The 68,254-nt window shown below is 37.3% G+C and overlaps 2 protein-coding genes across 2 annotated transcripts; both read right to left on the reverse strand.

Annotated features, from left to right (window-relative positions):
• Positions 1–24,646: 24,646 nt before the first annotated feature.
• Positions 24,647–60,739, reverse strand: cckbra (cholecystokinin B receptor a). Its single transcript, XM_026204331.1, has 6 exons — positions 60,349–60,739; positions 45,153–45,401; positions 39,691–39,952; positions 36,830–36,957; positions 29,060–29,580; positions 24,647–28,388 (listed from the first exon to the last, which is right to left on the reverse strand). The coding sequence occupies exons 1-6, from the start codon at positions 60,500–60,502 to the stop codon at positions 28,296–28,298; spliced, it is 1,407 nt and encodes a 468-aa protein (XP_026060116.1). The 5' UTR covers positions 60,503–60,739; the 3' UTR covers positions 24,647–28,295.
• Positions 60,740–61,605: 866 nt separating this feature from the next.
• LOC113044379 (uncharacterized) lies at positions 61,606–65,085 on the reverse strand. The gene is made up of 4 exons (XM_026204332.1): positions 64,783–65,085; positions 63,062–63,400; positions 62,555–62,673; positions 61,606–62,131 (listed from the first exon to the last, which is right to left on the reverse strand). Exons 1-4 carry the CDS (start codon positions 64,865–64,867, stop codon positions 62,021–62,023), a joined length of 654 nt encoding a protein of 217 aa, XP_026060117.1. The 5' UTR covers positions 64,868–65,085; the 3' UTR covers positions 61,606–62,020.
• Between the last annotated feature and the right edge of the window lie 3,169 nt (positions 65,086–68,254).

The raw sequence follows: 68,254 nt of genomic DNA on the forward strand, positions 1-68,254 counted from the left end.
GTTAACACAGTATACCCCATTTCCCCATGATATGTACTTACAAGTTATTTGGACATTTGACTAAGTTTACAAAAAACTATAGATCTCCTGGAAGATTTATTTTGTTTGGATGATTCTAGAGGCCTTCATGATTATATTGATATATATATATATATATATATATATATATGTCAACAATAAAAACATATTAGTAATATGAAAATTACATTTATTTGGGAGGGTTTGCCTTCGCCATGCTTCCTGGAAGTAGGGGTAGGAAGCTGACAGCCTCATGTGACAGGAAGGAAGTGGATACCTTATTTTTTTCCTTGAAATCCTTTATTTGGTTCTCTAATTGCATGTCACTGAGAAATATAAGATGGATAACATCTAGAAAAATACTTACAAAAGGAAAATGACAACTATAAACTGCGGCAATTATAGTTGCCGGTGGGCTTAAAATTTTCAGCAGTTAAGTATACTAAAACTATAATTGCAGGGTATTTCTATTAAGTACATGAATTTGTAGTATACTTAGCATGGAATTAAGGTTTTAGAATAGTATATTTATTTGTCACTAGGTAGGGACGCTTATTTGGATTTTACAAAATGATCTTTCATACAGCATCCTGAAAAAGGAACATTTTCTTTTTGCTGAGTTTATAAGCTATTTTAATCTATTAATGAAATATTTAAATCTTCGTTGGCATAACCCCCAGAAATTGTCTCCCAGAACATAAACATTATTGTGTCAGGTGATGGATTTCAAGAGTCGCACGAAATCAAACATTGCAACAGATGGTACTGTGCAAAGCAAATTGACATAAGATTTGAAGGTAAGATACTGTTTTATTTATTTTGAAGTGTATGTTGACATGTCTCAAATATTTATTTAAATTGCCACAAATGATTAAATCAATTCGAATGGCTGAAACATAAAATACACTAGCGTGTAAAACACCAAGTGACACTTTATTTATTTAAATAAGTTGATTAATTTATTCACTTTTATGATTGACTCAGAAGACTTCTTCTTAAACTTATTTGGTTATTGTAAATGAAATGTGTCAGTGCAATTTGGAGCTTAACAAAGGCTTTCGTCTGAAAAGAATTGAATCGTGGATGTACAATCATATAAACTGCAGCATGTCAAATTAAAAGTTATGTCATTTTCTAATTTTCTTTTATTACAAATCTGTATGATTTTTGATTGATAACAATTAGTGCAAAGCAATCAATAAAGTTATTAAAGATGTTTACAACTTTTTCTTCAGTGTAATCAGATATGCATCTGAAAAAGGACAGTTTTACAGCTCCAGCTAGGTAATATAAAGATATGTTTTGTGACTTACATTAGCATCACCCATTAACTCCCACTCCCAGGAAACTCAGTGTGATATAATATGTTTTGTGTTCTTGTGGAATGTCTAAGAGGGATACTGGCATCCTACCAAATGTCAGCTTTGTAGTGGTTTAAGAAAAGCTCTTTGATCAGGTGGTAAACACACAGACTAAGCTCTTTAGGTAAGTACCACCTGTGTAATCTTCTGTGGCAGCAAAAGTGTGAGAGGCCTTCACTGTGTTTTTATTTTTATTGTAGGAAAGTTCCTTGACCTTAAAATACCACCAACAAATCAACAGCAGCACATTAGACCAGTTCATTCTGGCTTGTTTAAATTTAATATAGTTTTGCCTTGATAATTTCTGAAAAATAGTCACATATTTGTAAAATTGTGCCAAAGTCTATCTGCAGGTATTCCCATGAATGCAAATCACTGAATATGTAAAATAGGCTAGTTTGCTCTTTTCTGTAAAAAACTAAAAAATCATTAAAAGCGATCTAGAAATATTTAAATAACAATAAGAAGAAGAAGATAATTTTATCTTGGCCAACCCAGTTTCACATAATATAACCAGATGACATCAGATGTAATGTTTATATATATATTTTAGCCACCCGTATAAATCAAAAAAAAAATATTCCATATTTTGTTCCCTACAAATATCATGCAATAAGCGTTGTTGTTTTTGCATGGACCAAAAGCATGCCTGAGTTGTTTCAGACTTTTCTTGCAGGTGTATTAAGCAGTCAAAATAATTTTCATCAGAGCAAAAATGTCCTTTTCAAGAGGACACATTTCTAATCAACTGGGCAGTGTGCAATCACTTAAATAAGAGGTGTGAGTGATTTTACCTTTGTGGTTGTGTGAACATGCACACATATATCTGTCATTGTGATTAAACTTTAACGAGGGACTTGTGTCTAGAGGCACTAGAGAATATAAAATATAGACATGCACAACTATGTCTCATACACCTACTCAGATCTATTCAAATTTCTGTAACGCAAGTAAAAGCTAATAAAAACCTTAGTCACTCCCAGTTACTCTCCATGCTGTGAATAATACAATTAGAAAAAATTTGTAACATTCATTACGAAATTAGACAGCTCTGCTCTGCTACATTGTATCTCATTGACTGCTGGAGGGAAGGATGGTTTCTAGGGGGCTGCTGTAGCAGACTTAACTATCTGCCACTGAAAATGAAGCTGCTCGTTCAATCTGCATTTTCATCTAAGGTGTCTGATATGGTGGATATCCAAACTTGGGGATATTAGTACTGTAAGTGATAGGCAGTGGTGGACTGGCCATCTGAGGCACTGGGAGTTTTCCCGGTGGGGTGCTGTATAATGTGCGCCGGCCTATTGTGTAAATATAAAGAAGGGATTATAGTAAATGTAGGCTACGTAGCCTATATTCGTCTATCGGCCCAGGATAATTAAGGAGTCCAGCCCACTTAAAATTTTTGAATTAATTTAGCATGCTCAAACAAATATCAAGTTGTTTTAGCCAATCAAATCAAAGAACGCAGAGATTTATTGTTCGCACTTCACTGGAGCTGAGCTGCAATTACATTTGAATGCGAGCTGAGATAAGATGTAAACAGCTAAACATGATGAGACAATTCAACAATATTTGCCAGCTGTTTTCAAAAACTGTTTCAAAAGCATCAGACATTAATTTTAAGGCATGCAAACTACTACTGGCCTTTTCGAATTTCTCAGATTTTAATGCCATTAACATTATTTGCCAGTGTACATAGAAACATTAACCTAGCTGTTTTCAGCAGACAAAGATAACAGCGAATGTATGTCGTTTTCAGCATCGTTACTCTAGTCTTCTTCAGTGTCACAAGATCCTTCACAAATCATTCTAATATGCTGATTCGCTGCTTCATTATTTTCAGTTATTATTTCTGCTCAGTTATTTATAATGGTGATAGGCCCCATGCTAAAAAAAAAATAAAAAGAAGAAGAAAAAAAAAGACCCACAGAGTTACCTACATCTAACAGAATGCTGATCTCAGAATCATGTGAAGAGCTTTATTTGGTATTCCTGCTGGAGTGTAAAAGTACTGCTTCAGACTCAGGGAGAGAACAGTCGATTTCTGGCATTCCACTGAAGATCAGGGACTCCAATATTTCTACATGAAGGTCTCTTGGGGAACAATTTAAATGTGCTGAATTTAAGAGTCAACAGCAAGGAAGAAGTTTACTATGAGCTGTGGTGGTGACCATTAGTAGCCATATAAGTGAATATATACAAGTATAAATGCAAAGCGGTGTTTTCATTTTGAAATATTATGATCTGGTACTGCTCAGTCTCAAAAACAGAGTATATCCCCAGAGCAAGATAGAAGGATATCAGTTCATTTTTCCAACTGAACTGTATTATGAAAGAATGACGCAGATGAGACCTCAGCAGATTCCCATCTGACCCCAGGATCGCTACTCAGAGCAGAGAAAAGTGAACTCCTTATTAAAATTGTTAAATCATCTTAGATCATTACTGAAGGGTTTTTTCTTTCTTTCTTTCTTTCTTTCTTTCTTTCTTTCTTTCTTTCTTTCTTTCTTTCTTTCTTTCTTTCTTTCTTTCTTTCTTTTCAGCATGACTTAGGTCTATAATCGTGTCAGCTATTTTTATATTAAATTTACACTCTTTTACTATTTCTCTCTTCTATGATGTCCATGAAATAAATGTCCATGAGCTGGTAAGAGTATAGCTGGTGATTTTGAAACGCCAGCAACGTAATTTGGGAGATTGCTTGTTTGACTCAGGCTGAGAACTCAAATTTGTCCCCACAGGTCACTCCTTGACAATCAGTCTACCATCTGCCCCCCATTAGGATGTACTGTTACCTCCATAAGGAACTGATTCATGCACTCCACTGCACTTTTGGATAATGGAAAAGCATTTTAAGGGTCCAACTAGAACATACAATTGTTCTTGTTTGTTTCATTTTTTTGTGTCAGCTGCTCTTGTAGATTTTTATTCTATATGAGGGTCTATAGCACATTAACATATTTTTGTTACTAATTGCAAGTCAGTTTAGATAGATGTTAATGGATTGTTATAGTCTCCGTTACAAAACATCATATGAAAGTATACAGTATTGTCCGAATTACAACACAGTTTGGTAACACCTGAAAATAGAGTTCAGTTTGTTAAAATGATAAATAAAGGGATAGTTCACTCAAATATGTAACCTCTGATATCATTCACATCAAGTTGTTTGAAATCTGTATGAGTTTCTTTCCTCTACTGACCACAAAATAATATATTTTGAAGAATGTTGGTCCCCATTGATTTCAATAGAATTATTATTATTATAATTTTCAAACTATTGGAGTCAATGGAAACCAGTAACTGTTTGGTTACCCAAACCACATTCTTAAAAAAAAATACATATATTTTCCATAGAAAATAAATAAATAAATAATACAGGTTTGGAATTATATAGTAAATAATGATCCATTCCATTAATTATATATCAAGAACTAACAAGCAACAATACTTTTACAGCATTTATTAAACATGTTTCCTGGGCACAATTATTGTTCACTTAGAACTGCAGGACTGAATGAAAAACAAATATCAGCTACTTCATTATTTAATCAAGAGTCAGGCCTAATCAGAGGCCGTTAACACTCTGCATGAAATGATTTCACTCATCTAAATCCCTGTAAAATGTCTCCATTGCGGTTGCCATAGTGAGAGGACTTCTAGTGCAGACAGTAAATTGTTGTGATTTGTTCATTCAAAACTACCATTTCCTATCCCTCATACAAAGCTTATTTCTTCACAAATATGTGAAAATGTAATGTATGGGCATCAAAGAATGCACAAACAACTATTTACTTTTTAAATCAATAACTGAAGAAGAGCACTTCATTAAAGGTCAGAGGGAGATACATTTGCTCTGTTTGCTTGCATTCAATATAAGCACAGAAACCCATGATATATTAAGCTTTACTCTCAGTATTTCTCAACTTACTAAATTAAACATTAAAAAAGTGGCACTTTATGGCATTTTAATCTGAGCTCAATTATAGGTTTATTTTTTATATGTTGCTTCCTTGGATAACACTGGATCCTTCTACTGCAGACATAAAAAATATATTGACAAGAAATATATTATTTCTTATATTATATCTTATTTCCTGTAAGATCTAGTCTGATAATTAATTGGCTAAGCTTGTTCTCAGAGCTATGTCATGTACAACATATTTACAGCATACTTTCTGACTGAAGACATAATTAACTAAACATAATTCAAGGAGATGCTGCCTCCAGAATAGCACAGTGACGTCATGAAACCCACCCACACATGTGAAATCAGAGGGAAAGAAAACTTGAGCCAAGATGCTTTTCATACACTGATGAACAAAAAAAAAAAAAATGTTTTCTCTTGACTGCAAACACACACACACACACCAGGCACACAAAGATCTAGCAATCATTGGCAATGTTAACCATAGCATATGGATAAGTCATACAAGCCAAAGAGTTATTAGAACAAACCCTCGTCTGTCTCACCACCAGGTCAGAAACACTGTGTGGGAGCAGCAAATGAAAGTAAAAATTGCAGTTCATATATAATTTTTTATTATTCATTTTTAATATTCATTTTATTACTCCATTTTATTACATTGCTTCCACCAATGCCGTTTGTAAAGCCTTGGCTGACAATTATCATAAACCAGCAGTTAACAGTTAAAAATGTGCTTATTTGTAAACTAATTTAAATATATATATATGTGTATATATGTGTATATATGTGTATATATATATATATATATATATATATATATATATATATATATACATATATATATATATATATGTATATATATATATATATATATATATATATATATATATATATATATATATACACACACAGGTCCTTCTAAAAAAATTAGCATATTGTGATAAAGGTTCATTATTTTCCATAATGTAATGATAACAATTAAACTTTCGTATATTTTAGATTCATTGCGCACCAACTGAAATATTTCAGGTCTTTTATTGTTTTAATACTGATGATTTTGGCATACAGCTCATGAAAACCAAAAATTCCTCTCACAAAAAATTTGCATATCATGAAAAGGTTCTCTAAACGAGCTATTAACCCAATTATCTGAATCAACTAATTAACTCTAAACACCTGCAAAAGATTCCTGAGGCTTTTAAAAACTCCCAGCCTGGTTCATTACTCAAAACCGCAATCATGGGTAAGACTGCTGACCTGACTGCTGTCCAGAAGGGCATCATTGACACCCTCAAGCGAGAGGGTAAGACACAGAAAGAAATTTCTGAACGAATAAGCTGTTCCCAGAGTGCTGTATCAAGGCACCTCAGTGGGAAGTCTGTGGGAAGGAAAAAGTGTGGCAAAAAACGCTGCACAACGAGAAGAGGTGACTGGACCCTGAGGAAGATTGTGGAGAAGGAATGATTCCAGACCTTGGGGGACCTGCGGAAGCAGTGGACTGAGTATGAAGTAGAAACACCCAGAGCCACTGTGCACAGGCGTGTGCAGGAAATGGGCTACAGAGAAGCAGCACTGGACTGTTTGTTGCTCAGTGGTCCAAAGTACTTTTTTCGGATGAAAGCAAATTTTGCATGTCATTCGGAAATCAAGGTACCAGAGTCTGGAGGAAGACTGGGGAGAAGGAAATGCCAAAATGCCTGAAGTCCAGTGTCAAGTACCCACAGTCAGTGATGGTCTGGGGTGCCATGTCAGCTGCTGGTGTTGGTCCACTGTGTTTTATCAAGGGCAGGGTCAATGCAGCTAGCTATCAGGAGATTTTGGAGCACTTCATGCTTCCACCTGCTGAAAAGCTTTATGGAGATGAAGATTTCGTTTTTCAGCACGACCTGGCACCTGCTCACAGTGCCAAAACCACTGGTAAATGGTTTACTGACCATGGTATTACTGTGCTCAATTGGCCTGCCAACTCTCCTGACCTGAACCCCACAGAGAATCTGTGGGATATTGTGAAGAGAAAGTTGAGAGACGCAAGCCCCAACACTCTGGATGAGCTTAAGGCCGCTATCGAAGCATCCTGGGCCTCCATAACACCTCAGCAGTGCCACAGGCTGATTGCCTCCATGCCACGCCGCATTGAAGCAGTCATTTCTGCAAAAGGATTCCCGACCAAGTATTGAGTGCATAACTGAACATAATTATTTGAAGGTTGACTTTTTTTGTATTAAAAACACTTTTCTTTTATTGGTAGGATGAAATATGCTAATTTTTTGAGATAGGAATTTTGGGTTTTCATGAGCTGTATGCCAAAATCATCAGTATTAAAACAATATAAGACCTGAAATATTTCAGTTGGTCTGCAATGAATCTAAAATATATGAAAGTTTAATTTTTATCGTTACATTATGGAAAATAATGAACTTTTATCACAATATGCAAATTTTTTGAGAAGGACCTATATATATATATATATATATATATATATATATATATATATATATATATATATATATATATATATATATATATATATATATTTATAGCCTTGATTTTTGCAACTTACCAAATAGTGACCCTTTAAGCTGATTTTGAAGTATGATCACACGTCAAGCTGTGATTAACTGCTGTCCTGTGGTGCTGCATTATTACCATAATAATTTCCTCAACTATGAAAACTCATTCTGCCAACAAACAGAATCAACTGCACTTCTGCTATGTTCTGATCCCACTTAACTTGTTTTAGCGTGACATTTCAGTATGATTACTGAAAAACGGTTCATTGCGTGTCATAGGTTTTAAACTTCCTGACACTGGCCTTTGGTAATAATTACAGGTCAGTTTTGTCACCTTGCTGGTATTTTCGAGGTCAGGGTTTGAGGCAGTAGAAGGAAATCCTCTTAGAATTTATATTTTAGCTTATTTAGTTAACACCTCACCACTTAATAGAACTGATTGAACAGAATAGAGGCCAAATGTGCCATTATATCAGAGTGTCCAGCACATTTTCACACCCTCCTCCCCCTCCTCTGCTGGTCTCTAATTAGCCACCAGTCATGGTATTTCCTCTTGGGGCACCATAGTCCATCTGTGGATCATCACATCCCCTACTGTGCTTTATTCTCAAGGTTAAATGTGCTGTAAGGAAACCTGGAATTGTACATGATGATCTAAGTGATGGCCAGAAAGAATCTTGTTCCTCTTGGCATAAAATCTGCAGTGCAATTTGGAGTGGAGGAACTATCACGTCACTTTGTAGGTCACCGAGATTTTGCCAAGTAAGACATGTTCCTGTCTTTTGATGATCCTGGATCAACATTATTGTCCAAAAATATAGACTTAACCCAATCCCTAGCCCTAAACCTAACCCTACCCATAAATTATTCATAAAATCAGTGGGAAATGATAGTTGATATACAAGGCTGTAGAATCACCTAACCCTGACCTTAAGCCTAAAACAGATATTTTCTGAAAAGTTATATCTCTAATCTGATTGGTTGATTGGAATGTTGTTCCAGGATTAACAAGGACGTTGATCCAGGAACATGTTGTACTTGTTAAAATCATGCTCACCCACTTTGTAGGCGGATCGGCTGTTAGCATGACACTGGTTCCCTCAACAAAAAGCCTATAGGATTTTTTCCATTGCAAAAAATTTGCTCTGTCTTCAACCATAGTTCATGAAACTTACACGTTTTGTCCATCAAGATAATATTCACAAAATTATATAACTTTGATGACTTTTGAAGCCTAAATAAAAAAATGCCAGAACTTAAAATCTAAACTTAGTCTATAAACATACTATAGCACCACGGTTGCTTGGCTTCAGCCTCACCAGTACCGCTTCCCACAACTTTTTCTAACTTATTTTTAACGTGTTCAGTGAAAACGATTTACTCTGTATATGAATTTTAATCCACGCTCCATGAACCTTTTCATATTTACTGCAATAAATACAAAACTAGATACAATCTAAAACTGAAATGAGACATTAATAATAAATAGTATAGTGAATAAACTAAATAACCAATACTAAACGACATATGAAAGCAAGTATTCTGTATATTTCGAAAATACAGTGCATTAAAGGTCAATAAATCTTTGCTTAATATGAATATTTTAATTAAAAACGTGTCTCCACTTACTACTGTATTCAATGAAACTCTAGATAATTTAATCTATTAAATAACAGTTAATAACAGAGTGAGAGGACTGTGTGACTTGTGACTTATTTTAGTGAATAAAGTACCACATTTCAGCTTTGTTAGGATGGGTACACAAAATTTTATTTTATCCTTGCTTCTAGGAAATCCTCATAAGCTTTCTAACAGCTTTATGTGGCTGTAAACATTTAAATTTAACTTGGCTTTTAGCACTATGCAGTGTTAAAGTTTCACTTTCACCGTGACTTAAGCCATTAAATGTGGTGTTTACATGGAATAATCTTAATATACCTTATAAACCCAGAGTCTCAGCATCCGCAATAAAGGGATAAAATTAGCATCTTCCATCTGAAGACTTATGGTGCATTTCAGAACAACAACACATTGTCAACCAACAATATAAAATGCGGGAAACAATTAATTTGTTATTCTACAATTAATTGTATTACAAATTATACTACAACTGGAAAATATTGTAAATTGATCAACTGTTCGGCGTAATGACATTTAATGTCTCCGACGGCGCCATGTACGTAGTCCCATTTAGCAACCTGTTAACAACCATCCTTTTTAAGAAACGTATCATTTAAAAAAAATCACGAGTGGGGTGTAACTGGTGTGTTTTGTGTCGTAGAATAAAATTTGAAATTATCTTGAGCCTGTGTGAACCATGGACCTTATTTTAGTGATTCAACCAAAATCCCATTCAAAAAATGCTAGCTTGCTTCCCAGTTTTTGCCTACAAAGTGCATCATAGTTCCACCACTCTATGTCCAGTAATAGCCTATAAAACTGTATTATTTATTGGATTCAGTGTAGTCCTAGTTGGAAAAGTAATGACAGCTGTATGTTAGATCTCCCAAATGTGTTGATTTAGCCAATCATACGGCTTACATTTAAGAAATGGACCAAACTTTAATGTTTAGGTTAACCTAAACACATGTCAGATGTCTGTTCTCATTTCATCCAAAGCGAAAGCTTCACCTTTTGTGGACAGTTAATAATGTGACCAAAATTTCATTATTTTATAAAAGGAAATTAAAGATCCAGAAGTTCAGATAAAATAGCACAGTTTGATGCCATAGCGGTGAGTGGAAGAGCAAAACTGTTGCTGGGTTTGAAAGCGGAAAGAAAAAAGAAAGAAGGATGTTGGCAAGTTAACAAAATATCCTTATTTTTTACTTAATTAAGAGGTTAATGGTCCTCCGGGGTTTATAAAAGTTTACCTTGATAGACTGCTTAATTATTAAATGATTCTGTACTGACTGTTTAAAGAGCTTTCACATATGAGTCAAGGTAACAGCCTTCAGTGTGGGAAGTGACAACCAAATGAGGCACATTTGGATGAGATACGTAAAAATTTGATCTTGTATATGACAGACTGACTTTATGTTTGATTTAAAAGTCCTTGTGGCATAGTGGCATGTCATGGACACACTAAGTGTTCAGATATTTAGAAAATACAAAAAAATGCTTCTGGCTTATGCTACAGTGTTTCTATTTTATGGCCCCAGCATTGCTTACTCTCCACACCACAGGGGGTTAATGCCTTCTGTGCTTCCATATAACAGAAAACACCTGATACAGGCTATTGATATTGACTCTTGTCCAGTAAGTGGTTTGTGTTTTCAGTACTGTGAAGACTTGCTCTAGCCATTTTTAGCATGTTCCATTCGACTTTCTCACCTCAATAATTAGTGCAAACTTGCGTCAGCTTGTACAGGAAATGACCTTAGTGCCATAACATACTTTGTGAACGATTGAGTCATCAGGCTTGAGCTAATATGTTTTGGGAGATCCATTTTTGCTCCCATAATCATATGCAGTGGTGCTGTAAGAGGATGAGAGGATGTGAGTTAGTGTTCAGTTGAGTCCTTTCCAGTGATGGGTATAGTATTCAAAAACTGAACTCAAGTAAAAGTAATAATCTTTAAAATGTGCTCACTCCCATGACCAACGAATCAAATACAAACCGATTGACCTTCTGTCTGTTCTCCAAAACATAATATAATTTCTGTAAGCATGCGTAACTGTGTCTAAGCAACAGAATTCCTTTTATAACATGAATAGGTCGCCTGCAAATACGCAATACCCAGATAATGTGGGTTGTCAGGTGTTTTTTTTCATACTCTGTAAACAATGATATGTTAATTTATGTATAGATTAAGGTATCTATTTAAAAACCTGGTCATGTCATACATTGCAGTAGTGGTATTGTGTACTTTTTAGCATAATCATCTCTGAGTGTAAAATATATACCTGTATGAAATCAAGTGCATACCTGTGGAATTGTTCACAGACAGCAACACAGTGTTCAACTAATAAAGATCCTAATTAGTGGCAAAAAACAGGATGCATTTGCAGATTTGGTTTCAACTGACTGTATGTTCATGGTCACTTTATCCAACACTATTTGTGCTGTCTGTGCTCTTGCATTTCCTGTTACAGCTTCAGTGCCTATAGAGAAATCAAGCATAGCTTTACTTCTGGCAGGTCATGTCAGTCAAGTTTGCATTAGCAGATCCACGTCTACTTATAGGAATATGACACCGTCGCAGCATCCATATAAATAAGGTCCATTCAGTATTATTCAGCAGCTTATCGCATTGCCCAGGAACCGGTTATCCTCCTCCATTCCCAGCTTCTCCTTTCGTCCAAAGCCAGGACCTGGCCTTCTAATATCCCTCACTGAGTCAGACTCCTTTACCTTGAATTATGTTGTTACATTAAATTGTCATTAAGAACCTTGATGATATCTGCTATTTATGTTCGATCTGTTCTGTTTACCTAAGATGTTTTTACACAGAACAGAATTTTGTCTCTCCGTAACGTCTGGAATCTCCAATAGTGGAGGTCTTTGTGTGAGAAGAAAAAAAAATAAGATCTCCATTTAGACAAATCATAATTTAATTTGCAGAGCTCTGAAAGAGGTTTAAAAAACCTATATATTAGAAGACTTCTGCTATACTTCCTTATGATAGAATTTTCATCACATACTTCATATATCATCCGATTCAATTTTAACAACGTTAATACAGCAGTCTACTTTCACAGATGGGTTTTTTCTGTGAGGAGACAAGGGAGGCTGTTTGGATAAAAGATTTGGATGATGAACAGTACAAAAATAAAATAAATCAATTGTTACAAAATAAATAAACCTTCATCTTACTTTCTTACCTTCACTGAGCTCCTGAAGAGTGGCATGAATGTGGCAAGTCGCTGTGATTGTTCAGTACTATAATACAACATAATCATTTTCATATCAGGCATGTAAACTAGTGAGAACAGATAAAGTGAAATTAACTTCTAATGACTTTAAAAAAAGGAATGATCTCTGAGCAAACTAGTTTTTAGTAAAGGCTATAAGTTAAAAGTGCACCTCCACTTGCAGTGTTTTTTCAGACTTATGATTCAATAAGTCAGCTATTATGTTCCATTAGTCTACTATTGTGTGAAAGATATACAATATATTCTTGTTACTGTATTATTGTAGCTATTATTGTTTCAGAAGAATCTAAAATATATGAACTAAAATAACTAACCAATAATATTCTGGTATTTTACACCTGAAAGATGAAATATGTATTTTAATTATCTGGTGGTGGGAGAGGGTTCTTCTACCTGTGCTGAATGTCTGAATGTTCTAGAAACTCATGATAACAATTAATCTTTCACAACTGAGCTGTCAACTTGTCAGCTCTTGTCAGCTTATTATTAAACTAGAATGGTGCTTGATCATTTCATGCAGTCTTGCTCACAATGCCAATCCAAAAACTACTGCAGCTTATGTAGATACACACTTTTGCATCCCTCTTACCAAAAAAGCTGGTCAAACTTAAAAAAAAAAATGTCCACCTGCGAGAAGCATGGTCAGGGGTCACCAGAGGACAGGGGTCGGTCACTAATGTGTAGTCCATGGACAATTACTGCCTCCCATTTGAAAAATGTTTTTTTCATGGACCAGTATGTAAAATTGGCCTGTGAGCAGCATATGGGGTCATTATGTTTAGCAATACTGCAGCAAATTGCTGGGCCAAAGGGTGAATTTTACACAGAGAGAACAAAAGAAATGAAATGAAGCAACAAGAGATGCAATACTGGATGAAAGGAAGAATAGGAAGAGAAAAGGACAGAGAGAAATGTGAGGGCCAGTGAAGATGAATAGCTTGCCTCTCTAGGGCTTTCCAAGCTGTTAGTATGCAGCAGGCACCATGAAGCGTGTGTGTGTGTGTGTGTGTGTGTGTGTGTGTGTGTGTGTGTGTGTGTGTGTGTGTGTGAAGGGTCTATTTGGATCCTCCAACATCATACCATTACTGAAGTGAAGAGGAGTGTCCATCCATATGAAATATAGCTTCTCTGCTTTTACAGCTTATGTCTAAGGTGAAAATTCAGCATCAATTTCTTTCTTTCTTTTCTCCTATTCTTCTTCCACTTAAATGCATACTATGTGAAAAAAAGCCTTTGAATCACTGTCAGAAATGTAATAAGATTGTGATGACTTCAACCTCACTAGAAGTTATACGGCCTCTCTTGCTGGTGTAGGCATAGTACAAATATCCAGGTATAAATTGAGCTGTAAATTCTGCTTTACTGAACCGAGCTGTTTATACAGTGAACATGCTTTGTGAATGATCCTTGAATCTTATTACTTATTACTTTTTAGGAAGCAAGTCAAAAGGTTTTCTCTTGTTTATTTGAAAGAGGAGGAACATTTTCAGAGGATTCTGTAAGTGTATAAACTAGGCTGTATTTGTCATTTGCTGTATAGACATTGAATAAAAAATCAACTAATGGAAGTTTACATCTGTTCATTTCCATCAAGGCCAGTCTGAGTGATTCACAGCATCCAAAAACAACATGTTTTATGCAAGAACAGAGTAAAAATGAGAGGATGACAATTATTTAGAAAATCCACAATGACAGGACATTATGGAAAGTAAAAGTGAGTGGCTATCTAGAATTCAAAATTCAGTTGTTAGGAGTGTCATTTTCCTTTAGATTGTTAGAATTGCTTTTTAAAACACTGTGAAATTGGACAGACCCAAAGAGGGATGTCTAGCTTAATGTCTCCTGACACTGCAATCTCTCTTGTGATAAGATAAGGCTCTCATAAGGCTCTCACATAAGCTAACCACGTATACAATCACCTATGATATGACTGAGGTTTTGGAGATGGCCACCAGATATGGCTTATAAATAAAATACCACACATACACAGAGATTCTATCCCCCACAAGACATTACTTTGACCTAATGTCTCTCCGGGATCAATCCTTACACAGTCTAGCCGGCGTGGAGACAGAATCTCATAACAGCTACAATGACAGTGTGTGTGAACTGGAGAGACTTGTTGACTTAGACTGACCCTCATAAAAACAGACCATCTCCCCTTGCGATCTAGCAATCTTTGCCATCCTTAACACAATCTCTCTCTCTCTCTCTCTCTCTCTTTCTCTCTCTCCCCAATGGAGTTTTCTCAATGGTAGATGTTTTTTTTTAAAGATGAAACGGAAATGAGTGTTGGATGTTTGAGGACTAAGGGTTGAGACTGAGTGAATTGCTTAGCTTCCCCTGACAGCTCTATGTGTCCGTCATGCGCACACAGCAGTAATTGCATGTGTTTTTGATTAGTCATATCTCAGTGTGAGATTCAACATTCACTCGGATGAAGGTAACAGAGAAAAAAAAAAATCATATTTTTCTGAGCACCTTCTAGCTCATTACCTGCCTGCGCACACATGCAGCTAATTAATAATCACAAGGAAATTTCTTCTTGACAGGCAGGTGTGAACCGTAAACCTGAGAGATAATAAGGCAATTGAACAGAAAAGGTTGCGAAAGGAGCAAAAAGAAGACACTGACCCCAATTATGGCTGCCATGGGGAAACAAGACAAGAAGAACTCTTGGTTAAAGTCAGTCTTAACATAGGACTGACTCACAGCTAAATGTACTGAGTGCTCTTCAACGTCTAAGTAGACAAGTTTTGCTTTAACTTGAACTGCAGTGTCAGTGCTAGTGCTGTTTTTAACTATATTTTAAGGTATAATTACATTAATTTTGTTAAAAGTATCACTTTAAATACAATGACATGCAGACTGTATGGAATATGCCACATGTTGGGTTGTGAACCTCTGTGAATCTTGAATTTTCTAAATTTCCTGGCAGTGTCTCTCACCATTTATCCATGTAAGCAGGCTATGGCTTTCATTTATGGATTAAAAGCCAGTCAGTGAAGTCCAGAGAATACAAAGTAAGATTTTATGTTGCTTCAAATGTAATATATGACATATTACCCTATATGTGACCCTTGACCACAAAATAGCATTGGTATATTTGTAGGAATAGCCAACAATACAATGTATGGGTCAAAATTATAGATTTTTTTTTTTTTTTTTTTATGCCATAAACCATTAGGATCAGGGATTGAAATTAACTTTTTCACCCACCAGCCAATTTGGCTACAAAATGTTTAAGTTACCAGCCACTCATAACTTCTATTACAAGAACACACGTAAAAAAAAAAAAAAAAAAAAAACAGATATAAACCAGCCGCTTGACGCCGTCTTTTTGACAAAGTGACCATTGCAAATCATTTTGTGTCAGTACTATTCAGTATACAGTATCAGTACTACAGTAGTATTTTGTTTCTATGTTTTGCCACGGGATTTACGGTAACTAGGATTTACACAAGCTCCAGTCTGGATCCAGAACACCTGAGAAGAGATGATGCTGACCATCAGAGGACCTCAGATGATGTAAACCCTGAATCAACTACAGAACTAACAAATATTGCTACAAGTGTGACTGCATCATATAATAGGCCTAATTATTAATTATTAATAATGTTAATAATGTTCATCGTCTGGCTGACTACGTCTTGTATACATTTTTCAAAAAATCCTGTCATACGTGCACAAATTGACAGTCACCACTTATAAGCTACTACTAAATATTGTAGAAACATAATTTTTTGCAAAGTTGCTTTGTAAAGATTTGTATTGTAAAAAGCGCTATACATATAAACTTGAATTTAATTGAATTGAACTAGGGGTATGCAATATTGACAAAAAATATATCTCAATATTTCCTTAATTTCATCTATAAAGATAATTTGACGATATTTGCTGAGTATGTAATTGTGCTGATAGTTTACGGACTACTGTGGTCAGCTGACTCCAACATTTTTGATATTCTTTATATTCTGTGTGGTCAGTTCACAGCAGTGATAGAAATTCATATTTTCCAATGAGTTTAAATTCTACTTTTTTTTTTTTTTTTCTTTTTTTCTAAAAGTCTGCATCTTTTTTTGAGTCAAATTCTTACATTTAATCAATTAACTATAAGAATAATACATTCAGACTGTTACTAAACAAATTAAATCAGTATCAACAAAATTTGCAGAAAATGCATACAGTATGAAGTGTCATTTAAATGTATGTACACGTTAATGCAGCTTAGAGGGACATGGAATGCTTTAACCTGTAGTTACAAATTCCAAATAATTGTTTGGTATTTTAAACATGAAATATTGAATATTGATATTTGAAATTATTTTTATTTTTTAAATGAAGAGATACTTTAAATGTAAAATTTAAACAATTAAAACTGCCAGTAGGTGGCAGCAAGTTACTGTTAATTGAGTAATTGCGACAGAACTAAATCATTTAAACATTGATTTATTCAGGAAAGAAACACCATCATGTTGCTAAATCAATGTCTCATGTGTTCAGTATCAGTTAAATCTGTGCTAATTTGGCTTGCATGAACTTACCCAAGAAATTAATGAGTGAAAAGTAACCCACCAAATTGGCTAGTGATTTGAATGAATGATGCATTTATATACTGGTTTACTGTGTATTGTTGTACACCAAAGCACTTTACAACGGCTGCCACAAGACAACAGCGCCAGTGCGCTCACCACACCGGCTACAGGTGGAGAGGAGAGAGAGACAGAGCTAATCAAGTGGTTGGGGACTATTAGGAGGCCATGATTAACAAAGGCCAAGGGGGCATTTTGGCCAGGATACCGGGGTTACACCCCTACTCTTTACGAGAAGTGCCACGGGATTTTTTTAATGATCACAGAAAGTCAGGACCTCGGTTTAACATCTCTTCCGAAAGACAGTGCTTGTTGACAGTAGTGTCCCCCTCACTATACTGGTGTATTAGGACCCACAGAGACCTCAAGGTGAGCACCCCCTGCTGGCCTTACTAACACCTCTTCCAACAGCAACCTAGTTCCTCTTCAGGAACTTGAGCTGCGTCGAAACGCTTTGGGGAACGCGTTTAGCATGAGCGACTCTGAATATGATATCTAATCTGTCCTATAGAAGAGTGTGACGTCACAGGCGAGGTGACGTAAGCGACCAGGAAGCTATAAAGGCACGAGCCGAAAACAGCTGGCTTCAGCTTCTGCATTTTCAGCAAGCGCTCTGTGTGTGTATGTCATTCTGTCTTGTCAGTCTTATTTATTGTTGTTTGTCACTATTAGCTCCTCGAAAAGTAAGCAATAGTCAAAGAGCAAAGCTAAGACGAGACATCTGAAAGGCGAATCCAGATTGCGTTTCAGATTGTGTGTTCATCACGAGTGAGAATACACGTTCTGTGCGTGGTCTGCCTAGGATTGAGGCACGCTGTTTCGGCTCTTGAGGGAGCCGACTGCCTGCACTGGTACAAGCCAGTGTGGACGATTCGATCCCGGAGGACTCTCTCGAGGGGGAGTCTTCGCCAGCGTTCCTCGCGGTGTCGGTCCTGATTTCGCCGAGGCGGAGCAGCGCCTGCACTCGCTGGGTTCGCAGATAAGATCTGCTGGAGGGTAGGGAGACGGGCGTGTCCCTATCTCCTACCTCACCCGCCAGATCTGCCCGAACCCCCGGGTGCGGATGCCCGAGTGCTGCGGTCCTTCCCCCCGAGTGACAGCCGTGACGCACCGCCTTTTTTTCTCCGAGGAGATTAAAATGGAGGGCGTTGATGAGCTCGCAGTTGCACAAACATAAGCTGCATAAACATCAGCTGCACAGACAAACAGTTACACAAGCATCAGTTTCACAAACACACGAGCAGCATTAATGAGGAGCGTAGCTCACGCAGTCAGCTCTCGAAATAAAAATAAAAATAAAGGGGCTGACTGTGCTTCTCGCATGTCTAGGATGGATCGAGGACGGCTCTGCCTATCTCCACCCGTATTCCCTAGATTTAGAGTTCATCGAGGTTCGGAAGCACGCGAAGCGGTTCCTTCCCCCTCTGTGAACTCCGAGGAGATTTATATTGTTTGTGTGACTAAGCGGCTCGCGTGTTGCCGAGGCAGCGCATGTACTACATCATTTTCAGTTTTGATTTAAATCTTACCAAATCCAGACCGTCTTTACTCGTCTGATTGGTTAACTGCATTAATTCTGAGGAATTAAATTCAGTATCTATCTGACTATGAGAAGTTAGATATGAATTATATTAACAATGCAGACCGTGTTTACTCGTCTGATTGTTTGTTTGCATTAAATTCTGAGGAATATAATGACACTTATCTCACTCTGAGAAATTATATATACTGGAGGGACTGGGGAGAGAGCAGCCCTCCCAGTCTGTAGTCAGAGCGTTGCCGCCCGCGCTCCCCTTGCGTCGGAACCGGAGGCTGAAGCAAGGCTCTGAACCAGGGTTTTTCCAGCCTAAGGCGGATCTGAGAGCCGTACTTCAGGCTGTGAGGCCCTCGGTTAAGAAGTCCTGACACGTTTCGGTCACGACTGCAGAGGGCGGCCCCTACTGGGGTGGAGCGGCGTACACCGCATTACACGGTTCCCGTCTCGCCTCAGCGCCCTCTGGGGGCCGGTCTGCCAACCCTGCCAGTGTTCCAGGGCGCAGCGGTCCCCAGCGAGCATCATTCTCAGTATTTTCCGCCTGTGTGCGTAGCGGGGCTGAGACACTCGCTACCCCTGCGGGGGCCTATTACACCAGAGGTCAGTCTCAAGAGACTGATTCCCTTAGTAGATTATTTAGCAGCGTGAAAACTACTGCCAAATGTATCTCAATGGGTCCTGCACACAGTAGAAAAAGCTACCGTATTCAGTTCGGCTCTGTACCGCCGATAATTAACGGGTTCATTCTGACGATGGTCGGCCCCGGGCAGGGTCTGGTTATGGAACAGGAAGTGAAACCCTATTAGAGAAGGAGGCCATCGAGGTGGTCCCTTCTCAAGACAGGGAGTCCAGGTTCTACAGCTGGTATTTCACAGTTTCAAAGAAGAGAGTGTGCTTTCTCTGGTTCAGAGAACCACCTATCTAGGCATAGTATGGGATTCGACTGCGATGCAGGCCCGATTTTCCCCTGCTCGTATCGAGTCGATCCGCATCTCAGTCGAGAGAGTCAAAGAAGGCCAGTCACTCACTGTCAAACAATCTCAGAGATTGTTGGGTCTGATGGCAGCTGCGTCCAACGTGATACCTCTTGGCCTGCTGTACATGAGACCCCTACGGTGGTGGCTCAAGACCAAGGGATTTTCCCCGAGGGGCAATCTACTTCGCACTATCAAGGTCACGTGGCGCTGCCTCCGTGCCTTAAACATGTGAAAGAAACCTTGGTTCTTGAAACAGGGCCCGCTGCTGGGAAGTCCTTGTCACCGTGTAACACTAGCGACGGACGCATCCCTCACTGGCTGGGGTGCAGTCATGAGTGGCCACCCTGCCCGTGGTCTGTGGAGTGATCGCCATCTAACATGGCATATCAATTGTCTACAAATGCTAGCAGTTTATAGTGCACTTAAGCACTTCCTCCCAGACTTAAGGGGTCACCATGTGTTGGTGCGCACCAACAACACATCGGTGTCTCTTATATCAACCACCAGGGAGGTCTGCGTTCGTGCCCTTTGTACAAGCTGGCGCACCAGATCCTGGTGTGGTCCCAGAAGCAAACTCCTCTCATTAAGAGCAGTATATATTCCTGGGGAAAAAAATATGGGAGCAGACATACTGTCGAGGCAGGGGCTGAGGCCCGGGGAATGGAGACTTCACCCAGAAGTAGTGAAACAGATATGGAAAGTATTTGGCAGGGCTCAAGTAGAACAATGCCCCCTTTGGTTCTCTCTAGTTCATCCAGCTCCTCTGGGACTGGACGCCATGGTACAGACTTGGCCGAGGCTTCGTCTGTACGCATATCCCCCTATCGCTCTGCTCCCGGGAGTTCTGGCGAGAGTACGCCAGGACGTGGTCCGTCTGTTGTTAGTAGCCCCGTTCTGGCCGGGCTGAGCATGGTTCTCAGATCTAGTCTCGCTCCTCGATGGCTCACCGTGGGAGATACCGATCAGGACGGACCTGCTCTCGCAGGCGCAGGGTACTATAATTCACCCTCGCCCCGGAGTTGTGGAAGCTGTTAGCAGCCGGTCTCTCAACCGAGGTTTTTGAGACCCTTCTCCAATCCAGAGCTCCCTCAACGAGGAAACTGTATGCCCTGAGGTGGAAACTCTTCACCTCATGGTGCAGAGACCGCCAGTTAGACCCAGCAAACTGCCCGGTTGGTACAGTTCTGGAGTTTCTACAGGCTAGGCTCTCTGCAGGGTTGACCCACTCCACGTTGAAGGTCTACGTGGCGGCTAGTGTGGCCTACCATGCCCTTCTCGATGGCCAGTCTCTGGGAAGACACCCCCTAGTTACACGTTTCCTCCACGGTGCGCTGAGGCTGAGACCTCCAGTACGGTCCCGTGTTCCCCCCTGGGACTTGGGTGTGGTGTTAGAGGCTCTTTACAAATCTCCATTCAACCGATTCAAGATATCTCAGATAGACATCTGACTCTTAAAACTGCCTTTCTGTTGGCCATTACCTCTCTGAGGAGAGTAGGAGATTTACAGGCCCTCTCAGTGGCCCCTACCTATCTTGATTTTGCACCTGGCATGACCAAAGTGTTCATATACCCTCGAGGGGATATGTTCCTAAGGTGCCCTCTATCACACCACAACCTGTAGTGCTGCAGGCCTTCTGTCCTCCTCCCTTTCGGGAGCCCGACCAAGAGAAGCTAAATAGTGTGTGTCCAGCTCGAGCACTGGATGCATACGCCCACAGAGCTGCCCTGTGGAGAAGAAATGGACCAATTGCGTGCATGCTGCGGTCCCCCCAAGAGGGGTTTCCCTGCTTCTAAGCAGACTATTAGTCGTTGGATAGTTGAGACTATCAACGTCACTCTGAGCCCTCTGGTCGTCCCCCGCTGTCGGGAGCCAAGGCTCACTCTACATGGGGTATGGCGGCCTCCAAGGCCTTTCTAGCAGGTGCGTCCACGCTGGACATCTGCAATGCTACGGGGTTTCCACGCCTTCTACTTTTGAAAGATTCTATGGCTTAGACATGCCAGTCACTCCAGGCACTTCATTCCCCTCGTCCTAAGCTGTGCTCTTCGGATACACACTAGGCAGGGGTTTGGTAGTCTGGCAGCGTTGGTACTCGTTCCCCAAAGTGTTTCGACGCAGCTCGAGTTCCGGAAGAGGAACGTCTATAGGTTACGTATGTAACCCTAGTTCCTCGAGGGAACGAGACGCTGCGTCTCGAGGTCATACCCCCGGCACCCCTGCCGGCGCTTGCTGGTACTCGAAGCTGAAGCCAGCTGTGCGGCTCATGCCTTTATAGCTTCCTGGTCGCTTACGTCACCTCGCCCGTGACGTCACACTCTTCTATAAGATAGATTAGATATCATATTCAGAGTCGCTCACGCTAAACGCGTTCCCCAAAGCGTTTCGACGCAGCGTCTCGTTCCCTCGAGGAACTAGGGTTACATACCTAACCTAGAGACGTTTTCCCAGGAGGTCTCCCATCCAGGTACTGACCAGACTCAGTGCTGCTTAGCTTCAGTTGGCAACCAGTCTTAGGTTGCAGGGTGATATGGTTGTGGTGGATATAATTAATTAAATAAATAATATAAATATAAATAAATTAAATGCAGTGTTGGGCAAGCTACTTGGAAAATGTAGTGAGCTAAGCTACCAGTTACTCTACAGTAAATGAAGCTTCTCTACACTGAAGCTACCCCCTGGGAAATGTAGCAAGCTAAGCTACATCAACAGTAGCTTGCTACATCTAAGCTACTTTTAAAATTAAATTTTTATGTTGAACACGTTTTATTACAAGTCAATGCTATCTCAGTGCTTAAAACTGTCAGTCAAACAGATAGGCAGGTGTAACTGTTTAGTTTAATAGTTTTTTTGTGTTCCTTATCAATTTGGCAACAAAAACAATCAAAATACATGTATTTAACAATGTGCGCACAAGTAAGTGTATGCACCTGTTGCATGGGCATGCTTAATATACTGAATATATTTGAATACAAAAAAGAGCTTCGCTACTGAAAAGCTATTTGATTCAGAAAGTAGCGAAGCTACGGCCAAGCTACTGAGAAATGTAGTTAAACTAGTAGCTTCGCTGCTTGTAGCGACGCTACTGCCCAACACTGATTATATGTAATATTAATAATTAACCGCCTCGGCTGATTTTTACCCACATTTAGCGGGTGTTAATATCAAACCCTGATTAGGATATTAAGTAAAGATCATGTTCCATGAAGATATTCGGTAAATTTGCTACCATAAATATATCAATTATATATTTATTCATATAGATCTCAGTTTCAAAAAATGGACCATTATGGTCCTAAAAGGCCTAAAAGGCCATTTTAATATCCTAAATTGTTGCAGTTATATATGTTTTTACTTCACATGACAATATATTTCATATATGTAAATTCAATATATGTGCATATATTATATTTGCCTATGGGAATTTTTGGAATTAGATTGTAACCAATTCTTATAGACTCAGAGGTACCACACTTTATGAGATCAAGGTATAGAAAGTACAGAAAGCTTTTTTTGAGTGACAGTTCATTATAAAAAAAAGTGTATTTAATGTTATGTATTAGGCATACGTGACAAGTGTGATGAAATCGAACCGCTCAGTATGAGGGATTATGTGAACATTATACATGGATATTATGTTATCCATCTAGTCAATATTAAATGTTAAGCAATACAATTATGCCCTTCATGCCCTACTGAGATTAGAGAAAGTGAGAAATTGATTTGAGTTTTGAGATCACTGATATAAAGGAGTCACCAAAGAGGTTAATTGTATTCCCAAATGTCACTTTACTTTGGATTTAATTACTGGGAATTATTGTTGCAGGCTGCAAATATAAAATGCATTATTGTTATTATTATTATTACTATAAAGTTGCAATTCTTTTGTGTCATTTAAAAACGTCTTTAGCCATTTTAAACTGACACCATCTCACCATCAAACTCTCTGTACTTTCCTGTCTACCCATAACACACACACAGCACATACACACACTCTTGTCCTGTAGCTCAAAGCTGTGCAGACAAAAAAAGATGCAAGCACTTTTGAGTAGCCGTGCTGTCACAACACTGGCTTTCCCTGAGAAACAGATTCTGTGAGACATTACCTGCAAACTAAGTAGCTGAACAAACATTCTGTGATGAAGGAGGAAGAAGTGGGAGTTTCAAAGACATGATAACAGAAGACAGATTACCATGGCAGCACAGAGAAAGCTTTATTTTAGCCTTGGCCTCAAACTACAAACCCAGAACACAGCAAGACGTTTACACATTGCGAAACAGGCTGCCTCAGGTATTATAAATTTATCAAACACATAATGAGATCAGCTGGCTTTTAAACAGACATTGATAGAGTTTCTCACAGCTTTAGCTACAAGAAGGCATAATCATATTAAACAGAACATACAGGATACAGGGGTTTTCAAGATTTCCACAGTCTTCTGAGAAGGTCCAGAGAAGTCATAAGCTATACAGTCTCAAGAAAGAAAATGCATGCGAGGCAAATGGATTAAAATCAATACTTTTTTCTTTGTTTTTCTTTTTTTTTATGTACTCTCTGTATTCATATTGGTTTTTATCTTAAAACATTTTATATCATTTTTTAAGAGAAGTTAAATAACTTGAATATAAAAGTTTGACAATTGGGAAGTGGTATAACCATCAAGTAAATTTAATAATTCATTTCTTTAACCTTAATACAACCCTAGTGCCATTTTACAACTTACACGGTTGTACTTTATTTTACAGTACGTGTACTAACATGTACTTAAAGTGTACTTACAGTGTATTTATCTAAGAAAGTTCTGGTAATACAAGGTAACTACATGGGGTAGGGTTAGGTTTAGGGGTAGGTTCAGGGTTAGTACCTAGTTATTACATAGTTATTGTAAGTACTATAATAAGTACATAGTATGTACATGAGGAACAGGACTGTAAAATAAAGTGCTACCTTTTTGTCTGCATGTTTTTGTAGACAATTTGTTTTCAAAGGTTAATAACCAATGAATTATCAGTATTACTAAAGTTATTTTTTCCCCCTAAGAAAGATAATGTAAAACTACTTAATATGGTTTTCATTTCAAGGGAATCTTCTTTTAATTAAACAAAAAATGAGTGTCTCATCACTGACTCATTTGTGACACGGGCAAGAGCTAATCTAAATGGGCTCTGTCATTAAATATACACGGCACATTGACTTAATTGATTTCTGTTCATACCTCATGTAGTCCAAACATTTCAGAAACACTGAATTTTTATTCAACACACAAAGCATGTACTACACCCACTTAAAACTCTGCCAAGAAACTTGCCCTTTGAAATCCATTCATCACAACAGCAACTAGCTGGAGATGAAACAGTGAAACACTGTGAGAAAATATTACTTCAAAGTATTAATCTTTGAGAAACAGCACTATATATTATAGTTTGCTTCAGAGCTAATCACAAATAATTAAAATACAAAACAAAATGTTGATGCTGTTGATGCTATTTGTCATTCTCAAAGACGTAAGAAATGGGAAAAACAGTAACATAAATCAACAAAAAACAATGAACTTACAGACATGGGGGAAAATACCCTGAAAGACAATATCACATAACTTTTACAAAGTACAAAGTAGCACTGAACTGAGTACTGATTAATGTATAAATCACATTTATATTTAGATAATGGCCACTGAAAAGGACAAATTAATACAAAAACAAATGGCCTAACCTTACAATCAATGGTTATGCAAAAGTGCTTTCTCATGCAAACACACACACACACACACACACACACACCCACACCCACACACACATACACTCAAACACACACACAGTCTTATATTTTCTCTCCCTCATTTAAGGCTATGGTGGCCATGGTGTATTGGGATGTTTTAGCCAATACACTGCATTTTAACAACCTGTTTCCTTATCACTTAATTGTGTTTCAAATGGAATGAACTGAAAGTCCCACAATCCTCTCTGCTGCAGAAAACCAGTACCGTTTTCTTTTTATCTCGGGTGTACTCTATTGTTTTGTAGTTGTTGTCTGTTTGGTACATTTGGCTGTTAGTGTGCTTTATTTAGAAACATGTATCTATTACAAAAAAAAGTACTGATTTATTTTTTTCCCCTATTATGATATTTACATTTAGAGATTTATCATAGAATTTCAGTATAGAATAGAAGAACTATTGTATTTACAAAGCTGTTCAAACATAACTCCAAAGACAGTACATATATTTAATATAAAATCTCACAATGTTTTGCTTAAATTACACAGATCACAAAGCACTCCCAAGACATACGCCACACATTTCTGTATCTATATTTCAGAAGGGAACTAACCAAGGATAATTACTCATAAAGAAAAATCTACAGCGGACAAACTTTGACACACTGCACAATTATCAGTCCGTTTACATCTGCCACAGAAGACAGCAGAAGCATGTTCGAAAATTCTGAACAAGGTCAGAAAGTGTGACGTCTTATTTAACCAACCAGCCAAACATCAAAAGTGGCATTTAGATTGCACTGCACTTTACGTCCAGCTTTAAAAGAGATGAATTTCTGAATGGAGGTCTTTGTTATTTGCTTGATTATCTAAAGCTATTTCCATGTAATTCTTTGCTTTTCTGTTATTTGTTTATTCAGGTGGCTTTCATTTCAATCATTTTCTATTTCTTACTTTGTTGTGTTCTGTCCGAAATCAAACCCCCTTTGAATATATGAATGGTTGTCTTGGAAACAAGTTCCATATCCTCTGTTGCAGCGATTTGAAATGAATGGCCGGACTTATGTCATCTGTCGTGTACCCAAGCAAAACAAAGCTGCAAGAACCAACTCAACTGTTCTCTCACTTTTGGCAGATGTCACTGACACCAAGAGAAATGACAGCAACTGCTCAGCAGACAGGTTGTGTGTCTGAGTGAGAAATAACCATTTCTGTTTATCCCCAAGACTCTAGTTTGATATAGCCTAGGTCTGTCACATACCCAGGTGGTCCTTTAGAGGAAATGGAGAGAGGGAAAACTGATCGATGAAATGACAAATTGCAAGAAGGGAGTGATAATAAAGAGAGAAGCAGACAGAAATAAAAGCAGTAAGAAGGGCAGGCATGTGTGAGCACTGAAGTATTTGTTCACTGTATATTCTGGGGGGCACGTAAACAAATTATGAAGCTGTGAATTCTGATGCTGACCCCCAAATTCATGGAGGAGGTGGGAAGCAAGGTGTAACATAGAGAGAGAGAGATGGCTTCTTTTATGAATAATTTCATGCCATTTTCATATGTATGTAGGTAAATAAAGGAACACATTTAGGTAAATTGGTTCTGACCTGCATTCTAATGCTGATGAATCCAGATAATTCAAATAAAAGGGTGTTTAGCAACCTTACAGTTTTCCTTTTCTACATAATTCTAGTAAAGTGTAAAGCATAAAATGTGTCTGAAACACGAAATGTGCTGTGATTGGTTAACTGGGCTGGTGTGTGTTGTGATTGGCAGCACTCAGCGCCTGGATCGGCCCATGTGAGCCCATGTGAGCTTCAGTGTAATTATTGCATCAAAATCAAATCAATTTAAGTGCAATTTAAATCCGGATGATTGTAACCACTCTAAGTTCATCTGCCTTGGGAAAGCTAGTGTGTCTCTGACATAGTGATAATACTTGTTGCCTTCTCTAGTGCATCTCAACCAGGTCTCGTCCCATTCGTTGACATTTGTGATATCACAAATGCTGGAAAAGATGCGTTGTAGTCCAAATGAGTCATTTGCTGTAGTTTTTGAAAAGTAGTTTTAATTTTTGTTAAATAAAATATCTTCTTTTGAAGTGGACTTTGAACTTTTTAACTGCAGATCTTTTTCAGGCTCAAACAGCAACATTATAGAAAAAGCATAATAGGGCCCCTTTAAGTGACAAAAATGTTTTTAAGGGTTATAGTTTTCATTTCAGTTTTAGTTTGTAGTTAACTGTAATAACCCTGCTGCCAGTACTTGTATAAAAAATGGGCATTCATGCATTTTTACAATCCAGTGGATAACAAGATGAACCAAGTATAAGCACACAAACATCTCATGTGCGCTCCATCCTTTTGAGGATGAATTTTTAAACGCTTGGTTTCGTTGTGCAGATCCAGCTTTCATGTTTAGCATGAACCACTGAATAAATTATTTTCAGCACAAACAAGAGCTTAGCTCTCTTTTCATATATTCAGTGAGGGTTCGTTGGGGCAAGGCAAGAAGCCGAATATCCCAGGTGTGTCATCAGCTTCAGCAATAAGGAAGAAATCGATTAGAGCAATTGCAATTTGAGATAGACCGAATGTTGTTGTTTTTTTGTGTGTGTGTGTGTGTGTGTGTTTTAGTGAGAATGTGTATTAGAACATTAGTGCTTCCAAAGCAATCACATCAAACTTCCCTCTACAGTTTATTATTTTCCATTTAAATCATTATCTCCAGTGCCAGGGCATTACAATTCTAACCTGTCATGCAGCTTGGCAGTTTTAACCATGGCATCACTTCAACTGGGGTGAAGATTTCCAAGAGACTGTTGATTCTGTTGACGACTGAATTGTCTTGCCCACCTGATACATCTTCATGTAGGATAACTTGTAGTACATGTGCATCAGAAAAGAAGGAGACCAAATTAAACATTGTCTCCAACAAAACCATCTGATATTGTTATTATCAGAATAAACAATAGAAGGACTCTCAGTTGTGCCATTTAAGCAAAGCTCATTAAGACAAAGATCCCATCATAAAACAAAACAGAGAACAAAAACAGACGATACATCACAACACTCAAAATAGACAAGAAAATGTACCATTTTGTAGCCGAAAAAACTGCTATCTACTAGATTAGTCTTTTGTTTGAACATGCAACATGCAATATTTGGCTCTATAACATCAAAGATACAAGAATATTTCTATGAACACTTCCCATGCATAAGATCATCCTTGAAAAGTCTTATACAATAAAAAATATAGCTACATCTTTGCATGTCCCGTGCACCACACCTTTTGATTGTATCACAATAATGCTATTTGCACAACTATAGAAAGACCATTTACCACTTACACACCAACTTTGGGCAGTAAGACCAGACAAATGAGGTATTCTTTTCCAAATATAAATGAACACTGACACATTGAACAAAGCATACTGACACCATGAAAATGAAGAACACATCTGGTGATCTGAACTCAGTACATGACACAAGCACACAGCTCATGGATCAAATTGTAGACTCCTGCAATGTTAATGTTAACACGGTCCTACCGTGCTAACGGTGGTATAACTGAACTTTGATATGGACGCCCCTGTGACTCCAGTGATCTCGTCATCACCTTCCCTCCTCTTTCTCTGTGTGTGGCATGGGCGCCTGCAACACCCAAATGTGGCCAAGAGTGCCTTCCGGAAACGGGTGTTCATGAAGCAGTAGATAATGGGGTTGACACAGGCTGAGGTATAGGATAGAAGCTGAATGAAGGAGATGGGAGCTCCAGAAAGTGCGCGCTGTGCTGACTTTTGGTCAAAAGCCTTCCAGGTGTTGGCAGAGTATAGAGGCATCCAGCATACGAAGAACATAGCTACTATAATGATCAGCATTCGGATCACTCGTTTTTTGGCAATGAGCTTTGCCTCTGAGGTGTTGCTCCGTGGACGGTCTGTCTTGACGGTGCCAGAGGTGGTCAGAGCAGAAAGTTCCATAGCGGGGGGCTTCTTTGGGACTTGGATATAACATCCATCACTCTCATCATGGCCAGAAGACAGTGCGCCATTCAACCCATTCTTTACACCTGCACATAAATTAAGTTAAGAGATGAAGGTGTACTGCCAATTGGTCCTGTTTGTTGCAAAATCATATTTGTGTTATGTCTGTTTAGTTGCAATAAAAACATATATGAAACCTATAAGAAATAAAAAATGATTTCATTCAGGCATACAAATGAAACCATTTTTGCACTAAATGCCTGGCTTGGCGCCAGCCTGGTTGGACTTAAAGTATTTTACGATACCCATGCGAGCCTCAAAGGAGACCTGAAACCCCCCCCAAATTCTTTAACACACACACACACAAAAAGAAACCTTTCTTAAAGTTCCTTACTTTTGTAAGTCCTTATTAATATGTATTTTGAATGTTTGTGTATTGCATAAAAATGGTTAATCCTGGGTAAATGGTTAAAGTGCTGACTTATAAGTGGAAATGTTTGATTTCATTCTAACTCTTTCTCAAATAGTCTTGTTAATGTAACCCCCAGTCCTTTCCAGCTCATAAAACTTTATGACCCCACGGGGCAATAGGACAGGAGAGAAGCCAAGTCACTGGTACCTTTTTCTCAATGTATCCTAAACTATTACCTCAGACGTAGTCTAAAAGTATATAGTATTGTTTTGTTGGTGCTTTGAGATGTTTCCCATATAAATTGGGACTATCTGCCATTTATTAGCGTGTGTTAATCTTTAAATGTGTGTAATTCTGCATTTGAATGTAACTTTGTGTTTCTATCAGTTATATATATGTACTGTTTGGTGTTCTTGTAATCGTCATGCTTTAACAGACCCACTTATCTAAAGCAAAGTAGTGAAAAATTTATTATTCTGGAATTACAAACTAAAGAAGCTAGAAAGCTAGAATATCCCTGATGAAATCTGACAATCCCTAAATCATTAGGGTGGGTGTCTCCACAGAGACAAAGGAACTTTTCCCTCCGCTTCAGATCGCTGACGTTCATTGGTTGGTCACGCGAAAAGAGGCGTGAACCATCCCAAGCCATAAGAATCGACCGAACAAGGTCCGCCTCTCTCTTCTTCTCGTTCTTCGTTCTCTGACACGCTGCTCTCCTGTGCGACCCTCGTCGCTCCCGCGAGGCCTTGGGCCGCGCTCAGATCGCCCCCCCCCCCCCAGTTTACTGTCTGTATTGTCGTACTCATATTTACTCTGTGTGATTTGTAGTTTCGATGTATTATTAGTCAATTATTAAAACCCATAAATTCATGATTCTTGTCTCCCGTCACTGAGATGTCTGATCTTTAGCTACAAGCTTTAAATTTAGAAACTAAATTTATCATAAGGATAGGATAATGTTTTCATGGCCAGAGAATATTTTTCCTTGAATTATAAGAAGTGATAACTTTATTGAAAATTGATAGGTCAATCTGATTTGCAGTAATTTACAGTAAGAGATATCACAATAATTGATATGAAGAATGGAATATTGACATATTAATGAATAAGTTACAGTGCCCTGTAATTAGTTATTGGTATAGACAATTGAGCTATTTTTCATAATCAATACAATTTATTGTAACTGTCATATGAGATATAAATATTAATCATATTCCTGATTAATTATTCAAATTCCCTATATATCATTTGAGTTAATTATTCTGTACAACTCATTGTTGCTACACTAGTCACTGTTATTTATATAGTGCTTTTTACAATAAATATTGTGTCAAAGCAAATTTACAATATTAAACAGGGAAATAGTGTCAAAATAGTGTGCCATTCTCCTCTGGCAAGACGAAACCAGCAGTTTCTAATGTCTAATGTTGCTAATGCAACAAAGTTAGATTGTGCAGAGGACTCAAAGAGAAAGGAAGGCGTTTTAAGTGACTTTGATTCTGGCATGGCTGTTGGTGCCAGGTGGGCTGGACTGAGTATATCAGAAACTGCTGATCTACTGTACTACGATCTTCACACACAACCATCTTTAGGTTTTACAGAGAAATGTCCAAAAGAAAGAAAATATACAGTGAGCGGCAGTTCTCTGGGCAAGAGATCATGGGAAAATGGCCAGACTTCTTTGAACTGAGGCAACAGTAATTTATTACAACTAAGGTATGCAGAAGAGCATCTCTAAACACATAAAACATCGAAGCAGATGGGCTACAGAAACAGACTACACAGGGTGTCACACCTGCTGGCTAAGAACCCGAAGTTACAATTGCCAAAGTCTAACTAAAATTGGACAATACAAGACTGGATGCATGTTGCCTGGTCTGATGCGTCTCGATTTCTGCTACAACATTTGGATGGTAGGCTCAGAATGTGGTGTAAAAAATATGAAAGAATGGATCCATCCTTGCTTTGTATCAACAGTTCAGGCAAGTCAGTACCATCTGAGCATTGTTTAAATGCCACAGCCTACCTGAGTATTGTTGCTGGCCATGTCCTTCCCTTTATGACCACAGTGTACCCATCATTTTATCACTACTTACAGCAGAATAATATGCCATGTCACAAAGCTCAAATAATCTCAAACTGGTTTCTTGAAAATGACATTGAGTTCGCTATACAAAATTTGCCTCCACAGTCACCAGATCTCAATCCAGTTGAGCACCTTTGCAATAGGGTGGATCGGGAATGTCGCAACTTGGATGTGCAACTGACAAATCTGCAGCAACTACAGTACATGACCAAAATCTCTGAGGAATGTTTTTCAGCACACAGTTGAAGGCAAAGGAGGTCCTGTGATAAAGTGGTTGATGAGTGTATCTAAGCTATACATGCATGTTTATGTATGCATAATACATTTTTGGACATACAAGTATATGTCATGTATATTTATTACAAAAAAATGGTAACACTTTAGTATAGGGACCAGTTCTTATCATTGCATATTAGCATAACATGTTGGCTGTTTATGAGTACTTATAAAGCATATATTCTGCATGACAGTATTCTACAACCCTTATCCTACCCAATAACTAAACTTAACAACTACCTTACTATTAATAAGAAGCAAATTAGTAGGTTATTCAGGCAAAAGTTTTAAAAAGTTTTTTTATAGTGAAAATTAGTGAGAAACTTAAAACAAAGTGTGACCCTAAAAACATATATAAACATACAGATTTTTGTATATACCGGTATGTTGTTTTAATAACGTTGCGTAGAAAAATAAAATATACAAACTTCTGAGCTGCAGGTTTGCAGTGACGCTTGAAAGTAGAGTTTACAGTAAATTTTGATACTGTTATTACTGATTTACTAAACTTAGAAATCCTAGAGCATGAGATCAATGCAATGTCCAAAGACACAGCGTGGTTGAATGCAGATGGCATAAAGTGGGTTCAGCAGAGCACAACAACATAAGAAGGATGCATCCGCTCATTTTTATAGAAAGTATTTTGTAACTCTCTGCAAGCACCCAATATAAGAGAGTTGCATAGTAGTGCAAATAACAACCTGTATAACCAGTATGTTGTTTAAAGGGGTCATATGAAGCTTTTTTTAAAGATCATTATTTTGTGTACTAGGTATAACAGAATATGTGGACATGATTTAATGTTCAAAAAACACATTATTTTTCAAATACTGTACATTATTGTAGATCCTCTATACCCCGCCTCTCTCAAACGTGTCATTTTCTACAAAGTCCCTCGTTCCGACAAGCGCAGTCTGCTGTTATTGACCAGCTGACCCAGTGCATTGTGATTGCCCAAACACCGCAAGGACTTTTGGGAAATGTAACACCCCTTTAAATAATAACAAGCTTCATCTTTCAAAATAAATGTAAAGACAGTTAATAATGTCCTTAGTTTTCCATGATTGCCCTTGATTAAAGCCTTCGGTTTACCCGCGCTCATAACACTAGCACAGAATCAGTTCAGAAACAATCACCAAAAGAATACGTTCAGTTCAGACGCTCTGTGTGTCGGTATGCTTCACGCTGAATCACACATGCGCAGTATCATCAGCTCCTCGGTTCACGAATCGGACGCGTTTGACAGAAACGGTTCTTGACTCATGAACGAGTCATTATCTGGCTCGGCTCGGTGTTCATCTTCAGTTCTCTCTTCACATCAGTTCAGTCAGTGTACTGTTTGAGTGCATGCATTACTCCAGGATATTGGTTTGTCTGAACTCAGAGAGAGTGTCAGCCACATTAAAAAAGTTAACATCTTAAGTCATTTGTGGATTAATGCGTATTAGAGATGCGAACCGTTTAAAACGATTCAGTTAGATTTGGTGAACTGAATGATTCTTTCACGAACCGGATATCCAGACTGCTTTGTTTTGAACTCTCTCACACAACAGACACGAAAGAGAAGACAATGCTGAATAAAGTCGCAGTTTTTGCTATTTTTGGACCAAAATGTATTTTCGATGCTTCAAAAAATTCTAACCAACGCTCTGATGTCACATGGACTACTTTGATGATGTTTTTCTTACCTTTCTGGACATGGACAGTATACCGTACACAGCTTCAATGGAGGGACTGAGAGCTCTCTGACTAAATCTAAAATATCTTAGACTGTGTTCCAAAGATAAACGGAGGTTTTACGGGTTTGGAACGGCATGAGGGTTATTAATTACATAATTTTGCTATCTGGGTGAACTAACTAGTGATCAACCGATATTGATTTTTTATAACCGATACCGATACCGATTATTTGCATGTTTATGTACCCGATAACCAATATGCAGAACCGATATTTATTTACTGTTATACTTCTGTTTCTGACAATTATTACAACACAAATGAGCTGAAAAAAAAACATTTTATTTATAACAATCACTCCCTCCTTGCATACAAAAAAAAAAAACTTTATATTTATACACCAATAAATAGAGGGGTCTGAGTCCAAAAAATTTAAGTGCACTGTTACTAAGTGTCTTTGTTTTAAAATAAAATCTTTGATGAGGTAAAAAAATAAAAACGGGTAAAAAAATAAAGCACAAAAATGATTCTAACATATTGGTGGGGGCGGGAGGGCTATTTAGGAGTGCATAGCTATTTAGTAGTGTAACTTAATACTCCCAGTTAAGCAGAACTAGGTTTTAGTGTAGAAAACAGAGTCTTTCAGCATTCTGCCCTGTAAGCCTGCTTCCTTCAAAAATTTCATGCAGTGGCCGTGCATGAGGCTTCCTGATCATCAACCCAGTCAGGTGCTGAGCAATATGAACAAACTTTTATCCCGAGACTATATAAAATTAAACAGCACTTGTCAGTTGGCATTTTATGATCTAGATTCAATCTAATGTTAGATCATGAAATGCCAACTGACAAAGTGCTGTTTGACTATAATTTAATCAACCGCGATCACGGATGGAGATAATAAATAACTAATTTCCACAAAGCGGTATATGTATATGTGTATTAGCGAAATATTTGTTATGTAGTAAATGATAATATAATCTAGTGTGTTTAAACAAGATAATCTTGTCAAAAGTTTCATTCAGTGGCATTGCTTGAGGCTTCCTGATCATCAACCCAGGTGCTGAGCAATATGAACGAACTTTTTTTCCCGAGACTATATAAAGTTAAACAGCACTTGTCAGTTGGCATTTTATGATCTAAATTTAATCTAATGTTTAATCATGAAATGCCAACTGACAAAGTGCTGTTTGACTATAACTTAATCAACCGCGATCGCGCATGGAGATAATAAATAATTAATTTCCACAAAGCGGTAGGCTATATTTATATGTGTATTAGCGAAATAATTATGTAGTAAAAGAAAATATAATCTAGGATGTTTAAACAAGATAATCTTGTCAAAAGTTTCATTCAGTGGCCGTGCTTAAGCCTCCAGATCATCCGTCAGTTGCTAAGCCATATGAACGAACTTTCTCTTCTAGACTAATGGTGAGCAAAAACAACAGATAGAGAATTAAATTCAACACTTTTATTTTCAACATGCACTCATTCATGTCTGTTTTATTTAATTAATGTAAAGATACGTCTTTATTGGGGCAGGACATGACGAACACTACGTGACTCAATGAGTTCGTCTCAATTGTTTAGAAACAAGCTGCATAAATTAACTATATCAGGAATTTATGTCTCAGATCTCATTTGTGCATGTCTGTTATGTTAAATAAAGTTGATTAATTAAAGCAAACCAAGTAGAACATATACTTTACCTGTGCACTGAGTTGTTGTTGACTGATCTCCTCAGACGCCCGGGCTGCAATGGCGGAAATCTCAAAACGGCCACAAGATGGCGCCGTAAATCGGCGAATCCGATATTACAAAACCGATACCCGATTATAGAAAAATCTTTAAATATCGGGAAAAATATCGGTAAACAGATACATCGGTCGATCACTAGAACTAACCCTTTAAAATGAGTTGCTGTTCTGTTGTAAGTAATTTTACGGATTTCTAAAAATGCATCTACTTTCAGAAGGCCAAATAGTGCTTTCACTTTCACATAGATACACACAGCATCTCCCTGACATGGCTGCTTCAACACTAACTGCGGTTACCGAAACCATGCCTTCTTTCTTTGCGTGGCATTATGCAAATATTTCCACAAAGTGATATAGACATGTGGGGGTGTGTTTGAATGAATACTTTTAGGGGAGCGTTGCAGAGTCTTAACTTTGATAAAGAATAACTCTTTGGGTTTGAGACTTTAGTCTTTGCAACTTTACAGATCTTCTTCATTCACCAAGAGCTTGTAACACTCTAAAAAGAAATCGCATCATATGACCCCTTTAAATATGTAAGACCTTCTGCGCTCCCTACTCTCATTTCACAAAAAACAGTAACTTCACTATTTACTCTCTTTGTCTTTTTCCAGCCTAATTTAATTGATCATAGCAATGGTACAAGGCAGGTACAAATAGTACTTTTTTAAAGAATACTTCTAATAAGTGGTACCTGTGGATGTCTTTAACTTGTCAGAAGTACCTCTTTCCACATCACTGAAGTTGTCTAAAGCTTGTCCCTTAAAGAACTTACATCAAGCACATTAGTGCACAAACAGCCTTAATGCCCATAGAGGTACCCAGCATGACCTTAGTGCATTCATGCCTTGTCATAGGAAACATGGGTCAAGCAGCCTCTCTCACAAATGGAGAGAGAAGGGAAAAGAGTGTTGAGCATTTAAGATTGGGCAAAAAATAAATTAACGCCTCACTTGCAACACTTACATAAAAAAAGTTTCTAAAAAAAAAAAAAAATCAGAATTAGTGCTATCTTTTAGAAGTTTTCCAGATACTAATCCAGTTGAGTCCAGTTTATCAAAGTAAACAGGCATGCTTTGAGGGCTAACTGATATTGTGGTGTAAGGGCTTTAAAAAATGGTTCCTACCACTAGAGTCTTTCTTCTGCTCCAGTTCAAACTGAATCCCTCTGTAAAGTTCTCTGGATATGAGACCGTAGGCAATTATCATCACCACACCTGGGATGAAGAACAGAATGGAGAGCAACAAGACGTACCTAACAGAGAGAAAGAAAAAAATATCTTTCAATGAAAAGGTAGAGTATATAGATGATGAAACCAAAGGACTGCAATATCAGTCAATATATCAGTCAATATCAATCAATATGTGTTTTGGTGTATTGATTGAAGAAGATCTAAAGTTCAGTTGAAATTCAGGGGTTGAAATTCAGAGGTTCTCTAATCTTATAGTTCTGTATCAACAATTGATATTCATACTTCCTCTGAGGTTATTGTCACTAAAGTTGTTAACTGAAATAGAAGATGGTTTCAGTTACCTGGATGAGCAGTACGATATACAATTATCACAGTTACAGAATATAAAAAAAAATCTAATTTTTTTGATAACCTGCAACCATGGTGATGTGCAGTACAACAGCATTATAGTATAGTTTAACTAGCATTTGCAGTCTGTTCAAATGATCTGCAACAAACAACACAAGCTTTAGATTTAGTCCCACAGTATTTAAAACGATGTGGTCAGATTGTCAGCTCTGACATACAATGGGACAAAGCAATAATTGAATGTCAAACTTTAAATAAAAAAGCTCTACCCCATAATATGATGTCATTTTATAATATTCAAATGACAGCGTGGGAGTGTTCCCTGAAAGCATCTCCGGTAGTCCGTTCCTCTGATCTTTTTCATCTATCAGACAGCTTTGTGCATAAAGCTTCTTTCCATTCTGCACTTATCTGATATCAAAGACACTTTTCTCTCCTCTTGTTTCCTGTGTGGCTTTCAAATTCATTACGAGCTCCAGCACAAAGGCAATAAAAGCAACACTAATCCAACCAAGGAAGTGGATGTAAGAGATGAGGGTGTGATATTGGGAAGCACCTTTTTATGCAAAACAAATTTATAATGTGTGATATTTAATACCTGTGTGTTGCTGGACGTTTTCCAACTGGTGGGTTGTTGTTGTTTTTTTGTTTTTGTTGTAGTTGTTTTTTGTACCCCAAATTGTGTGGCATGCCCCATGTTGCATTAGGTGATACACTATCTAAAATCAACTGGAGTATGTCTAATTTAATCATTCCTGCTAAAATGTCAAAAAATAATAATAATAAATAAAAATATGCCATTTTGAGATTTATTAGTGCATCAAGGGCACTTTGCCTGTTTCTACATTATGAAAGTCACAAATCCGAGCCCCCTGGAGCTCAACAGCCCTCTGAGCCAGTGTCTGACCATGACTTGATCCAGCAGGCTGTGATTTGTGTGAAGCTCTTGTTGACTGATATGATGCATCTGACATGAATGTCTGAACCGAGAGAGTTTGTGAATACTATAGAGGTTTGGACCTCAGCGTCACAGTTCATTAACAAGATTTAATTGCTCTTGTTATGCATTTTGAACTCATTTAGAGCTGAGTCCTGACAGTAGGTCACCTGCTTACAGACCAGCTTAAACCACCATGAATTACCAGGCTCTGACTTATGCCAGTTAGTCCTATTTTGATGCTTCTACACCCTTGTTAATCAGATATCATTTGATACTGATTTTAGGAATAAATTATAAGTAGTGGTAGGTTTTGGGGTAGGGATTGGGTTAAGTCTATATTTTTGGACAGTAATGTTGATCAAGGAACATGTCTCTTGGCAAAATCACGGCAACCCTACACATATATACACATTAAATAGATGGAATAAACTGTTTTCTTTGAGTCATTAGTTTCCAAGTTGGAACATGTTAGTGAGAAAACATGGCAGGCACAATGGTGGCAGCTGATGGTAAATGTTTTACACACACACACACACACACACACACACACACACACACACACACACACACACACACACATATATATATATATATATATATATATATATATATATATATATATTAGATTAATTAATTTTTTGTAGATAATGTACATCACCATTCAGTGCTGACCAAATTTAGTAGAATTAAACTGATGTCTTAACTGCAACCTTCCAACTTGTAACTACGAACATCCAAGATGGGGTCAAATACATCATGCTTTCCTGTAGAATTTAGCTTCATCCTTAATTAAATATCCCTGAAACCAGTAAATAAATGTCTTCAGGAGCACTAGAAGCTTCTGAGCAGGTGTATTGGAGCAGGTTGGAGCTAAATTCTGCAGGAAAGGAGCCCTCCACGAGCAGGACTGAAATAAACAGTATTTAATTAGCAACCAGAGGCTGTGACACACCAGCCCAGCAGCTGGCCATCGCTGAGTGTCTGTCAGCTTAGTTTTTGTGATGTGTTCCATGCCATCGACAGTCAGTGGGAAAAGTCACTCTGATTGGCTGCTCATCTTAGCAGTACATGAGAAGAAAACCTAAAGCAACCAAAGCGGGCAAATGACAAAGTCAAGTGAACATACACAGAAGCTCTTCTAATTGTGTGTCATTTTACCTGAGCGTAACCAATACTATAACAAATATTTTCATAATGACATGGTGTCTAGAATGAAGAAAGTGATTAACATGATTCAAAAAAATTTGAATGATTCCATTCAAAATGGTACACAAATACATTGTTCACAGTTTGTATATCAACAATCCTTGTTTAGCTCTTTTTGAATGACAAATATAGACTACTACTGCCTGCTGGTATAGCAAGTTATTTCCTCTCACGCAGACATAGATTGTACAGTCTAGCTGGCCTTTGGCTGCAGTCTTCACAGTCAGTGTCACTGGTTTAGTGTGTCATGGCTTTAGTATTAGTATAATAGTAAAATAATAATGTAATAATAGTAACTCACCAAGTCTGTTCCACCTGGCTGATGGGCCAGTCAAGCCTGCACATGTGAGCTGTGATGTTGTTTGGCTTGTTGAATGGCACCAGTATACTAAACACAGGATAGGGCACCATGATACACACAGATAGTACCCATGTGGCAGCGATGACCTTATAGGCATGAGAACGGGTCTGCCATGCTCTGGACTTCAGCGGGTTGCAAATGGCACTGTATCTTTCAATGGCAATGGCCACCAGACTGAAGGTGGAGATGCTGACAGATATACCTGTGAAGAGAATGCATAGACAAGGGAACTACATTAATATTTTAAATGTAATTGATAAAAATTAGAATTATTAATATAAAAACTAAATTAATCTAGATACAAATATAATGAATGATATTTAAATATATTTAAAACAATGTAAAAACAATGTTTATTAATATTTGTGTATAATCTACGAAAAAAAAAGGTTCAAAAGCTGTCAGTGGGTGGTTCCCATTCAGAAGGCACTAATATGTACACTTCGAGTACTAATATGTATCTTTAAGGTATTGGGACACACCTTTTCATTATTGAATATAGGTGCTTCAGAGAGACCCATTGCCACAGGTGTAAAATCAAGCACCTAGCCATGCAATCTGCATTTGCTAAATAAATGAATAGGGTAATTATGTAAAGTCATAAAGCGGGTCATATACCAGTCATATAAGTCTACATAAGATATAAATATAGAAGTAAAAAAAAATAATCTCTTGATAAAATGGAATGGTAGTATTAACTTTCAGTTCTACCCCTTATCAGTCTGTTTTGTTATGTATTTATATCATGTATTTACCATGCATTTCTTGGGACTGTATATTTTATGATTATGCTGCTACGAATAAGGGTTCTTCTTCCAAGCATTCCCGCTTAGGGCAGCATACCTCTGCTAATTTCATCAGATTCAAACACCAAGGATTATGGAAGGGCCTGGATTGAGAACTGCAGCTAATGGGGTTTGCATACATGAATATGTATATTATGCAGTGTTTGCTACATTCTGCTCTGGCACTCTTTACAAATCGTTTTAATGTATTCCCCTATTTAAACACACACACACACACACACACAGACAACAACAACAACAACACTCGGATCTCAGATTCACCCCCCAAAATTATTGCATACTTCTTTGAAGTATTGAAGTATTTTCCACTGAACAAGAATGTTTTTATGGCAAAGTGCACTCATTTCATCAAGTTGTGCTAATAAGAAACCAGGGCTGTTGCTGCAGAACCTCTGATTATCCAGCGACTTTGGGGTAACACTTGGGCAGATGGATTTTAAACTGAATGAGATTACCCAAGTGAATTTCCTAAACTCTCCTTAGATGTTTTTTTTTTTTTTTTTCCAGTCCAAAAAGAAGCAAGATGAAATGCGAGAGTACCGAATAGTTTACTGGATGCAATTGCAAATAAGCTTTTTTTATGGTGTATGTGGTGTCTAAAGCAAGTTCTTATTATTGCAGAGTACTGGCCTCTTGTTCATTGTCTGTGCTCTACTCCGTGTTTTAGATCCGCTCCACTTTGTTTCATATATACAGTGATTGATAAATCCTCTCTGCCTGTATTTGCCAAGGCCGCACACACAGTGAGCTTTTCAAAGCAGACCTTCAGGGAAATGTTCAGTGCAGCGTGACATGTTTAAGAACTTTTCTGCAAAAAGCTGAATTTATGAAGCTCTTCTGCGGTTAAACGGTCAACAGTTCGACTCTATTCAGTCTAAAACTATTACGCTGCACATAGAACTGATGTTAAAGGAAACTTTTAAGTGATATTTTTTTCACATTACCAAGATATATTGTCTTGCATTCTATGCTCCTAGAAGTATTCCAGATCTAATTTTCATCTCCAAAGAATTTATACTGGCTGAGAATGATGGCTTATTTAAAACTCACTTAAAATGGAGGTGTACACAAATGTTGCAGCCATTGTAACCACATTTACCAATCGCACAGACAGTGATTTGTGTTCTGAGGTAATTTTCTTCCTTGTGGGTAAACATTAGCAGATATGACCACGGAAGGTAGGAAATCAATGGTTGATAATGGTTTGTGCATTGATTGCCACTGGCTGACTAAAACCAGAAGCCCAAAGCACTCTCAGATTAATGTAATAAAGTGAGGAAGGTAACACAAGAGAATGCCACAGAACGGCAGTGGAGCTGTAGAATGTGATGGAATGTTCTCACAGAGGCGGCATGCTCTTCCTCTGACTCAAGGCCAACGCTTTGCAGAGTGAGAATGACTTATTGCTGTCCAGCTCAGTGCCAAGTAAATTCAGAGATGAAATGCTGATTTAGGACCAAGCTGTGCTGCAAGGATTCTCAAGACTTCTACTGCTATATTATGGAACACATATAAATATGTATAACACAGTGTAAGGGATGATGTTATTAAATTGTATTTGTTCAAACAATGTGCCAATCAGTTTGTTTATTTGGCCATTCAAGGGGTTAATTGGTAATAATGACCTGACTGTACATTTCCCACTTATTACAGATACCAAATGAGTTAATAAATGAACATGAAATATTGATTTGAGTTGAAATGATAATATTATGTGAGAAGAAAAAGACTGCAGATTGCAAAGACTGAGAGAAACTAGCAGAGTGTAAGAGATTGGTTTCCAGGGACACTGGATTGACTGCAGAGTGCTGCATTTGACCAATTAAATTATTTAAGAATGAATTATTTATATAATTTAACCACAATTTCAAGTATATATATATATATATGTGTGTGTGTGTGTGTGTGTGTGTGTGTGTGTGTGTGTGTGTGTGTGTGTGTGAACTCTGCTATAGTCAAGAGATTAAATGAATCAGTCAATTTCTAGCAAAAAAAAAAAAGAAAGAAAAAGCAGAATGAGATTGAGATGATATGCATTGAAAAATTAAATTTCTTGCTACAGGCACAGCATTCTTTGAGAAGAATGCTTAATGATCTTATGCCGTTTTAATCATTTCTTTTCAATCTGACATACAGGTTTCAGAAAAACGTATATCTCATATGGATTGGTTTTAGTATGATGTTGGACATAAAAAGGTGGTTTGCGGAAAGAGAGGAACATCACATGAGAAATAGCACAGTTAATGGCTAATTAGTGTGAAGTGCAACATCTATAAACATAGTCAAGTATGACTTAAACTAGTGGAACTTATGACAGATAAATGACAGCTCAAATAGCCATTTAAAAAGCTGCAATGCTATCCACCATTTTGTTCAGTTTACTGAATTGTAGGACACACACAAACCTTATTTTCTGGAAAACTCCTTTAAAGTTGTCATGAGCTGAGATATCTAAATTCCCTTTATCTTTTGATATAAAAAGGTTATTTTACTGTAAAAAACCTCCTGTGTGTTTCAGAACTCAAAATGTTTTCATTAGTCTAAGCCAAAATGTTTTGGAATGTTCCACTCTATGATGTTATAGTGTGGCTAAACACCACCTCTGCAGAAGATCAATGCTTGCTTCTAGATCACTGCCTGTTTAGCCCCGCCCGCCGATTTCTGCATGTAGTTTAAATAACAAGAGAGTGAATGGTTTACGCAGAAATCAAACTTTACTCTTAATTTAGTTCCTGACTGCATAAGTGCAAACTTGGTCCTTCGTTCACTTACTTTTACTGTGGATTAGTTCACAAACAAGGCACAGTTCGATGATGGATTTTTAAAAAGACTGAAACTAAAAAACGATACTGTGCCTACTATAATGGATCCAACAGTAATGTCGCAACACAAGTGTGAGTAACTGTTTTCATTATGTGTTCACTATTGCTTTGTGTTTGATATGTGTATTTATATGTGTAATATTTGTGCACTTTTGACCTAAATAACAGCAGCATCCATGAATGATGTAGGCTGTCAAACATACACAACTGTCAGCCTGCAGTGGGCATTTACTTTCTAAGGGTCTTAGGAGTCTACAATCTGTCATGCCTATTTATGGCAATTTATGCTTGCTGTCACAATAGATGATGACATCCTATTAAGCTAACTTATTCAATCATATAGAGAGAGAGAGAAAGAGAGAAAGAGAGAGAGATTTGTGTACAAACCAGAGGGAGATGTCCCCCCCGCCACCAACACCACCACTTTAAAATATATCACAAATCACAGTGGTACTACTAATATTATTTATTATTACTAACATTACTAATACAATTATTTTTTGGCAGCTGTTATAGAACCATTTTTACAATCAATGTTCTTATTTGACCTTGAGATTAAATAGCTTCGATATTTGACCACTATTTATAATAATACTTGGTTACAATTACACTAATAGATCTTATTTCTGTCAGAAAGCAAAATCAGTCGGGAGTTAAATATATTTTGAACAGAATTACAAGACACAAACCTGTATATATATCAATTGCGTTTGCTTCCATTTATTTTTTACTTAATTTACTCCAAAAGTGCGCACATTTTGTATTCTCACGTTTACCTCATATTTCTTCAAATAGAATATAAACATAATTTCTTAATGAGTCACAGAAAGATGATTTTCTGCCGATCCATCTGTCAATACTGCATGATCATAATTTACACTTACAGTGATTGTAAACTTCTGTGTTCTGTCTCTTAATAAATACATTTATGCGTCAGTTTAATATATAACATTTCTGAATTGTTACAGTTAGAGTGTTGTTGAGTGAGTTTTCAACAAAAACATTGTGTATTAATCTCATACTGTCACTCTAAAATAGACTAATGGCGCACGCAGACTTTCTAAAAAGCCCTGCATGGATTGAGGCGCGTGAACCAGGATCACAAAACCCAGATGGTCTCTATTTAGTGAGAGCGCTGACGGTGAAAGTCCATTTCTGGTTTTATTTTTGTTTGTATCGCCATGTTGCAGTGTTTTGATTAGTAATAAACAAATATGTATTTTTATTGTTTTATTTATTTTTGATATTTGAATTGATTTCAAAAACAGTATCATAGTTATTAAACTATTTATTGTTATGATTTAAAAAATTTATACAACCTCAGAATGATCTGAAAGTAAAAAGAGGTGCTAAAGTCTGATTTGTGGTGGATATGCTTTAAATTATAGGCTAATACTCTATAGTGTAGAAGGGTTTTGAAAGTATGACTTTAATTAGTATTTAGTACTACTGTAAAGTTCACTCTGCCTGGTTTCAATATCTGAAAATGATTAACATATAGAAACATTTGTTAAAAAAGTAATTACATGTAATCAGCTACATTAATTACATAAATTATTTTAAATAGTAACACTATATATTTTAAATAGAATTGCATTAAATTAAAAAATTACATTAATTGAAAATTACAGTTTTTTTTTAGTTTATTAGGGTTGGAGCTGTTATAAAAGTTTGCTTTAGTCTTTAGCATTATTGAACAATGCGTTGGCTGAACAAAATAAATAAATCAAGCATGAATCTTCCACTTGAGAAAGCTTAATTTAACACTCCTCACCCATGAAATAGGCGACTGTCTTGCACATCGCTGCTCCAAAGATGAAGTCCTCCAGCAGGCTGGGGATGAGATTAAAGGGCATGCAGAAGATGGCCATCATGAGATCACTAATAGCGAGCGAGAGCAGGAAGGAGTTGGTGACTGTCCGCATTCTCTTGTTTGCTATTAGGACCACAATGATCAGCAGGTTCCCAAAAACACTCAGGAGAAATACAAGTGAGTAAAGAATAATCCTCACGGAGTCCATTTCTGAGGAGAGAGAAAAGCCATTTTGGTCAGTTAATTATATATATACAGTGTTGGGGTAACACTTTACAAGTAACGCGAGTTACGTAATCAGATTACTTTTTTCAAGTAACTAAAATAACGCATTACTTTTTAATTTACATGAAAATGTCTGAGTTACTTTTTCAAAAAAGTAACACCAGTTACTTTGTTTTCCATTTATTGACTGACAAGTCTCCTGTCCCCAATTAGGGAGAAATCAGAAGTACAGAGGCGTTGTGTGCGCTGTGTGAACATGATGTACAAACCCGATTCCAAAAAAGTTGGGACACTGTACAAATTGTGAGTAAAAAAGGAATGGAATAATTTACAAATCTCATAAACTTATATTTTATTCACAATAGAATAAAGATAACCTATCAAATGTTGAAAGTGAGACATTTTGAAATGGCGTGTCAAATATTGGCTCATTTTGGATTTCATGAGAGCTACACATTCCAAAAAAGTTGGGACAGGTAGCAATAAGAGGCCAGAAAAGTTAAATGTACATATAAGGAACAACTGGAGGACCAGATTGCAACTTATTAGGTCAATTGGCAACAAGATTGGGTATAAAAAGAGCCTCTCAGAGTGGCAGCGTCTCTCAGAAGTCAAGATGGTCAGAGGATCACCAATTCCCCCAATGCTGTGGCGAAAAAGAGTGGAGCATTATCAGAAAGAAGTTTCTCAGAGAAAAATTGCAAAGTGTTTGAAGTAATCATCATCTACAGTGCATAATATCATCCAAAGGTTCAGAGAATCTGGAACAATCTCTGTGCGTAAGGGTCAAGGCTGGAAAACCATACTGGATACCTGTGATATCCGGGCCCTTAGACGGCACTGCATCACATACAGGAATGCTGCTGTAATGGAAATCACAACATGGACTTTGAAATTTTTCTTCAACATAATTTATGTAAAATGGTGGTTTATAATAATTATGGGAGAAATAATTATTAAACCATTATTTACATGATTAGCCCCATAAAACCTACTGTTTTTATTTTGGGGGTAATCTGATTTGTGACGATGTATTCATACATTATACATTATATTCATTAAAATTATTAATTTTACCATGGTGAACATGTCAAGGTAACAGTTGCTGCACGACCAGTTTGAAAGTTCTGCATGCCTGCCGCTAGAGGGAGAAATGCGACAATCGTGTCCAAATGTCGTGTGCTGTGGAAAGGAGGCTTAAAGTTTGTTAAATGAGGCTATGACGTAGTCATCATCCACACTGAAATGTCCAAAGATATTATCTGCCTTACCGTGCATGTTTAAACTTCACTGAGGTTTTACAGACATAAGTTTCATGCAATTATTCTGGCAGGACCAATTTATTTAGGAACATATTTCACCATCTACTGGCGTGATCACTATACCCTCGTTTTGCCGCAGGACAGCAGTGTGAGTAAAATTCTGAGTTTTTCTAGGACTGTAATATGAAAAGCATGCAAGTAAATATCTTTAGAACTGCTTGGAAGTGAATAGCACATAACTGCAATTAATGTTATTGCCATAATCATGTCTATTGGTATGTTTTACAGACATAATGATATTCATTGTATAATGATATTCATAGTTTTCAGAAGCCTCTGTTTCAACAGTCTATACTACAACATGAAACCAGTGTTCCAAATATATCCATTAGTGCTAGTGATGTGTCATTCGTGAACTAATAGTTATTTTTGAACGAATCTTTTAGGTGAACGAATCTTTTAGGTGAACGAATCTTTTAGGTGAACAAATCTTTTAGGTGAACGAATCGTTCATGTTATCCACTGACTCATATTTCTCGTTCAGTGAAGTTCCTCCCTCCATAGCAGCGCGGCGCTATAAGCAGCGCATGCGCAACTCAGTGAACCGGGTAACAACCATTTCATCCTGTCAAAGAATTACTCAACCTCGAGCCGATAGCCTTCGAGTATGAGATGTGACAGAGTATGTGATTTGTTGAATGTAGTAACGAATACGCCCTTCAAAGAACAAGTTTCATATGAGTCTAAACTAGATCTAGAGATCTTATCGTTCATGAGTAAAATGACTGAACTGGCACACATGTCATTCGTGAACGAACTGAATGAACAGATACATGTCGTTTGTGAATGAAATGAACTGGCACATAGCTTATCTTGTTCGTGAACGAAATGAATTAGAGTAAACTGGGTTAGTCTGCTATTTAGCATGTCAATCTCGGAAAATGCAAAGCGCAGTTATAGGTACAGTACTGTGCACATACGCTCGTTTCGATATTTAGCAACTCCACGTTTAATCCATAGACAGTAAAAGAAAGGTTTAATCCCCGATTTATGGATGTGAATATATAATATACAAACTGTCTGACCAAACAATTAAAATGCTAATTAGGCAAGAAACCCTGTGCTTTGTTCATCTGAACAACTCAATTAGACTTCATATATTGAATGCGATTTTTGCCACCTGCTGGAATATTTTGTGTAAAACGAAGAAATTATCACTGAAAGAATCATTTTGGTGAACGAACTGAAAATGAACGAATCTCTAGAAAGAATCATAATTTCCACCACTAATTAGTGCTGCAACGACGCGTCGACATCATCGTTTACGTCGACTACAAAAATACGTCGTACGCGTGAAATTTGTGGACGCGTCACACTGTTTACATCTCGCATAATGGCATACTGCGAATGAAGAAAGTTGCATTCTATCACAAATAGAGACCACTGTTATTAAAAGTATGAGAATACTTTAAACAGAGGACAAATAAAATGGCTCTTCGTTCCCTTTGCAAAACAGATATGGTGTACCACGGCAGCACAACTGCGATGAGCGAGCACCTCAGAGAAAACATCTAGGCGCTCTCCGGTGTCTCCATGAAGTTTAACTGGTTACCCTGTGATCTGGTGACCAACTTCCTGGTTCAGGTCTGATATTCTTGCGCTGCGGCATTCTGAAAAGTTGAGATGTCTTTGACTCGATGCGGTGCGGACGCGCCAGAAAAAAAAAAAAAAAGCGCGTAGCTTCAATTTTGAGCACGCTTATCGCGCGCCTACATTTGAAATGACGAACTTGAGCGCGCAAAAGACGTGATATGTGAACGGCCCCTTAAAAGACAGCGCGCCGCGAGACAACAGTCACAAGCCACCGAGCTAACCAGAATCAGCTCCAGATCTCTGGAAATCATGCTAAACCTTAGTAGAACCCTGACTACATTCTATGGTCGTGATGCTAAAGAACATTTCATGACGTCTCAGACAACGGTAAATTTATTGCTACCGTGGTTTAATTATAAACGCTATCATAAACTCATATTTACAATAGCAAAATAATCTATTATTTTATACTGTAAAAACTTCCACCACATTAGTTGAAAATGAACAAAGGTTGAAATATCATATTAGAAGTTGTACATAACATTAGCGCAAAAAAAAAACAAAAAAAATAAAATAATAATCGTTAGTTACAGCTCTAGTATGCATTTTGGAGGCTGTTTAAAAAAAAAAAGAGAGAGAGGAGTGATTCTTTTTGTGGACAAGGCTTAAGGAATTGTCAAATTAGGCAACCAATTCCTAAGCTGGCAACACAGTAGGCTATGCATTCATTCAAATGTTACTAACCTGTCTACTCTTCCCACAGTCAAGGAGGGGGAAGTCAGGGCCCAGAGGTTAGAAAGTGGACTCCTAACCCTAGGGTTGTGGGTTCGAATCACGGCCTGGCTATAGCATGACTGAGGTGTTCTTGAGCAAGGGACCGAACCCCCAACTGCTCCCCGGGCGCTGCAGCATAAATAGTTGCCCACTGCTACGGGTGTGCGTTCACGGTGTGTGCGTGTTCACTGCTGTGTGTGCACTTTGGATGGGTTAAATGCAGAGCTGCTTCCACAGGAGCCTTTTCCGTATGTCCCCATTGCCGCAGCAGTGTCTGCTCCCTCAGGAGCCTCTTCCGTATCTCCTCACTGCCGCAACAGTGTCTGCTCCCGCAGGAGCCTTTCTGTATCCCTCCACTGCCGCAGCAGTGTCTGCTCCCGCAGGAGCCTTTTCTGTACCTCCCCCATTAAAAAATTTTTTTTTTACAAATTATTCTGATTTCATTATGTTAAGCCATTTCACTGAAATAAGCTGTTCAGTTTTCACAATAGACGACGTGAATTTCAACAAGGGTTCACATGATCAGCTTTGATGCCCCACATTCCCAGTTGCATTAGCCATTGGAGCGGCTACTTGGATAATTCCGGGGTCAGAACTCCTAATCGATCTTTCAGCTCTGCATAACCCGCCGTTTTCAAACATAATCAACAAGTTTAATTTTTTTTTTTTTTTTTTACATATCTTTTCATTTCCCTTATCCGTCCAGCGAGCACTAGTCTCTCAGCGGACGCAGTAAAATATCCATTTGTCTCATCTGTCGGTCCAGCGAGCACTAGTCTCCCAGCAGACGCAGAAAATACCTATTTGTCTCCTCTATCAGTCCAGCGAGCACTAGTCTCACAGCGGACTCAGTAAACATCTATTTTGTTCCTCCGTCTGTCCAGCGAGCCTTAGTCTCCCAGCGGACACAGAAAATGTCTATCCGTTTTTTCCCCTGCCTGTCCAGCGAGCACTTGTCTCCCAGCGGACACACAAATATCTATTGGTTTCCCCTGTCTGTCCAGCGCGGCTCAGTCTCCCAGCGGACGCAGTAATATCTATTGGTTTCCCCTGCCTGTCCAGCGAGCACTAGTCTCCCAGTGGACGCAGTAATATCTATTGGTTTCCCCTGTCTGTCCAGCGAGCCTCAGTCTCCCAGCGGATGCAGTAATATCTATTGGTTTCCCCTGCCTGTCCAGCGAGCCTCAGTCTCCCAGCGGATGCAGTAATATCTATGGGTTTCCCCTGCCTGTCCAGCGAGCACTAGTCTCCCAGTGGACGCAGTAATATCTATTGGTTTCCCCTGTCTGTCCAGCGAGCCTCAGTCTCCCAGCGGATGCAGTAATATCTATTGGTTTCCCCTGCCTGTCCAGCGAGCCTCAGTCTCCCAGCGGATGCAGTAATATCTATGGGTTTCCCCTGCTTGTCCAGCGAGCCTCAGTCTCCCAGCGGACGCAGTAATATCTATTGGTTTCCCCTGCCTGTCCAGCGAGCACTAGTCTCCCAGTGGACGCAGTAATATCTATTGGTTTCCCCTGCCTGTCCAGCGAGCCTCAGTCTCCCAGCTGACGCAGTAATATCTATTGGGTTCCCCTGCCTGTCCAGCGAGCACTAGTCTCCTAGCGGACACAGAAATATCTATTGGTTTCCCCTGTCTGTCCAGCGAGCCTCAGTCTCCCAGCGGACGCAGTAATATCTATTGGTTTCCCCTGCCTGTGCCAGCGAGCACTAGTCTCCCAGCGGACGCATGTAATATCTATTGGTTTCCCCTGCCTGTCCAGCGAGCCTCAGTCTCCCAGCGGACGCAGTAATATCTATTGGTTTCCTCTACCTGTCCAGAGAGCCTCAGACTCCCAGCGGACACTGTAAATACCTATTTGTTTCCTCTGTCTGTCCAGCGAGCACTAGTCTCTCAGCGGACGCAGTAAATACCCATTCATTTCCTCTACCTGTCCAGTGAGCCTCAGTCTCCCAGTGGACACAGTATGCATCCATCTTTTTCTTTGCTTCATCCAGCGAGCCAGTCTTCCAGCGGATGCACGTATATAATTAGTTTCCTCTATCTGTCCAGCAAGCCTCAGCCTCCCAGCGGACACATTACACATCTAGTCAATATATCATTACACCTCGCAGGCAAACGGTGGAGCCTGTCTTCCCGACATTGTAACCGCTTCTTCCTCAACTATTAGCCAACAGGACCTGCCTGCTCCTCTGCTTCTGCCAGAGGCAACGCAAGATCTCCTGGTCAAATGAACATACTTCTAAAAACGTCAGCCCACCAAATCTCTGCGTTTTGGGGGGTTCGTAGTCCGGCAGCTGTCCTTTTGCTCTCTTGTTTTAGGGGGAGTACTCTGGGTTCGGGCCACATCCCGAGCTTGGAGACCTCCACCCGGACAGCACGCCAAATACGCATAAACTTACTGTATTAATATACGTAGATGTGAACTCGTGAAAGAGGATAAGGACAACCCAAGTTGTTATCAGCGCTCAGTTCAGAAGCCTGCATCTCTGATGGTATGGGGCTGCATGAGTGTGTGTGGCATGGGCAGCTTACACATCTGGAAAGGCACCATCAATGCTGAAAGGTATACCCAAGTTCTAGAACATATGCCCCCATCCAGACGTCGTCTCTTTCAGGGAAGACCTTGCATTTTCCAACATGACAATGCCAGACCACATACTGCATCAATTATAACATCATTGCTGCATAGAAGAAGGATCCGGGTACTGAAATGTCTAGCCTGCAGTTCAGATCTTTCACCCATAGAAAACATTTGACACATCATTAAGAGGAAGATGCGACAAAGAAGACTTAATGCAGTTGAGCAACCAGAAGCCTGTATTAGACAAGAATGGGACAACATTCCTAATCCTAAACTTGAGCAACTTGTCTCCTCATTCCCCAGACATTTGCAGACGTTATAAAAAGAAAAGGGGATGCCACACAGTGGTAAACATGACCTTGTCCCACCTTTTTTGAGATGTGTTGATGCCATGATATTTAAAATCAACTTATTTTTCCCTTAAAATTATACGTTTCCTCAGTTTAAACATTTGAAATGACTTCCACATCATTGCATTCTGTTTTTATTCACAATTTGTTCTGTGCCCCAACTTTTTTGGAACCAGGTTTGTAGTTCTAGACTAAATGTTAACATCCCACTCGCAAAAAAACTGATTCATCAAAATGAATTAAAACAGTGGAATGCAAACTCTTAAAAATTTTAAAAATATCATAAATGTGTCTAATCCCATTTTATTTACTAATGTTTTTGCTGCTGACCTTTGATGATCCAGTTCAACCATAACGATAAGCAAAATGTATTTTACTGCATAAACTGAGCTGAGGTGTATGTGTTGTATGGTGGGTTATAAGGAGGGGGGTCTGTTTACATGCATCATCTCCTCATCAGGACAGTAATGATGCAGACAGTCCTGAAAAATGATATTTTTTGATTTCACATGAGCAATCTGTGAAGTAATCACACTCCCAGCCAGGTGGCTGACTGTGAATTCCTCACCTCAGGTTTGAACAATCAATTCACCATCAATCACACAATTCAAAGTATTCTCTATGCATTTTTTCACCACCTACCGTGTAGACGTTATTGATAATCATTCTCTCTGTTTCGGTGGTTGATTCTGGCTCATCTTTCTCACTCCTGACGTAGGAAACATAATCTATAACACTTTAGTCAGACCTTGTTGAAGTCGAAGCAACCATACATTATGAACACTTTTAAAATCTTCTAAAGTGTACTTTTTTTTCTTTTTTTTCTGTGTTCATAACAGTGAGTTGGTATGAGTTAACATGATTCACTAAAATGCTCATCCATTGCAGTGGTGTTTAGTCTGTCATCTGATCGTTTGTTTTACACATAGGGAAAAATATTACATGAAACATTTAACTATGATTTACTTATAGCTCGAGTGTTGTATGTAGGCCTAGATCCTTTTATGCCTCAGCTGGGGAAAAAATAATAATAAATAATAAAAATAGGAAAATAGGATAGTCCATTTCTTACAACAGAGAATTAATAATAATGTATTAATCATAATCATGACTTATTGCAATATATATATTCAATAATACATATTGCAATGTGTCTTTATGTCTGACAACTGGCAATTTATTTCTCATAACTGTAACTTTATTTTTAATAAGTGAGACTTTATATATTGCAATTGAGACATATTTAATTGTAACTTTACTTTAATATGTATCTTCTTTCTCATTTTTTTCTTTCTTACAATTACATGTTTTATTATTTACACCTGAGCAGAAACAAACAAAGCTGCCACTATGGAATCTCCATGTCATTTTTCTATTGATTTGTTTTGTCTTTAATCTAATACAGCTGAAAAAATATACTCATTTAACAGAGGCCTACATAAATATGCATTCTGTATAGCAGAATAAAGAACCGTTAAGCAGAGATTGATTTACAGTATGCTATTCTGCTGTTTACTCCCGCTTTTTCTGCTGTTTCAAAACAGAATGTATAAACATTGCTCTTTGTCCGTGGGCATAAACAGATGGAAGTACAATGGAAGCCTCTGGAAAGCATGAAATTGACATTTGTGAAGTTGTGGCCGCCTCTAGTCACAGTACAGTCAGTCACAGTCAGCGGTGTCGGCACCACTACAGTTAATCCAGTGTCATCCCAATGGTATTGTGCATTGCTCATTCTAGTGTTCAGTGTCAGTCTGAGTGTAAAGTCATAGCTGTTACTGTTGTGACAGCTCCTCGCTTTTCATGTTCCCCTGACCTGCCCTGACAGTTCCTCTGTTCATTTGTCTTGTAGCTCTGCTGGGAGCTGAACCTGTTCTCACAGGAACAGGAACAGCACCTACCAACTGGCTCCTCCTGCATGTCAGATTTACTTCAGATCAAATTAAATAGGCACTACCAGGTTACTAAGTCACAAAGAATAAAAATCAATGTAAATGCAATTATTTAGGGTACATTCATTTATGTCACTTTGGTTGATCTTGTTCTTAGATTGATTTCTTAGTCAGGATCCTGACACTTATGTGATGTATTGTCTTATCTTTGTGTGAGCATGCAGCTTTGAGATGCTCTTCTGTCCATGTGGTGTGCTATGTGTTCAGGGCATAGTGTCTGTATTTTGACACTACTTTCTGGTTGAGTTTCGGTTCAGTGGTGGGGTCCGGTTGGGGGTTCTTTGTTTTTCTGTTGATGTTCTCTCTACAGTCTGAATAACTTACAGTCAGGTCCATATATATTTGGACACTGACACAATTTTCATAATTTTGGCTCTGTATGCCACCAGAACAGAATTCAAATGAAACAATCAAGAAGAAATTAAAGTACAGAGCTTAAGCTGCAGTTCAAGGGGTTGAACAAAAATATAACACAAAATGTTTATAAATTACAACCATTTTTATACACAGTCCCCCATTTTCAGGGATTGATATGTAATTGGACAAAGAAATATTTGCAGGTAACGACTGCCTTAAGCCTGGAACTCCATGGAGATCCCCAGAGACTTGTTTTACTCCTTAGTGATGCTTTGCCAGGCCTTTAATGCAGCTGACTTCAGTTGTTGTTTGTTTGTGGGTCTTTCTGCCATCAGTTTTGTCAAGCAAGTCAAATGCTTGCTCAATCAGGTTGAAATCAGGAGATTGACTTGGTCATTGCAGAATAATCCACTTTTTTACCTCCTTTTTAATTCCTGGGTTGCTTTTGAAGTATGTTCTGGGTCATTTTCCTGTTGTACTATGAAAGCACCGTCTAATCATCTTTGCTCCATTTGGCTGAATCCGGGCAGACATATCTCTATACACTTCAGAATACATCCAGCTACTTCTGTCCTCTGTCATATCATCACTAAACACCAGTACAGTTTGATATTCATTTCAGCTCTCCAAAGAATGCTTTTCCAGAAGTGGTCTGGCTTTTTAGATGATTTTTGTCAAAGTCTAATTTGGCCTTGTTTGCATCTTGTGGTGAACCCTGTGTATTTGCTTTGGTGAAGACTTCTCTTATTGCAGACTTTGACAGTGACACACTTACCTCCTGGAGAGTGTTCTTCAATTGGCTGGATGTTGTTTTACTTTACCATGGAGAGGATCATCCACAACTGTTGTCCTCTGTGGACCTCCAGGCCTTTTTATGTTGTTGAGCTCACCAGTGTGTTCTTTTTTTTTTTTCTCAGAATGTGCCAAACTATTGATTTGGAGATTTCTAATATCTCTGATGGATTTGCTTAACAATTGTCTGTTTGACCTGAATGGAGATATCCTGTTACAACATGATGTGGGTTCACAGCAACAGTTTCCAAATGCAAATGGCACATTAAGAATAAACTCCAGAACGTTTACCTGCTTAATTGATGTAGAAATAATGAAGGAATAGCCCACTAATGTCTATGAAACAGTTTTTAAGTGAATTGTCCAATTACTTATGGTCCCTAGAAAAGGGGGGAGGTACATATTAAAGAGCTTTAATTCCTTAAACTTTCCTCAAGTTTTAATGAGAACTGTCAAGTGAGTGACAAGTGACCTGACATACAGCCAAGTATGGTGACCCATACTCAGAATACCCTAAATTAACGATCAGAGTATGCACTTTAAGCCAATATTCATTACATAACTGTAACCTGAATAAGTTTTGGTCAGCAGCTAAAATAATACAAAATTGTGACTGTGTTCAAATATATTTGGACCTAATTGTATATGTCCACATATTTGTATTGCTTTGACTGTTCATTTGAAGATCCCACCTTCTAGCACACCACGATTGGTTGATTATGTATAATGTTTGTGCGCTACTGATTAAACTACTTTTCAGTCAGTGTTTTCTGCAAGTAGATAAACAAAGGCAAAACAAATCCAGAACCCCAAAACTATTTTCAGTCATTGCTTCATGTAGTGCTTAATACAGAGCCTGTATGTAAGAAACTAATGTTAAACATAAATCTATACTTTTTAAATACGAATAAACTGGAGTCTATATTTTTACTGGTTTTATTTTGATAAACATGACAATATAAGGTTACATGAAAACTATTTTTACTGTTAAAAACATGGATTTGTGAGCATTGGTGGGACTGAAGGTGTCATTGTAAACACAAAATACACATGGTTATTATCATCGGTGAGTTTATATAATTGTGAAATAGTTGTGCAGCCACTTTGGTGAAACTGCTGACTGAACAAGCCGACTGCTCTCAAATTGCTCTTGCAGTTCTCCGATGGCATACGTCATTGACATGGTGTCTGCACTCAAGTCAGACAAACTTTCTAACAGCCATGGACTGCTTTAAGTCAGATGCTTCACATTAAGTTGTGGACACTTTCTGTGTCATATACACAGAATATTTCCAACACAGGGTAATTTGTTGCCTTTTGTTTTAAATCCATCTGCACTCAACAACTGAGTGCTTGTTCTTCCGTAGCCCAACAGCTAACATAAGAGCTATTCCATTTTGAGTGAACAAAGTTTGAATTATGAACTATTCTTCAGCATGCATTACCCAGCAAGCACTGATGTATGCATTTCAATAATTCATCTTTATGATGTTTTATTCATTGGTCAGTTCTGCTGCTTTCTTCATGAAGTCTACTGTACTTGTAAGGAATTTATCTACAGGCATTGCTTGTGCCAAGTGTTATGACTGGGTCCTTATTAATTTGATGAATAAATAAAAATTAGTCAAAGGGAGTCAGTAAGTCTGTGATTTTTAGAATGTCAAGTAATTAGACTGGGTAAAATGATTTGCTGTAATTTGAAGCCAATTAAAAATTAAAGCCATTTTATTCAGGCACAGTGCCAAAGTTTAATGTTAAGAGCTTCTGTTCAATTTTAGTGCATAAGAAAACACAGCAACACAGTTTAAGCATCCAACCATTACGCTGATGCAGAAAGTGAAGGTTTTGTTTGTTGTTTTTTATTAATTTTTTTTTTTTTTACTTGTTAAATAATTATCTCATTTTTCACTACCCCACACTGAGCACTATAAAAGGTAATAACTGTCATGTTTGGTTTATTTGTTTGTTTGCCACATGTATAAAATCCTGTTCAGCCAATAAATTATTTTCAAGACAACTACAAATTACAACTAAATACATTTTAATTTATCAACACTTCAGTTTTGCATATAAAAGGATTTTTACAGAGTTCCTGTAATTAGCTCTATTGTTGTTTCTTCATACTGTATGGACCTCAACAGCTAACACAGATAACAGCTATTAGCATCACCCCACATCATCAACAAATACACACATTTAAAGCCAGAAGCAGTCAAACTATATTACCAAATAACTTATTAATGCTGCAATGGCAATCAGACAGGTGTCATAAGAGTGCGAGAAAAAATGGGACAGGGTACCCAGCAAAAACCCAAACTCTCATATGATTTGGTTTTAAATGTTTAATAAGCGCAATTACTGCTTTTATGTAATGATACAAGATATGTGGGCTCCTTCTTAAGACACTGAGTGGTTTATCCCAAAATGCCACCATTCACACTCCATCAGGTAGCTGGCATGAGATGCCGCAGCTAATATCAGGATACCAGAAATGGAAAAAGAAACAGGAGACGAGAGAGTAGGATGGAGAAGACAGCTAGTCAGTGGAGTATGAGAGGCGTTGAAAGACTATGCGCTGTCAGAATTAAAGAGAGCTAAAATGTAATCAGCAAAATATAAATGTTTAGTTAAAACCGTTCTATTTGTCATTTTAAAAGACATGTACTCAGTAAATAAGTCCTTTCACATGGAAAACATATAAAGTGGGGTAATATGTCTTTCTTTCCTCATTTCTAGAGCAGACTATAAAAAAAAACTTCAATTAATCATACCTTTATACTACTGCATTGTCAACGCAACTGTTTGGAAATAGGTAATACATTCTTATAGAGACATTTGTGGTTGTGAAATAATTATATTAAGTGATCCACATTAAAATAAACAAGCTATGCATTAGCGCTCCCCCAATGCCTCCTCATCGGTTAGTGCAGAAAACCTCTAGGAGTACGCAATTTGAAATCTGTCAGCTTTGCTCATGGCGGCAAATGCAGATTAAATTCTGCTGCCAATTATTTTGAGCCAATCACATACGCCGAAAATGCCATGTGACTAATAACTATATAGCTGCAGGAAAATGACATGGCGTTATAGCAATGCAAATTGCACAACATGCAACTGCTGTGTCCTTTTATTATGAGCAGCTTGATTTTCCATAAAGTTGCTTATAAATTTGGGAGTCGTGTGGCTTGACAGTGCCCACTAATGGCAGTTGTCATATATCCCCACCTACTGTTCAACCCTACAGGATGTCATTATCAATCGCCATGGTGTATCTTATTTCCTAAGCTCCTCCCCTCTCCTTAATGCATGCTTTTTTCCTTTCCATAGGTGTGTGCATGTGTGTGTGCACATAGAGAGATGATCTTATTAATTTAGATGGCCAATTGTATCATATGTGAAGCTTTTTTTAGTATTATTTTCTAGTAGTTATTATTTTGTAAAAATAGGCTCATTTGTTTAGGTTTATTTTGATGAGACAATAAGCTTATTGAAGGGTTTTTGGTAGGACCAGGTTGCTTGTTTTTATAGATGTTAGTAACTATACCGAGCTGAGACAGGAGAAATATGTTGATTTTGTTTACACTTTTAAGTCATTTTGGACAAACTCGGGCACTTTTATTGCTTACAAAACTATATTATTTCATCAGAATACACTGATATTTCTGAATGAATGTCAGTGGAGTAATGCTCTTTGTAGCCAGATGGTTAGTTGCGTCATCTACCAAATGGGGCCATGCTAAGCGGTAACAACTTGAACCCTTATGCTTAACCAACAGTGGGATTTCTCCAGTCAAAGAATCTGTTATTAGTTTGATTAGTACTTTGTAATATATATATATATATAATATGAAATCAAACATTGCAATTGTAGAACTGGAACAAACTAATGAATACTCACCCCTATTGGGTTAGTTGGAACAACATTTGGTGTAATATATAATTATATGTGTTGCCAATTCAAAATAATTCGCATTTATATGGATGCATGCTTTAAAAACTGGCAATCTATGAATTTATTGAAAATCTACTGTATTGTTTCACCTACTCCTGCTCTACATGTATTCTCATGCACGAGTCACACTCTTGCCAAGTGTATGCCAGCTTCTTTCATCATGTATACAGTAAGTGAACACATCAGAACGCTCTCAAGCTAAAACTAGATAATCTCGCCACCTTTTTTAAAGAGCGGAACCACCTGATTGAGTGAGTCACCAATGTGTGGCTGTATAAAATTTGTGGATACTGTACCTAAAACAGAAAAAGAAATGCTGTAGCAGTTTTGTAATTATATGAGACACTGCTAGGGTGTTTGTGCATAAAAAATCTAATCAAATGGAATAATTATTTCTATTTTTTTCCCCCAGATGGGAGGTTTTATTGGACTTATCAATGTCAAGTTGGATATCTCAAATTACAGATGTTTGAAATGACCTGATGAAATTGTTGGCCACAGTTTTGCAGCCTGAAGAACCTTACAGACAGTTTAATCTGCTACCAAACAATCCCCCTGACTTGTGTCAGTGTGATTCACAACCTTGCACAAGTGCATAGATTTATAAAAAAAAATATTATTTAATAATCATTCCTCTGCCCACGAATCATTCAAGAGGTTGTGCTTTTGAATATACCTATCAATTAGTAACCACATTTATCCAGGATTGTTTGTTCATGTCCTAATGAAGTAAACACTATTTGCATGTCCAGAGAGTATAATGATGCTGATGAGAGCTGAAAAATGCAAAGAGCATCCTTGGGGTTTAATTACACTAACCATTACCTCTAACATATTCTTGAAAATATTGACTTATTTCTTAAATATTGACTTATATATGAAATGTATTAAATACATTGCTGCACTATTAAAAGAAAAATAACCACTAATCTTAATGAGTGTTTTAAATGAATAAGCGCACATACTGAAAGACAAGCTGCTGAAGTTTATCTTCAATGATTTTTGTGTTGTAGTTGATATGGAGCAGTTATTGCTTTGGGAATGTGATGTCGTAAATAATGTTCAGGCACGCTGTTATAGCTAAAGTATATAAATAATTAATCATATATATATATATATATATATATATATATATATATATATATATATATATATATATATATATATATATATATATATATATAAACTGTTATCAGCAGAGTTTGATCGTATCATGTGTTTCATGATGTATTTATTAATTTATCTGCGGGAATAAAAGGTACAGCATAAGGCAAGGAAACAAGACAACATAATATTAAAATGAATTGCATGTTCTTACCTTTTGCTCGTGTGGGTTTGAATTTCTGAATAATTGACGCATTGCTACAGGTGGCGTTAACTTCCAACGCAGAGCTGTTCACGCTGGAATTGTCTGGAGTTCTTATACCTTCCCAAAACGGGATCTGAGTTTCATTCATGTTCTGTAAATCCATTGCACTGCGATAATTGGTAGGAATAAGGGTTTCTAAACCAATTAAAAATATTTTTATTCACGATGTTGCACTTAAAGTCAATTAAAGAAAAGGCTTATACGCATTTAAAGGTAAGCTATATATTAATACGCGCTAAACATATCCTGCGCATCCATTGCCCGCATCTGCGCGCGCGTCTGTGAAAGAATGCCTATGCGCGTGCAACTGTAGTCACTGGAAAGCGCGCTGTAGCTCTAATGAGCGCGCAGCGTGGGTAGACAGTTATTTAAGAGTGTTCGCACACAGGGTGGGGTTATTATAGAAAGGGAGGGAGAATTGCAGAGTAACACTCACTAACAGTGCCCTTCAGACTCTAGAGGATTTTGGTTAATGGAATGAAAGTCCTGCGTCTCCCTCCAGTGGATGTTCTGTGTTATTGCTTGTTGATCATCAATAGCGTGAGAAGGTAGAAGAAAGACAGAAAAAGAAACTAAAAACTGATTCAGACTTATCAGTAAGAGGTTCAGGACTCTTAACCGCAGAGCTTTCATGAGATGAACATTTTTAGTCATTTTGTTATTTTCCGATGAGTGTGTGAGACGGGGGGTGTGACTTTGGTGGGGAAAAATAGCTGAAAACAGCAAAACTTCCTTTTGGGGATGCTCTTTAAAACTGTCACTCACGTTTTTGAAGAAAGACTTGAATGCGCATGATACAAACCTACATTTTTATAATCCATGACTGAAAACATTTTGTAACATGATATTGATGTACCATTTACATGGTAATGCAAAGTCTGATTTTAAAATTGGTTTTAAAGAATTAATTTTGAGATTTTAAGTTTTCAGTTGAAATATCATTTCTGATTATTTCTAAAATGTGTTTTTTTTTTTACTCTTGTTATATTGTAGATTTTTGAGGGTGCACTCTTGTCATAAATTAATCTATTACTTTTCCTACATCATTTTTTAACAAAAAAAAACATTGGTAAAATATATATTTGGGAGTCTTAGACCTTTCCAACGATATATAGTTTTTCAAGATTAGATTAGATTTAATTGTAATATAGTGAAGTAAACTTAAGGCATCCCGTATTCGGGACGGGGTGACAGTTAAGGGGTTAAAAGAAAAGTGGTTCACTACCGGAGAATGTTGAAGTGGATGTAATAAATCACTGAGCAGGTTTATTTTAACATATAGGTTGCTCTTTTTAACAAACTAAGTGTATGCCTCCTTTCAGACAGGCACATGCGCATAAAGTATCAAAAAGGAAAGGTTTGTTGTTTTGTTTATTTCCAAATACAATTAACAATAAAAAAGGACATAGAGAGAGAACATACACACACACACACATGCTAGCAACACTAACAACATTTTGGCTACATTGCATAGTGGGTTAAATGAAAATATAATACAAGAAACTGTGAAAAATAAATGTAGTTGGATTTTTCTCAGGATGCAGTGTGCCCTTTTTTAAAACATCATTGTCTGATGTGATGTTTTAGTGGTTGTTCTTGGTAGGGCCTGTTAAATGTTATCTCATACGACAGTGTTTATGTGAAAGCCCTGCCAGGTTGGATGTTGAACCCCCTGCCACTTCCGTCTGCATTCTCTGTCCTTGAAGGGAGTTTCAATTTGACTCAACTTGCTCTGATGTGCAAAGGATGGGATGTGCATGGGAAAGACATCAAAAAAACAATTAGCATCCAAGGGCAATGCATCAATTAATCAACATTCAAGTTATTTAAATCAATCCATTAATCAATTAATATTAGTTGGTAAATGATACTATCAAAAAGTGTAAACACTATAATCACTGTATGCTATTATTAAAAAAATATATAATATAATATAATATATTAGCACAGCATTTCTTACCAATATTATAAGGCCAAGATTACTAATTGGCATATTTAAAAATGATATTAGCTACAGTTTTATATCTTCATGATATTTTATGAGACCTCAATCAAATGGATAACTTTTCTAATACTCAGTAATACACTAATTTTAGTTATAGATATATACTATGTTGAATAGCCTTTTTTTCTAGATGTAAATATAAGTACTTACCCGCAGCATGAAAATGGTGCAAGTCATTAATAGCCCATATGCGGCCAGTAATCCTAGCACAACCCAAAAAACCAGGTGATCAGTGTGTTGACAGACGGCACACGGTTTAACTGGTCTCCCTGTTGAAACACACACATGTTGGATTTCTATGTTTTATTGGGGCTTTCCACAGACATAATAATTTTTATATTGTACCTGTATATTGTAACTATATATTCCATATTCTAACATTCTATATATTCTATACATAATATATTCAAATTTAGGTACTACAGTTTTTTTTTTTTTTTTTTTTTTTTTGACATTTTGTCAAACAAAGAAGGGAATACCTGAACCACACACACACAGAAAGAGAGAGAAAAGGAGTGATACAACATGTGACTTTTAACTGCAAATCAACCAAGGCACAAATAATAAAATGTCTGAATTACAAATAACTAATTATTTTGCCAATTGTGTAATGCTGTTGACAATGAGAATGTTCCATAACAATAATAGTGAACATACCTTCAACAAACACAAAAGTTTGTGGTTTGTGCTCCACTTTCTGAAATGGTGGAGGGAAGATTTTCTCGGCCTCACAAGTGTAAATGGCTGTAGCATTCACCGTTACACTGTTCAGGATAAAACTGGTACTGTTATTCGTATCATTGATTTTGAAAATTGAAGGGCCACCTCTCTTCGGGCTGTTGTTGTTTTTGCCGATGAATGTATTATTAATGCTGATATAAAAGATCTCTTCTGAGCCTTTGAATAATTTGAAGACCATTTCTGGTGCGCTGAGTACAGGGCAGGGTATGGAAACATTGCTGTTCAATGCCACGTGTTTTACTGGAGGTAAATTTCCTGCGGTGAAGAGGAAACAAAACATCAATAACATCTTAAAACCGCTTAATACACAGTTTTTAAGTTTAACTTTTAAAATCTGAAATATGACTTTGGTCAAATTTATATTTGTTTTACATTATGTACTTTGTCTGTGGTTTTTGCAGAATCCACAAATCAGCAAGACACCCACGTTTTAAAAAAAAGACAGCGTCTTTTCTCAAGATAACTTTAGCTACCATAGTGTATGCACTTCTTCTTCTTTTTTTTTTTTTTTTTTTACTGCTCTGGATCAGAGAAGTGAATTATGCTTTACCTTTCAATCCATGGTGGCCTGAGGAAACGTTATGTTAAATTAATATGCACAGGCACTTTCCTATATACATCACTCATAAAAATAAAAAGCAAGCTGCAAAAGTGTAAATGCCAGAATAACAGAACTGAAGAACAGTTTTGACTTGTTTCTTAATTTCATAAGTATTAACTTTTGCCTGTAAGAGTGGAGAAATGTTGTCATAGAGACAAAGTTTCTTTGAGCAATTTGCTTTGAACTTCGCTTTGGAAAAAAAGAAAGATAAAAAGGAAATACTGAATCATTCTTCTGCAAAATGATTAACTCCCTCAGTATTTCATTTTCTACTGTCAGAATGTCAGGGCAAAACATGTCAGCTTGTTGTAAAATGTAATATTTGAGATTGTAAAATGTAATATTTGAGATGAGATGTTTGTGGAAAAGTTGGTTTTTAATGAGTCTGACTGCATAATATTTCGTTAACAAAGCTCATTTAATCGGTTAGACTGTATTTTGATTTTGATTTATACACTGGTACCAAGATGTAAAATTTTCTGAATTCTTTTTCTACTTATTTTCCTATTATGTGTTTTTCTTGTATATATATTTTGTCATATATGATTATGTATTTAGATTTGTCTATAAGGGCATTTCCCCCAAATATCGTGTCAAATATCGTGCCCCCAAGTCTTATAGTATCGTGCAATGGTGCCTTTACGTATCATAATTTCAACATAATATACACATTTTCACGTTATTTCTCCAGCCTCATAAAATGTGATTTTCCAAATGGCTGATAAAACAGACGAACCAAATATCTCTTGATTCTCTTACAAATATAAAACACTTTAACATTTGCAGTGCCTCGTCTTGGGCTGTCAGGCCACTTCAGGCCTCTCGACTTGAAGCCCCTGCATTTAAAAATCAGTCCCAGGGCATATTCCATCCCATGCGAAATGAGGCTTTTGTCCAATAAGTCAAGATATACTTCATATGCTTTCAGCTAATCGGTTAAAAATGATTTAATATGACCAAAGCAGCCGTAATATGTTATGTTACACAAACAAAAGTAATAATGTTTAAAGTAAAGCACAAGAAAAGAAGATCTTACCTTTGCAAATGCTCTGTGTTTCAGACAGGCTGCTATGGAAGAGACAGAGACTTAAGAAGGTCACACACGTCTTAAAAATCTCCATCTGTTGAATTCGAAGTCTTCACACAATAGAAATGCTGTTGCAAACGGCGGGCTGCCTTTCGTTTTGGCACTGTTTTGCAAGTATGGCGCGCTTGTACGGCAAATTTAGCATTCAGCGTAACAGAAGAACATATCATGAGCCAAACAGGAAGTTTCCATTCTCTCCTTGCACCCTTTGTGGAGGATGCTATTTGCGTGTTAAGGTTTCATAAAGTGCGTCTGTTACCGTTCTTATGGTATCATACAGTAGCTGGTGTTTTCTCATTGAGGGCAGGTAAAGGAGACCCCTGAGGGGGTTTTCTAGTAAATGTTTTGTTTAAAGAGTTGTCAGGAGGGGGGTTATTTAGGGTTAAAGTGGTTTCGAACTTGAGAGTAACAGACGCAGAAAATGAAAGAGAGATAGGGAGGATTAAAAAGAAAGAGAACTCTTCAATGTTAAAATGACAGAAACCCTTGATCGGAAAAGACCTGCATGCATTTATTTAATAAAGTGCATTTAAAGACCTTTTCTGGCAGTCACTGACTCTGTCTAACACATGCCTTTAAGGAAAATGCCTTGAAGCTGATTTATAACAAGTCTTCTTGTTTCCTGTTTTTAATCTAAAACTGGATGCACGTCAGAATCAGTGCACTTTGTGATCTCTATGGCAACCGATTCACAGAACACTGAAACCATTACCAACCCACGATGCTGATGACGATCTCTATTCGTTCTGCTTTTTCCTTGATGGAAAGAAAGATTCTTATTAATTAAGTTTCTTCCTACATTATTCATGAGATGAGAACACGTGCAGGTAATGAGGTTTTGTGGTTGTCTTTATATTTAGACCTAAAACTGGAACTGGTTTCAGACCCCTACATGTGCTAGCACCCCCTTTAACATACTTCCTGCGTCAACCACAAAATGTGATAACATTTACAGCGCCTCCCATTCAAAACAGTGTGAGTATATATAAATGTTTTTGAAAGAAGTTTCTTCTGCTCATCAAGCCTGCATTTATATGATCAAAAATACAGAAAAAACAGTAATATTGTGAAATATTATTACAACTTAAAATAATAGTTTTCTATTTTAATATACTTTAAAAAAAATTGTATTCCTGTGACGCAAAGCTGAATTTTCAGCATCATTACTCCAGCCTTCAGTGTCACATGTAACATCCAGTCTATCACATGATCATTCAGAAATCATTCTAATATTCTGATTTATTATGAGTGTTGGAAACAGTTCTGCTGTCTAATATATTTGATGAATAAAAGGTTAAAAAGAACTGCATTTATTCAAAATAAATACAAATTCTAATAATATATTTTCTTTACTATCACTTTTTATCAATTTAACACATCCTTGCTGAATAAAAGTATTGATTTCATTTAAAAAGAAGAAAGAAAGAAATTACTGACCCCAAATTACTGACCTGTAGTGTAAATTGTTATTACAAAATATTTATATATATATTTATTTAAAATAAATATATTTATTTTAAATATATTTATTTTATATATATTTTTTTTTTTTTAACTTTTTATTCATCAAAGTATCCTAAAAAAGTATCATATGTTCTAAAAAAATATTAAGCAGAAGAACTGTTTTCCAACTTTGATAATGAATCGTCATATTAGAATGATTTCTAAAGGATCATGTGATAATGATCCTAAAAATTCAGCTTTGCATCACAGAAATAAATGATAATTTAAAGTATAATAAATTTAAAAACAATTATTTTAAATTGTAATAATATATAACAATATTACATTTTTTTTTCTGTATTATTGATCAAATAAATGCAGGCTTGATGAGCAGAAGAAACTTCTTTGAAAAACATTAAAAATAGTAATATTTCCAAACTGTTGATCTGTATATATATATATATATATATATATATATATATATATATATATATATATATATGGACACACCTTCTCATTCAAAAAGTTTTCTTTATTTTCATGACTATAAAAAATTGTAGATTCACAGTGTAGGCATCAAAACTATGAATTAACACACGTGGAATTCTATATGGAATTATATACATAACAAAGTGTGAAACAGCTGAAAATATGTCATATTCTAGGTTCTTCAAAGTAGCCACCTTTTGCTTTGATTACTGCTTTGCACACTCTTGGCATTCTCTTGATGAGCTTCAAGAGGTAGTCACCTGAAATGGTCTTCCAATGGTCTTGAAGGAGTTCCCGGAGAGATGCTTAGCACTTGTTGACCCTTTTACCTTCTGTCTGCGGTCCAGCTCACCCCTAAACCATCTCGATTGGGTTCAGGTCCGGTGACTGTGGAGGCCAGGTCATCTGGCGCAGCACCCCATCACTCTCCTTCTTGGTCAAATAGCCCTTGATGCCTTCAATGTGAGTCTACAATTTTCATAGTCATGAAAATAAAGAAAACTCTTTGAATGAGAAGGTGTGTCCAAACTTTTGGTCCAAAAGTTTGGGCACACCTTCTAATTCAAAGAGTTTTCTTTATATATATATATATATATATATATATATATATATATATATATACACACACACACACACACACACACACACACACACACACACACACACACACACACACATTTCAAGTGCCAAAGAATAAACAGAAGGAAAAGCTGCTGGGGATTTTTGGGTGCAACCTTTCATAATAAAGCACGACTCTTGCATTTATGGTTTTGTCCTCTGGGGGGAGAACGTTACTATACTTTTTTATATATATATATATATATATATATATATATATATATATATATATATATGTTGCTTCGTTCTTCAAAATATCTGTATATATAACCGATTAACAGACTAACGAAATGCTCGTTTTTTTTGTTTTGTTTTTTTACTTTGGAGTTTGTAACTTATATGTACCACATGATGTGGCTAAGAAAAAAATGATCTACAATTATTCACTGAAATTAATTAATATAAAACTTTACAAAAAGTTGGTAACAAATTGGTTACAAATAAATAACAACATCACTAAGTGACAATACAATGAGATAAGGCCAATACAAACTAATGTTTATACAACAAACAATTAATAGAAATCGCGAATGACATACAGAGACATTTAACAATCAATTCAAACAATCATACACGAGGAGTGCATCTAAATGCATGAATTGGCTTTTAATTTCCTCTCGGTAATATCTTAATAAGGTGAAGGGGTCTCAGAAGTGAGTTGAATTCCATTTTAAAAGGGAATATGATTAGAAACCATTTGCAATTATTTTGTTTGTGCATTGTAAAATTTACCATGTAAAATAATAATAATAATAATAATAATAATATGATGATGATGATGATGATGATTATATAAGTTATACACACACATTGTAGACTAATTTTGTGTCCTTTGTCTAATTGAAAATACAGTATTTCACAGGCAAAAGCG

The sequence above is a fragment of the Carassius auratus genome, chromosome 26, assembly GCF_003368295.1.
Source record: "Carassius auratus strain Wakin chromosome 26, ASM336829v1, whole genome shotgun sequence".
In the NCBI taxonomy this organism is placed as follows: domain Eukaryota; kingdom Metazoa; phylum Chordata; class Actinopteri; order Cypriniformes; family Cyprinidae; genus Carassius; species Carassius auratus.

Bases quoted from the DNA above. Each gene is read 5' to 3' on its own strand.
- cckbra (XM_026204331.1), bottom strand. From the start codon at position 60,502: ATGGATTTACAGAACATGAATGAAACTCAGATCCCGTTTTGGGAAGGT. The intron at 36,958-39,690 runs GTGAGTTACTAT...TCTCTCTGTTAG, and splicing joins AGCCAGGTGGAACAGACTTG to GTACGTCTTGTTGCTCTCCA. The intron at 28,389-29,059 runs GTAGGACCGTGT...ATGTACTACAAG, and splicing joins GTTATACCACCGTTAGCACG to TTATCCTACATGAAGATGTA.
- LOC113044379 (XM_026204332.1), bottom strand. From the start codon at position 64,867: ATGGAGATTTTTAAGACGTGTGTGACCTTCTTAAGTCTCTGTCTCTTC. The intron at 63,401-64,782 runs GTAAGATCTTCT...TCTTCACCGCAG, and splicing joins AACACAGAGCATTTGCAAAG to GAAATTTACCTCCAGTAAAA. The intron at 62,132-62,554 runs GTAAGTACTTAT...TTTGCACATCAG, and splicing joins GCACCATTTTCATGCTGCGG to AGCAAGTTGAGTCAAATTGA.